General features: G+C 42.3%; 1 protein-coding gene across 8 annotated transcripts; it reads right to left on the bottom strand.

Annotated features, from left to right (window-relative positions):
• Positions 1–47875: 47875 nt before the first annotated feature.
• Positions 47876–69915, bottom strand: LOC147607463 (heat shock factor-binding protein-like). Of its 8 annotated transcripts, XR_015264807.1 has the most exons (6): positions 69008–69782; positions 68846–68886; positions 50372–50443; positions 49573–50231; positions 48709–48732; positions 48554–48601 (listed from the first exon to the last, which is right to left on the bottom strand). XR_015264807.1 is itself a non-coding variant. In XM_086790855.1 (5 exons), the coding sequence occupies exons 1-5, from the start codon at positions 69790–69792 to the stop codon at positions 48334–48336; spliced, it is 258 nt and encodes an 85-aa protein (XP_086646981.1). In that variant the 5' UTR covers positions 69793–69915; the 3' UTR covers positions 47876–48333. The 8 variants fall into 8 exon arrangements, 3 of the variants coding, with proteins under 3 accessions (XP_086646981.1, XP_086646982.1, XP_086646980.1); XM_086790855.1 differs by lacking the exons at positions 49573–50231; positions 68846–68886; positions 69008–69782 and adding exons at positions 47876–48449; positions 69790–69915 and having other exon boundaries at positions 48559–48601; XM_086790856.1 differs by lacking the exons at positions 49573–50231; positions 68846–68886; positions 69008–69782 and adding exons at positions 47876–48449; positions 69790–69888 and having other exon boundaries at positions 48559–48601; positions 50410–50443.
• Between the last annotated feature and the right edge of the window lie 2174 nt (positions 69916–72089).

Raw genomic sequence — 72089 nt, 5'->3', positions numbered from 1 at the left:
ACATGCATATAAGAAAAACCTTTGTTGCAATGTTTCTATGTTAAATTTTATAAACAAGTACCCCCGAAGGGGCGAGCTGCCAATTGACGACAAGAGAAGCAAGATTGCAAAAGCGGATGAATGATGGGAGTGGCCAACCATGGGTGGCCAACTATGTTAGTGCCAAATAGCTATGCTATAGACGTCCATCGGAGTGACCCACAAACAACTGTATGATGAGATATGCTTGCAACTACAAAAGAGGGAGTAGTAGTGACAATTCTTGGGTAGCATGCAAAGTTAAGTGGGTGAGGGATGGAGCATGAAAGGGGAGGAAATCGCAAGACATAGATGTATGGAGAGGTGAGAAGGCAAGAGCCCATAGTGACAGAATAAAAGAAGGCTTTTCTTTGTGATGTTCATGGATATAAATGTGTAGCAAATTTGAGTGTTTGATGTATGCTAAGGATTTGGGACTATGGGCTTTGGAGAGGCTTTTATGCAGCTCAAAATTACTCTTCCACTCTATTCTATATAGATGAGGAATACATGAGGATAATTGTTGATACCGTAAAGAGTTGTTGACTTCCTAAGGATGTGTCGAGAGTTATAAAGAGAATTTTGGGTTTGGATTTGAATTTACTGGTGACAAAGTCAAATGGTTTTCTCTTTATGCTTATCATCTACGAGTAATGGAAGTTATTTGGGATTTACAATTAAAGCAATTAGTGTACTTGTCTTTATTAGTCAAGCTTAATTCTTCTCACGACCAACTTGCCAGCATTTAAGAGCTACCTCTCATGTGATCGCCCTCGCTCAATCGTCGGTTGACATTTTTAGGGGAGGCTCTGCCAAATTTTTTTTAGCTTTTGTACGGCGAGATGCGTGTATATTAGAAAGTTTTCTTAACGAGTGTATATGTATGAACTAAATGTGTAAAAGCTCTAAAATATTTTTGAAAGATCTAAATCAAAAGCTCGCATATATATTTTCTCCGTGGGAGGCAAGTTGTTCAAACGTTGCCAGCTAGCGGGCTAGTTTTTGCACTTGCTAGTAGTGAGGTTCTTTGATGCTGTAACTGGTACATAAGTGAGTTTTCAAAACAAGCAAGTAGGAGGCTAAACTTATTATCAAAGATTTGCAGGTTTTGTAGATTTGGGTCGTTGGTTCTTCCCCTTTCTCTTTCTACTGCGTTTATGGCCTCGACTAGCCTTGTCCACATATAGCTGTGCCGAGACAACTCCCTGTTTGCCTCAATTTTGCGCATAGTTGCATGAAATTTTATCATTTATGATGTTCACCCCCCCCCCCCCCGGCCCTGGTGATCCTCCAAAAAAAACCACCTGTCAAGTTCAAAAAATTTCTCTCTTCACTTGGTTTTTGACACAACTTCAGGCACTTGCAGTTTGTAGCTCATAGATCCAATTGCTAAGCCGTAAAGACCAGCTCTCAATTTGCATATTGGGCTTTGGGTTCAGGCATCCGTCTCACCTTTCAAGCTTCACAATCAATTGTATATGCTTTGCCAAAATTGATGAAAGTCAAAATTTTTGCCTATAACACCATATTGGGGAATATGGGAATTTCCCACAAATTTGGGACACGTGGTCAAAAGTTTGGATTAACCATAACTTGAACACCACTAATCCAAAATGAGCGCTTTATAGCTCTTTAGATTCTATTTTTCAAGCGCTTTCCAATGATAGGTCATATGATAGGGTTTTGAGAAACTTACAAACATGTTATCCATGTCCCCCTTTTTAAGTATTCAAAAATGGGAATTGGGAAATTCCCAAATTCACTAATATGGTGTTCTATCCCCGTTCATTGCCAAACTTCAAACGCGAATATCTCCGCGCATACTTATCCGATTGACGAAAAAATTCTTGATGCACGCATTCCAAGGCGGACCCAAAGTCGAACCCCGTGTAAACTTAAACAGACCATATCCTCTCCGTACGAACTCCAAATCAAGATCTGTAAAGCCCAACTAAGAGAGCATACTTTGCACTTCAAAACCATACCTTTGGTCACCACTTAGGCCACATTTCCATCAGCACCATCTGGCCTTTAACTTCAAACTGCCATAACTTCCTATTGGTAGCTCCGTTTTATGAACCATAAATCTGTGGCTTCATAAGGGGCTGCTTGCCACTCCTGAGCTTCCTTCGTTGTCTTTCGTCCGGGCATCCTGTATTGGCACAAATAATGTTATGATTAATGTCCAGAAATCATGGTTATGTTGGCGATTGAAATCTGCTTTTGATCATAGTAAACCATATTTTGACCATAAACACAAAATTGAACATAACTTGATCATATTAGGTCCAAATCCAACCAAACTTCACCACTAAGTCTAAACTAGTCCTAGGGTCAAGTGGGATATCTGAAAGTAAAAATTTGGGCTTGAGGTACATGGATCGCGATCCATGCTCTTGGGCATTTTGCACTTTTGATGACACACTTTGGTTTCAGAGGCTATTGGGAGTCCACTCATGTGATCACTCTTGATTTGGATCACTGGATTGGGTACAGAGTTAGATTTTGCAAATTTTTTAAGGTGATTTGCAAACATGAAGTGTTGATGGGCTTTTTGATATCCAAATTGGATGAAACTTTGTAGGTAGCATGTACTTGACACACTTAAGCCATCTGTGATATTTAAATATAGCAGTATGTGTGAGGGTACATGGATCGCGATCCATGTACCTTTCTCACACATTAGAGTGAAACTTGCATGATTTGGTTTAGACACTAATCTAAACCTAATGGTGAAGTCTGAATCAAATTTGGACTTATATAACACAAGTTAGTCCTATTTTAGTGTTTCAGTGAACTTTTGCATTTTTCGGACCATATACTGTTTTTGTGGTCAACTTCTGGAGCTTAATCCTTGAGTTCTGATCCACTTTCTTTGAAGATTCTTGAACCACTTCAATGCTTGTATACTCTTCTAGCAAAATATGAACTTTGGACTCCATCTGTCTTTTTTAACCCTGCTTTCTGACCATGTGAAGTTTATGGCAATTGTAGAGCAAGTTAGTGTTAGAGTTAGTGTTTTTTTTTTGAAGTCAAAAGTTTTCAACAATGTTCTCGACACCTATCACTTTACTAAAATTGGCCTTGTGACTCTAGACATGATTTTTGAAGCTATATCAAGGCATGAGCTTGCTTGACTGATGAATTGCAATCTATCTGACACTTTGTGAGCTCTAGATTGAGCCAGGGTAAATGGATCACGATCCATGTACCTTGATCCATTTTGATACCAAATTTGGGTTGTGGATAGCCTTGAGTGTCTAGAAGATATTGGGCTTGACCATTTGGAGTTTGGTCACCCTGAAAAGTCAAAGACATCTTTTTCATCAACTGGCATCCTTCTGTGTGTTACCTATGTGTGGAGGTACATGGATCGCGATCCATGTACCTCTTCACAGTGCATGATTTTTTCTACACCGTTGTGTTGGCGATGTTGAGGGCTACCTTCTGTGAGATTTTGGTTTGATTTGGAGCTAGGGAAGCCCCTCATGCAATGAAGTGTCCGTTTGTAGAGTTGCAGATTGGTTTTTTGATTTGTGTGCACAATACTGATGGTGCATGTGATGTTTGACATGATACAAAGCTTTAGTATGGTAAGGGGAACATACTTGTCAAGTCTCGTGCAAAATGATGGTCAGTGTAGCGCATACAAGCTCGTAATGCGTGCGATGTGCAAAGAGCTCTCTCTCTCTCTCAGAAATGTGCTAGCGCAAATGAGCTAAAAGTATGACCCTTTGGCCTATATGTGCCTAGCCTTCCCGACTACCCATGACATATTTCCTTACCTTTTCTTCCATTGGCTTGTATACATCACCTTTGCTTCAAGCCATCCTTGATTCTAACTTCAGGTCAATCTGTTTTCAATCCTTTACCACTTATGTCCATTCTGAGTTGGCCAAAAATTCAAAGTGTTCCAAAAATTCTCATAGTGACCCTACTCAAAGCTCTTGCTTTGTTGATTTGATGTTTGCTTTCAAAACCTGATTTTGAATTTTCGGGTAGATTTTATTGCATTATTTATGCATTTTTAGCATTATTAAAGAAAAATCCAAAAATTATTATTATCGGCCTAAAAATTAGCCAAAATTATTCCTAACCATACTATCTCACTATAACTCACTTTGGATGATGTTTGACTCGAATTGAACCAAATTCCATCATTATTAGGCAAAGTAAAAGAGAAAAATAGCAAAAAACATGCATTAATCACATTATTAACACTATTTACACTCTTTACTCTCTGCTTAGAGGTGTTTGCACTCTTATGCAAGATACTCTCTCCCCCTCCTATAGGCAGTCCTCCTGGACCACATTTGGCCCTTGGAGTTGTGTCGTGCATGGGATAAAACCTTGTGTCTATGCAAGGCCATGTAATGAGGCCCTATTATGCTTGAAATATCAATGCAATTCAACACAATATGCTGTGCAAGATAAGGGTCTCGAGCAATGAGCTCTGGGCTGTCCGACAATGAGGTTTCCTGATTTTTATGAAAGAGCAAATTTTGCAATATAAGTGCTCTCTGTTTGATAGTCAATTTAGGATTGGGTGAGACCAACTCCTGTGGTTCTGAATTTTGCTTGATTTTCCATTGCCAGCTTTATTTCTTGTTAGGTTTCAGTGGCCTTGATCTCTTACGTGTTTGTAGTGGCTTCCCATTGGGTTTACTGTGGATACTTGACTTAGGTACCCAAATGGAGGTGGTCCCTCTTCTCACCAGAGTCTTTGGTACCCAAATCTCCTTCTTTTTTGAAAGCTTATTGCTGTTAGTCTTGTTCCATTTGGAGATTGTCGTTAGTGGCTGTTTGGGAAGAGTAGTTCTCCCCCTGTTGATTGTAAGCTTGGGGATCCATATGGACTTACTATTGTTTGTCAATAGAGCTTTTTGTATCCAAACCTGTTTTGTCCTCTTGTTTTGGCTTTTGGTGTTCTTCATTGGTTTGGATTGCCTACTTGCTGGTGTTGTTGGTCTTGTCGGTTTACTCTGATTCATTGTAGGCTTCTCTACCCAAATAGATGTTTCTCCTTTGTTCAACAAGATTTTTGGTATCCAGACTTGATCTACCTCTCCATGTTTTGGTTTTACCTTCTGGACTTTTGAGGTTGATGGCACACTGTCCGTTTGAAGTATTGGCCACTCATGATCTGTTGTTGCCAGCGGTACTACTTTTTGTTGTTCATTATGAATGAATTGAAGAGTGTCATTTGTCTAGTTTGTGTAAGCATTGTACGTCCGCATCCAAGGAACACCTAAAATGATATCCTCATTCAGCTGATTATCCGGCATTACCTGGAATTGATGTGGACAATTGCATCCTTCAATGTTGATATTGACATTTGCACATCCGATGCTTGTAATGACACATGGATTGGCTGCTTTCAATTCCATTTTTGTTTAACTTAAGGGTTCATTTGAAAGCTGCTTGTATGTAGATAGTCGCATGACATTTGCTCGTGCTCCGGTTTTCACAAGGGCTCTTTTAAATGATCTACTAAGTGTCTGAACTAGCACTTGAACATCCATTCCACCTAGCCATTCATTAGCTTGCAATGCATCTATTGGTGTGGGTGGTGGTGTTGTTTGTTGTTGATGCAGCTACTGAAGTCGTTCCTTACGTTTGAGGATTCGTAATTTTGTTTCTTGAATTCGTATCTGCTCCTCAAATTTCCTTTGCTTAGTTGCATGTGCTTTAGCAAGCATTTTTGGAGTTAGTGGAAGATGATACTTTTTAACCTGCATCAACTAATCCAGTTGGGCATCTCCTCTCCCTCAAGTGTAGTGAGTTTAATGGCACCACTAGATGATATGTCATGAATCACAAATGGTCCATTGCCTCTTTTCTTCAATTTCCTCGCATGTTGTTTCAAGGTATATACGAGAACGTAATCACCTTTTTTGAACTCTTTGTTTTTGACATGCCAGTCATGAAACTCCTTCATTAGTCTCTTTTGAGTATAAATCCTTGCTACGGCCTTTAGTCTGGTCTCATCTGGCTTTTCTAGCTGGTCACTTCTCTCCGATATGTAAGGTCCCTCTCCAAGATGTTGGATGCATTCATGGATGAGGCAAAGCAAGCCCATAGAGGTGATGCATTTAAGTTTGAGCTCGAGAAAATGAGGCCGTGGGGTAAGGTCCCCACGCTAGAGATCAAGAAAGCACTATCTCATGCTAGATTGCGGTGTTTGTGCAAGTGATATCTTGTTTTCAAAGGTTGACATCAAAGACTAGTCCATAACTAACAGTACTATTTTATTGTTTGGTTAGATGGTTGAATAGACGCAAGTTGAATATTCAAAGCACATGGAGCCTTTTCAACTTGCTGGACATTCAAACAAAGAAATAATCCTGACTCTTGTGCAACTGGCCCAAAGTTTCAATAAGAATGTTTACTACTCCTTGCCAATGGAAGGCAAGTTCTCAAAAAATGAGGAATTACAACAAAACGAGGCAGTGAGGATCTTGTACGATGAGCATTACATCAAGAAACAACAAAGACACCAAATATCAAATTGCCTTGGACACCATCAAAACCTGTGATCGCATTGTCGAGCGTGCAAGAGGGAGAGAATATTTGGGTTGGTTCCTCTTCTAAGGTATGGTCTACTCTCTTCTTTTATTTTGGCGGATGTTGATCCTAAAGGTAGTAACATTGCAGACTGCTACCCCAAAGGGCGCCATGAAGCAGACCATCAATTTGAAGTGAGTATTGTGGAGGTGGATACTTTGTTCATTGTCCCGTCGGCTAGCTTAGCATATTATGTTATTGTTTCTATTGATAGAGCATAAAATGTCGGAGCCAAAAAACAAGGAGATGAAGGAATACTCTCACTCGTCGGTGCATATGCTGGAGCAAGAGAGTGCGGTTCCAGTGGTAAAATACTCAAAGCAAGGTGAGTTTCTCGTCTCCATAGCAAGTGCCACTAAATGTAATATTTGGTTGGACAAATGAATTTTCTTTCTTTGACTGCGCTTGAAGAAGGAAGTGTGCATATAACCTACCTAAACTTGGATATGGATGAGAAAGAGCTTTCAGATGCCATTTTAAGCAAAATAGCTCACACTCTCCAAGGGATACTGATGTGAGCGCTCGAGAGGGAGAGTGGGTGGCCTCTTTTGTAGCAGCTTCTATCATTTTCTTGCCCTTAAAAAGCTCTATGTATGGGTTGTCTACAGCATTGACTCTTGAATGGAATATAATGGATGTGTGCCAATTTGGCAAAATAACCCGTCTTACTTACTCCACTGCTGATGACAATGGGATTTTTGTTGTAATTTGCACATCACAGAAGCATTGGATGGTAGCGAGAGTAGCTCGTTAGAAAGAAGACCACACCACTGAAGACTCCTATATGCATTGCTAATGACATGGCAATGAAGTCTCTGCTTGTCACTACATGGCAAAAAGATTTACCATCCACCTCATGGGTTTTACATAGGCCGATAGAGGACACAAGGTTTGACACCATTTCAGAAAATATGCACCTGGTGTTTGCATAGATGACATAACTATCAAGGGCCCCTCCATCACGGATTGATCCACTTAAGTACCTGACAATTGATCACGTAGCTTTGCTCTCATGATTTTCTCGATTGATAATCTCTTCTAGCTAGCTCTTCCACCCCTATAGTCATTGTAGATTAGTGTCAATCATAACATTACTTCTTATCCCAAAACATACTATTTGTCTTTTTAATGTTTGCATTAATTTATGCTGAACAACAAGTCCCTATAACAACATTTGTGATATTTTAAAGTGTGAATGCCAGTACCCATGGATATTCACTAACCTTAGCAAACATGTTTTGAAAACCTTTAAGAAGACTATAGAATCAACAAAGAAAGAAAAAATTCATCATTCAATCAAGTGTCCACATGAATTGGGTGGCCCTATTTTTGTCAACTTGAAACAAAATATAACAATGGTAGTGTAGATGAGATGCTTGGTTTCTCTTGTCTTTTCTCTTTTGTGTGTCATTTTACCTAAAAAGGACTTTAAAGTGGAGAAAGAAAAAAGTGGCACGTTTAAGAGCTGCCCACTTGGGTGAATGCCTAGCGAGAAAGTCCACACCCCCCACATGTCAATGCAAGACTTTTGATTCTTTGGTTTGCCTATGATTCCTCCTGTCATTATAAAATGAGCCGAGAAATGTGTGTGATACTCTATTTCTTTTGTTTAATGGTGGGAGTATGCATGTATCAAATAATGTTACAACTCATCCATTTTTTGATGCAAAATTTATTGAAAAATTAGAAGATGTAATTGATGAGGATAGGGCTGAAAATGACCATGAGAAAAGTATGCCAAGATGATTGGTGCATCCCTTGCATGACTGTAAATTGGTCATACTTGTTTACATTTCTAGTATGTCTATTATGTGTTAGATTGTTATGTTTTGGGTGAGTCTAGTATGTACATATGAAAAAGTTAGTGATCAAATAAAATATAAAAGCAAGAGATCTATAAGGAGAGTACATGATTGAGAGTTTATGTAGAGTTTAATTTCAAATAAATTAGATCCATTCAATTCTTCTCATCAATTTGGTGCCCTTACCGGCGATATGGCTTCAAATTCAAATGAGAATTACTCAAGATGTCCTTCAAAGAATCGAGAAATGGAATTTCAAGTTATCCCATCTTTTTAGGCAAAGAGGATGTGGAGAAGTGGGCTAGTAGATTCAAGCTCTACATATTCTATTTACGTATGTTCACAGATGAAGCAAAGGTAGCAAATTTCCCCTTCTTATGGAAGATGATGCCAAAATTTGGTATAATGGCTTGTAGATGAAGTGAAGAGGAATTGGGAATCTTCAAAGAAGGTGTTGGATATCAAATTTGGGAAGGGTGCTACTCCAATTGAAGTTGAAGAGAAGCTACAAGACCTACACCAAGAAGTTCATGGCAATTTTCAAGCTTTTGTGGGAGAATTTAAGTGCCTTTGGGATCAATTGGTGAGAGAAACAAGTGTCATCCAAGGGGACTACTTCAAATTACAAAAATTCACTTCATGTATTCATCCTTTGTCAAAGGAAAGATGGACTTGGAAGAGGTGGATACCTTTGAAGCAGTAGTGGAGTTAGCAACTATTAAAGGCCACAAAATCAAGAAAACATTGGTCAAGCATTTAAATGATGCTTCTATTGAACCTCCTTCTCCAAACCATGTGTATCAACAAGAAGGAAAAACTAATAAAGCTAATATAGGTGACCTCTCCAAAGCTTTAAAGAATTGACCAAGGAAATGGAAGAAATCAAGCTCAACATGATGGGGAGAGGGTAGCCAAATCATGTAGAGAGGAATCAAGGTGGTGGGTGGCAGAGGTAGGTTTCAATATGGGACATGCTTCTATTATGATGCCAATGACCACTACTCACCAAATTGTCCTTTTCCAAAGAGAGAGAGAGGCGGTATGTATCCCCTTTATGGAAGAGATCGTGAGCTAAGTTGCATTGTACGTTACACGGGGTACATATAATACGCCTTAAACGGGCATATTATACGACCACCCCAATAATATGTGCGTATTATACGGTGCCACGTCAGCAAATTTACCGTATCGTATAATTTCTTGGAAAGTTCGATCGAAATATAGTTCGATCGAAATATAGTTCGATCGAAATATATTTTGATCGAACTATATTTTCTTATATACGCCGCACGTCGCCTCTTTTCCATTGTGCGTTCGAAGAATTTAGAGCTCTATTATAGGTGAGGTTTGAGTTCAAAGAGAATAGAGTTTTATAGGTGAGGTTTTTGTAATAGATAATTAAATTAAAAATTTAAACTTGAAAAAAGTAAAATTGAAATATTTAAAAGCTTAATTTTATTTTATTAATTAATTTTAAATTAAAAAAAATAAAAAATTGCTTGCCTTGTGTGGAGTATAACTCACACTTGGAAGTAAATTAAATTAGAGTAAATAGTAATTGCTTGCCTTGTGTAGAGAAACCTCACACTTGGAAGTGATTTAGGATAGTTAATAGTTTCTTGCCTTTTGTTGAGATATGCTCACATTTGGAAGTAACTTAGGTTAAATTTTTAGTGGTTGTTTGCCATGTGCAGAGTAATACTCGCACGGAAGCAATTTAAATAGGTTAAATAGTAATCTCTTACGTTGTGTAGAGATATTCTCACACTTGGAAGAGATTTAAATAGTGTTGAGTTATGTTCATACGTGAAAGTAATTTAAATTAAATTAAATTTATTATTGTTTACCATGTGTAGAGTAATACTCACACTAGAAGCAATGTAGGTAGGTTAAATAGTAATCTCTTGCTTTGTGTAGAGGTATTCTCACACCTAAAAGAGATTTAAATAAATTATTGAGTATAGTTATGTAAATAGTATAAAAAATCTGATTTTTAAATACATAATTAACAGATAGTGTTGTTTGGTGTTCATAGATCTTTTTACAAAATGGTGAAAGGATACGAGTGGAACTACGTAGAAGAATTGGTGAGCGAAAAAGCTTCATCAAAGTTGAAATGTAGATCTTGTGGTCATAATTTTAGCAGAAATGCACACAGAATCAAAGAAAATGTGTTCAAAATTCCCGAAAACGTTAGTGCTTGCAAAAACCCTCCTCGAGGCATTGAGGAAAAATTTCCTGAGTGGGCGCTCAAGGTGAAGAGAATACAGAATGAAGGCAAAAAAAGGGTGGTTTTAGAATGATGGCTCCATCAAATGCTAGGGATGTGGAAATGACATTGGAGGAAGATGATAATCATACTGGGCACTCACAAAATGTGCAGCAATCTGAGCCAACGACCGCTGCTTACAATCAAGGGGGTGGCCACTACTGGGGGTTGTAGCTCTAATCCCATGGCAAGCTCTAGTAACACAAAAGGAACTAGAGCATGGACTGATGGGGTGAACAGATGTCAAGGGATCCTACTTTGCACCAGGCATTTGATAAGCAATGGTTTCTTGAACTCCATCTCAAGTGGATGCAAGCATTTATTGCGTGTGGAATTCCTTTTAACGTCATTCAAAATCCTATCTTCAAAGATGCTTTGATGAGCACAGCAAAGAAGGGATTTGTGATGCTTGATTATAATAAAATGCACATAGAATACTTAGATAAAGTAAAAGCTTCTGAGGAAATTCTGAAGCGTACAACTTTGGATTATGTACCACAATATGGTTGCACAATCACTTTGGATGGCTGGACAAATTGCCAAAAGAAACCCTTGATCAATGTTATGTTGATTTGTCCAAGAGGGTCCATCTTTCTTGAAGCAATCGACACATCCATGAAAAAAAAAACCAGCGCATACCTTGCAGGTATATATGAGCATTCAATCAAAAAAGCAAGGGGTCCTAAAAATGTGACGGCTATTGTCACAGACAATGCGTCTAACTACAAAGGAGCTGGAAAAGCAATTGAAGCAAAGTATCCAAAAATTACATGGGTCCCATGCGCTGCCCACATTTTGAATCTGCTCTTAAAGGACTTTGGAAAAGTTCCTTCAATTAGGCAAACTCTCTTGGATGCAAACCACGTTGTGAAATTTATAAGGGAGTATTCATTTCTTTATGCTCTGTTTAGAACAAAGTCGCCAACAAAAAATTTGCAGATCTTTTGTGCGACCCGATTTGTGACAGCGTACTACATTCTCGCCACATTATAGAAGGTGAAACCGGCTCTTGTCGAAACAGTTGCATATAGAAGATGGGGTATTTGGCTTGACAAATATCCCAAGTTACAGGCTGCTGCTACTAAATGCTACCAACTTGTGAATTCTCTAGTTTTTTGGAGAAATGTGGAGAAAGTTGTCATTGTCACGGAGCCGTTTGTCCACTTGATATGATTAGTGGACAAAGAGGCATCCATATTTGGGCGGATCTACTGGTACATGCATGAAGCCATTCATAAGTTAAAAGAGAGTACATCCTATGCAGGAAAGGAGAAAGGTATGATAATGACGTTTGCCAAAAGTCGTTGGTTGCAATTGCACACTCCTTTACATGGAGCAGGATTTGTTTTGGATCCCAAGTTTCAAATGTACGAACAATCTACTGCAAATAATGAAGTGATTGGTAACTTTAAAAAAGTTTGTGCCCAATTGCTAGGCAATGCAGATGGACAGGTAGCATACACACAAAAGACGGCCTATACTAGCAAAGAAGGAATGTTTGGGGATCCTTGGCACATAGATGCTATTAAAACGATGAGTGCACCAGTTTGGTGGAAGGAGTACGGTGGAGAAAAAGTGGAGCTTGAGCATGTGGCCGTGAGAGTTTTGTCTATTGCTGCCTCAAGTGGTAGCTGTGAAAGGAATTGGTCTTCATTTGATTTTGTTCACACCAAAAAACAAAATCGATTGAATGTGAAACGAGCTGCATACTTAGTGTATGTATATTGCAACATGCGATTGATGCACAAGCCAACAAAGATAGCTACACTTGCTATAGAAAGCTTCGGACATTTACAAACACACGAAGCAATTGCAGATGAACTCCAATCCGATGTGATGAGTTGGAATGGAGTATGGAAGATATTGATCTAGAGTGTTCAGATAAGTTGATGACATAGTGCATGTATTAGATGTTGCTGATGACTTTAGATATTGTAACTGTAACTTGACAAATCATGAAGTAACATCTCTATCTGTCTCTTTTTTTATCTCCCTCCCTCTCATTCTCTCTCTCCTTCTCGTCCTCTCTCTCTCTCCCTCCTAGGAGAGGATGGGAGAGAGAGAAGAGAGAGAGAGAGGATGCAATAAATTATTGACACATAATTGACAGTTAACAATTAATCTTGTGATCTCTCTCTCTCTCTCTCTCTCTCTCTCAATACACTTGGACAATTTGCAACAATACACACCATTAATTTGTTCTTCTCTCTCTCTCTCTCTCTCTCTCTCTCTCTCTCTCTCTCTCAATACAGTTAGACAATTTGCAACAATATACACCATTAATTTGTTCTTCTCCAAAAAGAGGATTAATCAAGTTACAGAATTTGATCCAAGTTACGAAAAGAGATGATAGGTACAAAAAGGGGGCCGCTCAGTTTAAGTCATGAGTTGAACCTCCCAACAAATCAGAAATACGAAACTCCTCTGTGTCGAGTGATTCGCTAGGAGCAGCATTAGCCATATGTTCTTCAAAAATGGGTCCATATCTCAGTGAGAAACGCTCAACAACAACAGGATCAAACAAAGACATTAGAAGAAACAAAAAAATGAAAAGAAAAATAAAATTCATACGAAAAATAAAAATAAAAAATGAAAAGAAAAGAACTTTATTTCGATCGAAATTTATTTCGATCGAACTATGTTTTTTACGGATATACTCGTATTATACGGATATACAGCATATTTTGACGTATTATACGTACAAATTTCATTATACGGATGCACACTTAGATCGTGAGACAGAAGATAATCAACCTCAAGATGTTAGGTATCGACCTCTTGAAAAAACTCCTCCTCCCAATTCACCTCTAAGGTATGTGGAACATGCTCCTCAACAACAAGAGACTAATAATCCTAAAGTTAGAGAGGGATAGTAAAATTTTCATGTGATCTCCTTAGAGGGAGAGGACATTAATCTTATGGCCAACAAGAGAGCTAGAGAGAGAAAGAGAAGGAGTCTCAAAAAGGTTCAAGGCACACAAGAAGGAAGGGTAAAGAGGCATAAGATCAACCCAAGAGTATAAAAAGAAGAAGAAGGTGACATACCTAACTACGGAACTACCTATTGGGCCAAGGCTTGAAAGAGTATAATGTAATCAAGGACATTCCAAATCAGAGGGCTTCTATTACTTATGGTCAACTTCTAGCACTAGACCATAGACTAGTATAGAGTAATCAAGGACATTCCAAATCAGAGGGCTTCTATTACTTATGGTCAACTTCTAGCACTAGACCATAGGCTAAGAAGGCTATGGTCAAAGAGTGTGAGCACAAGGAAAAGCTCCAAGGCAAAGAAGAATAGTAGGCAAGCACTTTTGGTGACGGTAGGCTATCCTATTGACATAATTCCAGTGGTGGATGCCTTTATTGGCAAAAAGAATCAATTCCAAGCTTATATCAATTGAGATGCAGAGGTATGCATGATGATACAGACCACCATGCAAGAAATGGGAGCTCAAGTGTTTGTCAAAGGCAATGTGAAGATGAGATTGGTCAACCACAAAAGGGCAAAGTGCTTTGGGATAGTGGAGGATGTTAAGGTATCTATTTTTTGTATTGAATGCCGGGTGGATTTCTTTGTTATTCAAGTAGAAGTTTGCGCTTATGAAGTTATTTTGGGAAGATCATGGCTTATGGCCATGCATGCCAAGCAAAATTGGGAGAGAGGAGTTCACTCTATTCAAGAAAAAACCAGAGAAAAATCTATTGTTTATGATATGTACACCAGGGAGTGTCAAACCTATCTTAACGAAGACTGAGATAGCTTGGAATAAACTTCAAGTGATGAAGACTCTGAAGAGGATAGTAAGGAGGATTCTACATCAAACAACATCAATCCTATTGATGAAGTATATCAAATCAACATTGATCTTTTTGGCCTCTCTTTGGACTCCATAGAAGAAGAAGATCAAGAGGAGGACACTCACGGTATGTTTAGTTTTGAAGATCATGGTGGCTCTTCTTTTTTTGATATCTCAAGCATGCTAGGAGAGGATTTAACAACACAACAAAAAGAGAAACATATAGTTCTATGTGTGCCAAATTTCTTAATCTCTTTACTACAAGGTTTAAGGAGTTAAGAGAAGCCAAAGGAGTAGAGCATGCTATAGAGCTAAAAGAGGAAGCTATTCCTAAAGTAAAAAAGCTTTGATGGCTCTCACCTATACAATTAGAAGCTCTACATTGAGAGGTTATAAAATTTCTTGAAGCTGATATTATATATCCTGTCAAAGAGTCAGAATGGGTCTCTCCTACTATTATCATCCCTAAAAAAGGTCGTAGTTTTTGAGTATACATCAAGTTTAAGCCTCTTAATGCAGCAACTAAAAGGCACTACTATCCTCTTCCTTTCTAAGATTAAATATTGAACCAAGTAGCAGGCTATGAAAGATTACAATAATGGATGGTTTTTTTTGGCTATTTTGAGATCTTAATAAGGGAGGAGGACATATTGAGGACCACTTTTATTACTCCTTGGGGTTGATTTACTTTTAGAAATAGTTCTGTTTGTGTTTGCCAATGCTTTTGCCACTTTTCACGGATGGATGAATAGTGTTTCTGAGCCACGTTGGAAAATTTGTGATATTGGGTTTCTTGCACTAGGGCTTAGGGGGGTCACTCACAAAAAAATGTGAATATCATGTGCGTTCAACAAAAGCATATTTTTAATTTATGAAACTTACAGAAATATATTTACATAAGGGTATGATTTAAATTGTTTTCAAAAAAATTTACAGATTCATAAAGAAAAGGGGATATTATATGGATAAAAAAATTCACAGATAATGGATTTAAAATATAGGTCTTGAACGCACGCGATAGGGGTATTCTACATATAGTGATTCCCCCGAGCACTAGGGACACTCACAAAGAAAATCTTGACACATGTTTTTAATGCCTTGATGAAGAGGGAGGGCAAATCAACCCTAAAAAGTCTAAAATAGCCAAGCCAAAGTCTCTTTATTGGGTCATGTGGTGTCACAAAGTGGAATTGAAGCAAATCCTAAAAGGTGAAGTGTCTCCTTCTCATGGTTCCTCCATCAAATGCTTATAGATTGGCTTCTTTTGTGCATTGATAAAAGCATGAAAAGGTGGTTAAGATTTTCTACTTTGTAGGTACTTCAAGAGTAGAAAAGGTTATGTTATTTACATGTATGCTATAAATTTTTATTTGCACCTAATCTCTAACAGTATTTTTATGCTTACTATGTTCAAATGGTGTATCTTGTACCATTAGAAACTAAATATATGTGGAGGTTTATAAGGATTGCTGGAACAAGTATTGGCGAGAGAACAAAAATGATCCTCAGTGCTGGGAAGACACTAGCTACATCATTTGGGCATGGAAGCCCAAGGGTGGATGACTTCCAGAGAAAATCAAGATTCCAAAGGCTATAACACTCAAGGCCAAATAGAATCAATTGAATCAACATGAAAGTGAGGCACCATCACATGTTAGTGCAGTTGAACAAGAATGATTTGTTAGCACATGGGCAACTAGCTTCGTAATCTTTTAGCAATGTTGTATGAAGCTGCCAAACTCATAGTTCAATCATTATTGAGATTGTAAGGATTGCTGGAACAAGTATAGGCGAGAGAACAGAAATGATCCTCAACGCTGGGAAGACACTAGCTGCATCATTTGGGCATGGAAACCCAAGGGTGGACGACTTCCAAAGAAAATAAAGATTCCAAAGGCTATAATACTCAAGGCCAAACAGAATCAATTGAATCAACATGAAAGTGAGGCACCTCACACGTTAGTGCAGTTGAGCAAGAATGATTTCTTAGCACATGGGCAACTAGCTTCGTAATCTTTTAGCAATGTTGTATGAAGCTACCAAACTCATAGTTCAATCATTATTCAGATTGTAAGGCTTTCTTAAGCTTTTAGATTTATGGTTCACCCATTGTTCAAGAATTTTGATTCAATACAGATGGTGATCTTTTTAATTCTATCACCTAGTCTTTCTTACAACTTATTAAAATGGTTGCCTCTCAATAAAGTTACATTGAATATCCTTTCTTTGTTAAAGTTTCTGTGTTTGATGGTCAACTGGAGGCTATGTGATATAAACAAACTTAATTCTTAGTGTGCATGTGTGTGTGTGTGCAGGTAAATTTACATCCCACCAACATCATATATACTTGTTACAAATGTACAATAGTACATAAATCATATCGCATTATTCAAATGCTTGTTAAGAATATCCAATAATAAATCTTGCATATCTCACAATAAACATTGTATTGGATCTAACAAAGAATTGTCCCAAAATTGTGCATATTTTCCAAAATTCCTAAATTTGAGTTACTAGATAAGTGGATGCCAAATCAAGAAGCACAACATTCCGCTAATGCAAGCTGAGCTTAATAGATTGCACAAGGCCAAATGGCGGTAGGAAAAACAAAAGTTAATGGCTAAAATGGCTCGGGAAGAAGCCAGAGAAAGAGCGAACAAATGTAGGATGCGAGGAGTGATTCCTCTAGCTGATGGGTTACCTAAACGTTGTAAGTTTAGCATAAAGCAAAGCCTTGGGGATGGAGAGTCCGAGGATGAAACACCTCCACTCTTTATTGCTATTCAAGTGGGAGACCAACGCTTACAAACTTACACGTTTATTGACTATGGAGCGGATGGAAACACTATCTCCTATGAGTTGTTTTCTCATCTTAAAAATACGAACCTTAAAGAAACGAATGCCATGTTTGAAGCATTCACTGGAGACACAATTAAGGCTCATGGCATTTGTGAATTGGATTTGTTTATAAGTGAACTAAGCTATGGGGACAAGTTCTTTGTCACCCAAGTGAAAATGCAGGACACTCTGTTGATTCTGGGAAGGACATGGCAAAGGAAGCACAATTGCTTCATCAATTGGGAAAGAAAGTTAGTATATTGTCAGAGTGCCAACAATAGACTATGGGTACCTCTATGACAACTAGATGAGGCTTATGCCATAACTGTCCGAGAATTACTGGAATCCTCTGTTAAGATGACAGCAAGCTCATCATCAAACACTACTGAGTAGTACCAACAAACAGTAAAATCCAAGCCACCAAGGGACAATGTGCCAGTGACAAAGCGATTTAGTTCTTCGAAGGCACAACAAACACCCAAATCCAAGCATGTAGCAAAAACAAAAACAACCAAGTGGCCGACAAATTTTCCAAAAGATCAAGCTTACGGAATGCAAAGATGGATCCCAAAAGCGTTACCTCAAGCTCAAACAGGTTCAAGATATATTTGGGTTCCAAAGGTTCAAAGGCCATCACCAACGCCATCTCAAAAGTCGTCATACAAGTCAAAGAAGAGACACCAAACCCAACCAAATAGTGCTAAGTTTCCCACAAAGTCAACCAAGTAGGTATGGGTTCCAAAAACATCTCTTCATTACACTGCGGCGGCGGAAAGGCATGGATTTCTAAACACTTGGTAGCAGAATCATCCAAAAGAGCTGCTAAGAGGCCAAACAAAAGCCTTACTCACCACAGAGTGAACCAACAGTCACAACTCTTAAAACAGGTGTGGAGATCAAAGGCAACACCTCAGACGATGTTTCAACCACAACCCCAACCACGAAACACTTGGCAAGATAACAATACTAAATAGGTTTGGAAAGTTAAAACTACCTCGCCAAGTAATGGTCATTCAACACAACCTGCAAAGGTAAAGACTAACCCTACAGGAGAACTCAAGGTTTGGAAACCCAAATAGTCTACTTTGCAAAACAAACAAGTTCAATCCACAAGCAAATGGAAGAAGGCTCCAACCACTTACAGGCCAATAAACTTTAGGGCATTGGATCTACAACTTAAGCTATTTGGGTTTACGTCTATGCTGTTACCACACCGTACTTGGCTAAAATTTGTTCGACGACAGCAAGGCTACACCAAATTAGCTTCATATGCAAAGCCATGTCGACAACGCCCTAAATACAACGAAGCTTCAAAGTCAATTAGGTGACAAGCACCATCGGACAATCTTGTATATAGTGTAATTTAGTTTAATTTAGGTAGTTTGTTAGCCTCGCCACCAAACGCCCATGGGACATATCGTACCATGACCTTGTTTCTTGCACAGCATATTTTGCTTGCATTGTTTTTCAAAGCATACATAGGGTCGTATTACATGACCTTGCATAAGGCACTATTTGTTAAAACCCTCGCACACTCCTATGACCATAACCGATCATCGCATGTAGTGCTTCGATTAGGTGGGGGGAAGCACGAGTGCGAGACAGGTCAACCGTGAGATGAGAAGTGTGTGTTACTATCGAGTTATGTACTAAATGTGTATGCACACACACTGGGCAATATTGCTGTGGACTTATTTTGATTTTTGATCTACTTTTCTTTTGTTTTTTTTGTTTTTGTGGAAAAAAACAAGCCCAGATGCACTAAAATGCACAGAAATATACCAAATAATGATGATATGGACTACAGAAAGAGTCAAATCTGTGCGAAGAAGCATAGTGCTTGTTCTGTATATAATTATATAATTTTCAGTATGAGTAGGTAATTTTTGAATATTTTATTAAAATTTTTACTATTTTTAATCTATTTTTCTTTAAAAAATCATAAAAAATCAAGACAAGCTCAAAAAAGAGAACGGTCTTCAAACGCCGAACCCAGACAAGACAGAGAATCAGCTGGTCAAGTTTGGAAGACAACACAGAAGGTGCGACAGGAAGCCGTTAATGACAGAAGATTATCGAAGTGCTAAGCGACTGCAAAGCCAGAAATATGCGTATATACAGTCAAATCCAGGGTTTCGCCATCCAGGGTTTCGCCAGTCAACCAACCCAATTGTGAGATTAAAACATGCCAAAGGGGTAAGTGTCTGTTGGACTAGAGCACATAAAAGCTAAATAGCTAGCTCATTTTCCCTATTCTAAGTTTGTGAGAGCAAAGTGAGAGATTGAGTGCGAGCATTCGATGTCCTACTCTCTATCTGCTTTACCAATCTTGGAGTGAACTCACACACTTGTCAAACGCACTATACATAGCACGGTGAGCGAGTGTTCACTAGGGATCTGCTACTAGGTGAGTAGATCAGACACAGAGTGTGCACGGAGACTGCGAGCAGCTACAGAGCTCTCGAGGGCACTACGACTACCAGGTACACACACAACCCCTTCCAGCTTGTTTATTAAGCACTTGCACATGCACCACATGCGTCAAAAAGGCCTAGGCACAATGCACGAAACAAATTAGGCCCTGTGAACCTGATTGATGAGATCTAGAAAGCCAAATGAAAATCCAAAGGTACCGGGGAACTCCAGAAGAAAAGGGGAACAAGACGCAGCAGAAAAATGCCAAAATCTTTTTGCTTGACACAAATGCATTTGTGTCAAAGTGGTGGATTTTTGGAAAGCTGACTTCCTCAGCAAGTCTAGCATGTCCTGGGGATCATCAAAATGTGTTTGCATGTGAGAAATGACAAGTGGAGTAGCAGATAATGCTAGTTTTGCTCGGAAGGCTCCATAGCGCAGATTCTTAGATCTACTGAGATCCGGGGATGCAAACTCACATCCAACCACATGGGAGGGTAGATCTAACATAGATGGAACTAACCATGTAAAAATTTTCAAGTTGCCACCTCAGAAAGGACCAGCATCACCAAAAACTGGAACGAAAATGCAGAAATTGATGTTTGAAGGGGGTGTACACATCCAAAACCTACCAAATTTGAACCATAGCATGTGGGACACATATGAAAGCAGATGACAAGCTCAGTGTGCAAAAATGTGCCAAAGTGACACAAACGTGTTTGTCACAAATGTCAGATCTGCAAAATTTGACATCATGGCTGGCTTGTGCATACATTGGACAACTCAAAGCTATGTTTGGTTTCAAAATTGGACAAGATTTGATAAGGGAAATGCCAGATTTTGATTCGTCAGAGTTAGAGCTGGAAATGGCCTTCAGAGCAGGAAAAAACTTCAAACCAGAAAAGAAAGGCATATTAGGACTCAGGACTAATGGGGAAACAGGCTCTTTGGTTCAAAATTGCAAAAAAGTGCAGTTTTGACACAAACGTGTTTGTGTCAAAATTGTAAGCACGGGCAGATTTGACCTCAGGGTTTTGATGCACCATCTTCTAGCAATTCAAGGGTACAAATTTCATCTCAGATGGATAAGTTATGTGTGTTGAAAAATAGGTAGAGGGAGAGGAGACACACACACAGGAGCAAACCCTAATGTATATTGCAAACCCTAACCATCGAGGGAAACCATCTCCCTTCTCACACTGTTAACCTATGAGACGGACATTGAGACGTACTACGTTTTATGTCATGTAATTAATTTAAGTATTCTGAGTCATGGGCCGGGCTTGTCGGCACCACATGAAAAAGATAAAGGGATTGGGTGATCGTCGATGAGAGGCGCACCTTGAATATCAGCAGAGGATAAGGGTTAGGATCGGTCGGCCATGTGTGGGCACCCATGTGTGAACGGCTAGGTTTCATATAAGAGTCAAATGTAACCCTAAAACTCTCATTCTCAATGTGTTGAATACAAAGTGTGCTCTTGCCTTATCTTCTCGGTCCCCTTCTCCTGCGTATGTGTGAGAGAGAGAGAGAGAGAGAGAGAAAGCGATCGAGCACTGTGTGGCGGCATGGCGGTGGCGAGGCGGTAGAGTGGCGACGACGGCTCCTTCTTCACTGCAACGCGAGAATCCTTCACGATGGCGGTTTGAGCGGTGATTGACACACCTTTGCTTCCTGTTTGAGCTGACTAGTTTCTGGTTGTATGCTTGCAGCCATTCGTGGCTCGCATACGGTGTTCGGCAAGTCCCCAGCCCCGACTCGTGCAGTAAAAGCGCACATTTTTGGCGCCGCTATCGGGGAAATGCCCTGCACCAAGCTCCAATGTGCAGCTCGGGCTTCTGCGTGAAGTGAAATTTGTACTGTAGGAAAGGCATAGAGAAGTGTGAATGTGTGTATGGTGTTGACATTTTCGTTTTCTGTAATTCGTTTTCTGCAATTTGTTCTACCTGGTTATATCTCTAGTCTGTGCGTAGCGTGTGTGCGTTCTGTTTTTTGCGCTAAGTGTGTGCGTGTGTATGTGAACACGGACGAGGCTTTTTGCACTCACAGCTCCACTCTGCAGCATGTGTGGCAGCAGCAAGGCACTGCGGCCAAGCCCAAACCCTAAAAACACTAATTAAAAAAATAAATTCGTAAAAAAAAGTAAAAAAATAAAAAAATAAAAAGAAAAAAATTAAATATAAATATAAATATATATATATATATATAAAATAAATATATATATATAATAATAAAAAGCAAAATGAAACCCGCGTGGAGAGGGAAAAGAGAAATTTGTTATTTGGGAAAAAAAATGAAAAGAAAAAACCCCCACCCAATTGACCCCGACCCCGGTCTCGATCTTTTGATATATATATATATAGGAGAGTGAGCCTCCATAGCTTTCTTTCAAGTGAAAGCTTAAGGGAAGTGGAGCTCTATATGTAGTCCACCCCCCAAGGAGTGGAGTGAGCATGTGGGATAAAGCCTTCACCTTTCCCCCACAAGCAAATAGACTGTTCTGAGGACCACAGGAGCTCCGGTTAGGCGAACACTGTGCTGTAAAGCATGCTAGGATCCTTTGAACGATACGCTCATCTCGAGCTATCGCACGCCCTAGTCCAGGTTCGACCATAAGTAAGGGGGTTAAAAATGGGTTAAAAACAATATAAAAACAAGTAAAAACGGGGTGCAAAACACCTAAGAAACCACTTGTGGGCTTCAAGGATAGTTACCAACGCCCGTAGGGTACCCACGTCACATGCATCTACGCTCTGGTCGGGGGCTAGAGTCTGAGCAACTAGAAAGCATTTCAGTTTGCACACACTCACACCATCCCTCCACGTTAGCATCTTGGCCTTCAGCTGGAACCCAAGGAAGTGCAACCCAAGATCCACGAATAGCGGCTAGTGACTCGTCCTCCTCTGACTCTGAAGTCATGGAAGGGCACCCTACCAAGAACTCTGAGGAAGCAAGCCAAAACATGCCAGTTTGGGCCCCACAACCCGGATCTAGCATGTTTAGTCATCTAATAGAGACCTTTAGTAGAGCTACACGCTCTGAACATGCGACAAGCGAAGTAAACGAAGGAGGGGTAGTAGATTCGCCATTCACATCTCATGTAGACCCTACCCTCCCAAAGAGTGTTCATGTGGATATTCTACCCACTTCGTTTAATGAAGGCCCTACTGAGCTACCACCTTCTGATGCTCTTCCTAAAGTAGAGGTCCCTAGAAGTAAATCCATAAGAAGTGACATTGCGTCCACTTAAAGAGAACCGTTTGGCACGCCGAGTCTAGATGGGATATTTCTCAATGAAAATTGGGAATATAATCTACACACGGAGACTCTAACTGACCTATACATGGGTTACACATACCATGCAGGTTGGTTAGAAGTCATACGATCTACATCTAGTGCCACTAATCTAGAGGAAAGTACACATGTTACCACTGTAGTTAGTATGACACCGCTACCTAGTGGTACAGTACCTACCATAGTGCATACTAGTGCATATCGACCATATGTACCTATTGCTACTCATGCTCATGTAGCTCCCATGCCTCTTGTTATGCCAATGGCATATGCTCCACGACCGCCTTATCACCACAACCCTTATCCAAGAGGAGCTAGGCCTAGTCACATATCATATCCTACGTCAGCTGCATCTTGAGATAATCTTTGAGTTGTTTAGCCAACTCATCTTCCTCAGCTTGGCTCAACCTATTGCCAAGGAGCCCAAGAAATCCGAAATGTCTGTGAGACTGAACTTACTAAGGCTCTCCAAGAATACTTTAGGGATAATCGAGCTCCTCAAAATAGCCATATGTACCCACGAAGAGAGCAACAATGGTGTTCGGTTTGTTTAGGACCACATAGTACGAGTGAATGTCCAACATTTAGAGTCAAATTCAATGGAAATTGCAATGCATGTGGTAAGTATGGCCATCAATCTAAGGATTGCCTAGTACTTAAGCGTATGTTAGCAAAATCAGGCACCACTAGCCTGGTCAAACATACCTCAAGTACCCGCATTGATGCCTGGACCACCGGTCGAGCAACCGTCACAGCACCTAGTTCTAAGGAACCCAAATGTAGGCCAGTCTGTGCCGTTACACCGCCAGTGCTAGGACCACAACCTCCACATCCAAGGATTGCCCCTATAAACCAGATGGGTTGTCAGTCACATAGTGCCTGTGGGGATTATGAAGAGGAGATAGACCCCATTGCTCCATATGGGATTGATACGTTTGAAATGACTCCCCCCACCAGTACTACATGGAGGATCATTTCGGGCAAGTCAAGCCTGTATATCAAAGCGACTGCTCTCCTTTTGTTTGCTGAGCTAACTCTTGGTTTTGCCGCCTTCTCGCAGTACGACTTAGTTTCGGCTTCTCTTCGATTTCTAATTGGGCGATGAGGTTGCGGAATACACCACATGATATTTTGGAGGTATTGTCCCGCTAACTTCTAATGAGCGTCAATATCTCCCACATAACTAAGCCATTCTGCAGTGGATCTCTATGTTTATTGTAGTTCATACATTAGCTCGATAGCGTTGTCGCTTATGTCTTGTTTTCTTCTTACCAAGTTTTTGATTTTTGTTTTTATCAGATTCGGACTCACTTGGTCGATCTTCACTTGTGTCCCCCTCACTCTCGGATGAACTGCAGGAGGTCACTGTCCTAGGCCTTGAGCACGTTGCTTCCACACTTGGGTGAATATTTGATTCATCCCCCCCCCCCCATCAGGCTCAGAGTCAGTTTCTTCTTGAGATTTAGACTCAAAATTGCATTGGTCAGAGTCCGCTACTTTCAGTGTCAAGGGAGTTTGCCACTTTCTTGCCATCAGGAGTCAAGTGCATAACACCAATCATGTTTACTGGCACTAACGGTGCCATATCTTGCCCCTCAGATGTTAGCCAACTTGTGCCTCTATTTTCCCATGTGTCTATGGTTTCCGCTAGGTGTACCCAATCCACATTATCCGACTTAGTCATACCCGGTAGGACATCCATATAAGGAGAATCTTTCCCATCTTCAGTCTCTTTTTTGCATGTATAGCAATATTTTAATGGGGCTGAGTGAATAGAGGTATCCGATCGATTATCAATGATAACCTTGCTTCCTAAAGGATGCACGCGACCATTCTCAAGATCAACTCGAATGACAGAGTCCTGGAATTGTAGGTAAACATGGTTTTTCGACCAGTCATGCACCATTTGTGCTTCCCTCATGAAAGGACATCCTAAGATCATTTGATATGACATAGGATGCTTGGAGAAATCCATTACAATGAAGGTATGTCTGTGCCCAAAAATGGGATTTCCACCGACGAGAGTAAAATCGAGGTCATTCTTGAATTACCCCCACCCACCAACCATAAGGGAGTCCAACGCTTTATGGGCCATGTTGGTTATTATCGAATGTTTATTTTATTCTTCGCTGAGATAGCTCGACCATTATATAAGCTTCTCATTGAGTTTAATTGGACCAAAGATTGTGACCGTGCATATGAGCTATTAAAGAAGGCCTTGGTGAGTGCTCCAATCTTGAGAATGCCTAACTGGGATTTAATCTTCCATGTGCATATTGATGCATCAAACTTTGCTATTGGGGTGTGTACTAACTCAACCTGGAGAACATAAACTAGACTACCCCATTAGCTTTGCCAGTTCGCCAATTGAACGATGCTGAAATGAACTACACCACTACGGAGCGAGAAGGGTTGGCAATGATATATACAGTAAAGAAATTTTGTTATTACTTTCTTGCCACCACCAAGTTTGTTTTCTATGTGGATCATCAAGCATTGTTGTATCTGGTAAACAAACCATGCTCCACAGGAAGAATCACACGATGGTTATTGATTCTTCTTGAGTTTGATTTCACTCTTGTTGTGAGACCTGGCAAAAAACATGTCATGGTGGCTGATCATTTGTCTCGCATACCTAATGGTGAAGCTCCTACGGGAGTTGATGATGACTTACCTGACACTTCCCTGTTCATGGTGGAGACAATGCCTGAATGGAGTGAGAAGATTGTTAACTTTTTGGTTAATGGCTTTCCACCCAAGGAGCTTCGTAAAACGATCTAGCTCGAAAGCTGATCAAGGAATGCGAACCCTATTGCCTGATAGCCGGGACTCTTTATAAAAGAGGAAAGGATGACGTTCTTAGGCGTTGTGCCCAAGAGGATGAGTATCTATACATTTTGCAAGAGGCACATATGGGCATAGCTGGTGGTCACTTCTCAGGAGACTTAACTGCGCGAAAGATCTTACAATCAGGGTGTTGGTGGCCCACTATGTTCCAAGATGCATCACTTTTTGTGAAGGGTTGCGAGATGAATGCCAACGCTACAAGAAACCCCAGCGAAAAGATGAGATGCCTCTACACCCAATTAAAGTAAACCAACCATTTGAAAAGTGGGGTTTAGACTTTGTAGGTCCGATTAGCCCAGCAGCCCGCAACACACAATCTCACTATATTATTGTGGCCACTGACTATATGACCAAATGGGCTGAAGCGAAAGCGACACGTAAGGCAGATGCGAGGACAACAGCCAAGTTCCTCTTTGAAAATATAATCACACGCTTCGGTTGTCCTTTTGAACTTGTGAGCGATAATGGTTCGCATTTTATAAATGAAGTGATTAAGGAGCTCACAACAAATTTCATGATATCCCATTATAAATCTACTCCTTATTATCCGCAAGCAAATGGCCAAGCCGAGAGCACCAACAAGACCTTAATCTCTGTTTTGACAAAGACTGTTGAAGCTCATCACATGGATTGGGATCTAAAGCTTACGACAGCTTTATGGGCCTATCGTACTGCGTACAAAGTGGCTATTAATTGCACACCATTCAAAATGGTATATGGCCAAGAAGCAGTCATGCCGTGGGAATTCGTCATTCCTAGTCTTCGTGTTGCTACTCAAGAAGGTTGGGATGGTAATCCCTTAGTAGAGCGTTCGTACATCCTTGAGCGGCTAAACGAAGAAAGACAATTGGCTGTGTGTACAATGCCCTGGGTGGAGAAGGATAGAAGGAAAAAATGGTTTGATCGCCACTTGAAAGACAAGGACATCAAGGTTGGGGATAAAGTCCTGATGTATGGAGTGCGTAACAAAAAGAAGAAGCTCAAATATGCTAGTAAGGGACCGTATAGAGTATGTGAAATTACCCCGCAAGGTACCATCCGAGTGGAGACTCTCGAGGGAGTTGAAACCATTGGATTCCTTAATGGGAGTAAATTCAAAAGATACTATGACCCCTTGAGCCAAGAGGAGTTGCATGCAATCCATTAGAAGAAGGCAGCTAAAGAACAAGATGAGATTAAGAAGATACAAGCGCGAGAGTTGAAGCCAAAGAACATCAACAGCGTGCTAGGCACCAACGAGAAGCCAACTTGGGGATTACGCAAGCATTTTTCGAGGAGGCAGAGGAGGATTCACTGGAATCTCATCCGCCTCTAAGATACCCAATTGAGTTACAGAGTCCTTACGGGGAGGTGCTATATAATGCATTATTGGATACAGGAACTCAACACAATTTGCTATCGTATGGCGTGTGGTGTCAACTTGGAAAACCACCTTTATCCAAGAGTGCTATCCAAGTTAAAGGTATCAACAAGAAGAAAACCCATGTCTCAGGAATTCTGCACACTCCGGTTGCCTATGACAAGGGGACCGTAATTCAAAGCTTTTTGGTTATGCCTGCTGGTACCATGGAGGGGACTGTAAACTTAGGGCGCAAATGGATGTTAGCCACCAAGTGCAATATTGATTGGGCAACCAGGCGAGTTACAACGCAAGAACTAGCTCTCGGTCTAACCGCTCAAAATCCCACACCTAAGTCATCAACTCTCTGGACAAAATGCTAGATAACGAAAAATCACAAAGTCAAGTAGCAAAACCATCTTTGATTGTTTGCCACCCCTCTAACACTTCAACGCCAAGAGTGGAAACAGGCAGTGTGGTTTCCAAAGCTCCACTTACTATACCAAAGAGTACATACAAATGGATCCCAAAAGCTTCGCTAACAGCTACCCCCACTGCTCAATCTCGTTCAGACAAGAAGCCTCGTAGAAGGAAAGCAGCTACCCACCCGAGAAAAGGCAAGTAACATCACGTTGGATTTCTAAAAAATTATTAATAGCCCAACGGTACTACGAAGGGAATGACCAGATTTGGGTCCCTAAACATAATCTGAATCCCTCTACATCACCTGTAAAACCTTGCAAACCAAATGTTGCCACCCCAACGATAATTCAAGATCGTGGTAAGTAAAAGGTAACAGAGTGCTCTGCACCACTTCTTCCAGAGCTAGTTTGGATTCCCAAACGATATCAATAAATACCACCTAGCTAAGGAAGGGGGTAGCCACATGAATCTTCTAACTCCTCATGCTAGGCACACGTTGATATAGAAGCTTCTACATGCTCTACACCTACTCTTGTCAACACCCAATAAGAGATCGATGAGCCTACGTCTCCCCTTGTAAAACTATCGTCGGAGACCATTTCCTCCATTCGTTCATGGGAGTGTACACTACCATCTCTGCAATTTGATGTGGCCACAAGGGTCATAAAAAGCTATTTGCCCACATCACCACCTATGACCTGCTGGACAAATTGGTTCCAAGAGGTTGCAACATCATTGCAAAAAATATGATCTACCCAAGGAAAGGGGGAGCATGTACTCACGCTCTACATTCTATTGCTTCCTCCCTAACCTTTTCCCCTGACAATGTAATTCCCAAATTTGAGGGGATGTATATATATATAGCTTCATACACAAAAAAGAAAAGAAAAACAAAAAATAGTAAAAAGAGCAAGAGCACATTACACGAGGAGAAACATCCGCATACAATTAGGAACTAGATTGACCTGTCTTCATAAACCTACTGAATGCTATATTTACGTTTGCAGATATGGCAAATGCACGAGCATCACACACTTCATCCACTCCCACCTTTGGTGAGAGGTATCATCTGTACCTTTCTCAGATATTTCACATGTGCTATCCTGTAATCAAAACCGAATTGGATCATATAGATGTACTAGCTAGAGAGGAAAATGTTGAGGAATTAGAATGGCTAATTTGTCTATTGACCATGACTGACCCCTACTCCGTAGAGGACATATCCCCGGTAGCCCAATGCTTTTCTTTTCCACAAGATGACTATCCTCGCATGGTTACATTCTTGATGAGTTTATGTGGATGGGAAAATGAAAAGGATATATCTGACGACGATGAATGGACGGATGAAACTCATGGCATTACCGAGGCTGACTTTATTTATTTGGATGATGCGGATAGAGGCTTAGCCTTAGAGCCAGGACTCTACAACATCCTCTTACCATATCCTCAGTAGTAGTGTGGTGACTGGTAGGTAGGTTAGTGTTTTCAAGTTTTTTCTAGTTTTTTCTAGTTTTGAGTCCTTAAACGAGTCTTTTATTTTTTTCACTGATGTGCCTCTCAAGGTATGTTTGTTAGTTGGTTGTACATGTTGAAAAGTTTGAGGTCGGTTCGCTTCCAAGTCCTGAGACTGCCGCAGTGTTCATCACCTCATAAATATCTACATCAAATTGCAAGCTTTCTCATCAAATCCAGGAGATCTCCAATTTACTGGTGTAATTCTTCCATGCCCACTCTCTTTAATGTTTCCTGTTCAATTAATTGTATGAACTGAAGGCATGACCACATGGAACTTGTCAAAGTACTACTTAGTTTTTGAAGTTGCCTGACGTGCTAGTGTAAATCATTAATGAGTTTAACCTTATTGGATATATTCTTGAGAATGCATGAAGTCCTTATTTAACCTGGGAATATGGTTGTCTTAAGTCTAGGGTTATAACCATCTTAATGTTTGAACAACCTGGCTGTGTGTGTGTTGACCTCTAGGACATAGCTTTTACCCCTTTGTTGAAAGGATGTAGAACACATTATAGTTCAGGAGCGAAGATTTAAAAAAAAAGCCTACAATTAATGGCAATGCAAGTCTATTATGTGCTCTAATGTTGGCCTATCACCTTATTGACACTTGGTAGGCGAGGAGTATTCTGCTCGAGACCGATGCCCTGGGTTGGTAGAAGGTAGCCTTGCCTAAAGTGAACTAATAGATTCCTGGACGATTCCTGGACGCACACCATGCATAAAGCCATAATCCATAATACACAAGACACACTATGTGTTGTGTCCACACACATCTAACACCCTAGCTAATGTCCCTAGCTAATGTCCACACACTATGACCAGCTAGACGCAGTCATTTATGTCTCACACATGCTGCTACCTAACATGCCAGCACATAGCATAGCTGGCTCACACTGACATCGAGCTTGAATCTCAACAGCCCCTCTCAAGCTCATGATGTACTACCATAGATGAAGATGTAGATGAGCTTGGGATATCAAAGCTCTCAACACTCCCCCTCAAGCTCATCCCACGTACTCCCAACATAGTACGGAAGTACTCAAACTTCTCCCTGCTAAGTGGCTTTGTAAAGATGTCAGCCACCTGCTCTTCAGTCTTCACATACTGTAGATCAACTGTACCATCCAGCACCTTCTCTTTGACAAAGTGATAATGGACCTCTATGTGTTTGGTCCTCGCATGAAATACTGGATTCTTTGTCAACTGTATACTGCTCATGTTGTCACAATGAATGACAACTTTGCCATCAATAGGCTCACCCAAATTAGCCAAGAGATTCTTTAACCATATTCCTTCACAACCAAGTAGCAATGGCTGCACCCCTGTATTCAGCCTCTGTACTAGATAAAGCAACTGTAGGTTGCTTCTTGCTACTCCAACTCACCACGGCACTTCCAAGTGTAAAGGCATAACCACTAGTAGACCTCCTGTCATATGAGCTACCTGCCCAATCAGCATCTGTGTATCCATGTATATCCAAGCCTTTACCATGCTCATAAAGTAGACCAAAATGTGCAATGGTCTTTACATATCGCATGATGCGTCTCACTGCATCCAAATGAGGTTTTATGGGGCTCTGCATAAATTGGCTTACTAGCCCCACAACATAACTCAAATCCGGGCGTGTGATAGTCATGTAAATGAGACTACCAACCATCTTTCTATACATAGATGGATCATCCAACTCCTCACCAAAATCAGCCCACAACTTTACATTCTGCTCCAAAGGTGTACTCATAGGCTTACACCATGTCATTCCATATTTTGCCAACATATCCAATGCATATTGGCGTTGCACTAACCATGTACCTGCATGATCTTTGATCACTTTAATTCCAAGAAAGTATCTCAACTCACCCAAGTCTTTCATGTCAAACTACCCACTCAATGCTTTCTTGACATGCATCACATCTGTACCATGATCACCTGTGAATAATCAAGTCATCCACATAGATGACAAGTAAAACAATCCCATGATCTATTTTCTTCACATAGAGTGAAGAATCTGCTGTAGAAACCTGAAATCCAAGGGAGATAAGATATCTGCTCATCTTATCACTTCAAGCACGAGGTGCTTGCTTCAAACCATATAATGCCTTTTTCAATCTGCATACATGAGTGGGATACTTTGGGTGTACATAACCTTCTGGCTGTGCCATATAAACCTCTTCTTGTAGATCACCATTTAGAAATGCATTTTTCACATCCATTTGATGCATTTCCCAACAATTAGCTGCAGCCATAGCAATGACTGCTCTCACTGTTCCCATCTTTGCCACTGGACTAAATGTTTCATCATAGTCCAAACCTTGGGTTTGTGCATAACCCTTAGCTACCAATCTTGCTTTATGTCGCTCAATGGAACCATCAGACTTACATTTCACTTTGTAAACCCATTTACAACCAATGACATTTGTGTCCTGTGGTGGTAATGTAACCAAATCCCATGTGTCATTATGAACCAATGCGTCCATCTCAATATCCATTGCTTTCTCCCATACATGCTTTCCACCAATAGCTTCTGTATAGCATGTAGGTTGACGTCATATATGCATAATACATAGCAAAATCTCCATATGTCAACCTGTCAACTGGATATCTAACCCTTTGGGATCTTTGCAATGCCTGTGGATCACTCTGAACACCTGTCACTCTAGCATGTGGTGGCACATATCTATCCTGCCTAGCAGCAGGTGTGTGTAAAACAGGTATGCCAAGCTCCTCATCTAAACTCTCTGAACTTGATGACTCATAACCTGTAATTCCAATTCCTTCAACCTTCTTCTTTCCTTTATCCATAGCACTACTCCTAGTGCTCACACTCTCATGTCTCAAGTGTCTTGACCATGGATGTACAGTGCTACTCTCAACCTCAGCCTCTGCTGGCCCAGACATAGAAATAGAACTAGAACTTTCTTGTGGCAAGTTCACATGCACATCAGCATCAAGTGACTCAATGACACCCTCATCCTTTGCTTTGTACCAACTAGCAAGCTCATCAAACACCACATCTCGTGAGATAACCACTTGTCTAGTTTGTGGATTGTAACATTTGTATGCCTTGCGATCGTATGCATATCCAACAAACACACAATTTTCTGCCTTAGGATCCAACTTCCTCCTTCTCTCGTCAGGCACATGTACATAAGCTATGCAACCAAAAACTTTGAGGTGTCCAATGTCTGGCCTAAAACCTGTAAGCCGCATCTCTGGCGTACTTCCATGTATGGCTGCTGCTGTAGGTGTTTTATTAAGTATATACACTGCAGTGGCACATGCTTCTGCCCAATAATAATCTGGCATGCTCCTTTCATTAAAGCATTGCCTTGGCCACTTCACAAATGACTCTATTCTTTCTCTCAGCCACACCATTTTGCTGAGGTGTATACCTACAAGTCAACTGTCTTCTTATACCTACAAGTCAACTGTCTTCTTATACCATGCTTTCTCAAGAAATGCTCAAAAGCATTTGAGGTGTATTCACCACCTCCATGTGTCCTCAAACATTTAATCCAAGAACCATATTGCTTCTCTGCAAAAGCTTTAAAGTCTATAAACTTTTCCACCAACACTTCACTTCTCTCTGTGAGAAAGTATATCCATGTCATTCTGCTGAAATCATCAATGAATGTTACATAATATAAACTGCCTTTAATAGATGGGTTTTGTGCAGGACCCCATACATCGCTATGTACTATCTCAAGTGGCTTGCTACTCATGTTGCCTTCTCTAGGAAACCGCAACCTTGCCTGCTTTCCAAACTGACAGGCTTCACAAACATACATATTCCCATCATACTTGAATCTAGGCAGCCCACTAACAATGCCTCTTGCCTGCATGTTCTTTAACCTTTGTATATTCACATGTCCAATCCTCTTATGCCACATGTCAATGTCCTATACCACATTTTGGCTTTTAGAGAACATGGCTGATTTTAACTTAGGAATTCCAATATCCAGCTTAAACAACCTGCCTTCCTACTTGCCTTTAGCAATGACTCTACATCCATTCTTGAAATCTTCAACGAAGCAACCATGCTCGTTGAAACGAACCTGTAATCTCTGTTCCACCATTTGACCAACTGAGACCAAGCTTTTTGTGATAGAAGGCACATACAATACATCTGACATAGATTTTGTTTCACCATTGTGCATAACCAATGGTACACTTCCAACATGTGTAATGGCATGATGGGTATCATCTCCTGTCTCCACATAGCCTTTCACATCCATAGGCTTCATATGCTCAAACCATTCACCATGACATGTCATATGGTTTGATGCTCCAGAGTCCATATACCAAGTGTCATCATTTTCAGCATTTGTCATCATAGATCCCACAACATGTTTCATGGCAAACAAGTGATTTGCGCTGCCATCATTACTGCTTGATGCATAATTTCCACCACCATGTTGTGCATAATGTCCACGATGTTGTGCTCTACCCCCTCTCAAATCATTTTGTTTGCCGGTGGAAATAATCACGTGCCATATGACCAAATTTTCCACAACAGTAATGGCATTCCACATCTTGCATAGATGTTTGTTGACCTTGCCAACGTCCTCTACCACGAGGATTACCTCTGCCTCTCTAAGGTATATATCCACGACCACCTCTAGCACCATATGAAGGCTGAAAATTCTGTTGTGGTGACCTGTCCTGCCATCCACGACCATTACCACGGCCACGTGATGTGAATCTCCCCCTGCCTCTAAAACCTCTTTGCGAATAGAAAGCCTGATTTCTACCATTATCATCATGGTACGTGAGCGAGTTCTTAAGAAAAAAGGTGTGAGCCTATACATGAGCCTGAACATGTGAGTATGTAGACATGAACTTGAATATATAAAGTTGGATTTGTGAGCTGTTATGGGATACCGCACCTCCTAAGAGGGAACTCCACACAACCGCAAATAGGAGAAGCAATAGACACAACAATCGTTGGGTACTTACCAATGTTTCGAGCTCACGTTCCTTGAGGCTCCCCAAGGTCGCTTTGGAAGCTCCACTCCTCCGAAATCCACCTCCACGCTGTCACCGCGAAGTCACTCATACCACAAATGCAAGGTAATTAACCTCTCACTCTCTCACACACATGCATGCATGAAAGAGGCACATGTACTAGAGCTCTCTCTCTCTCTCTCTCTCTCTCTCTCTCAACAAAGCACAAGAGTTCTCATAGCACAAAGGGGGATTGTGTCATTTCATTATGAATTTCCTTTTATACAACTAGTCGTTACTCACACTTGGGTGCCCAAAACTTACTAACTATGGCCTTGGGTGGCCAGTATCTCAATACAACTTTTATAGTGCCTTTACATGACACTTATTAATGTCCTCAATCAGAGGAGCACCTTTGTTAATCCAAAATGGGATTAACATCCCCCCTACTTGATGTAGGTTCTATCCTCAGAACCTTTTACCGAGGTCGAAAGACTTGGTCGCCAAGAACTCATGTCTATAGAAGTTCCGGCATGACTGAAGCTTTTTCAGTGTTCTTTTAAATGGTGAGTTTGAAGTCCAAAACCCAATGTCCACCATGTCTTCAAATGTGATGTACATGAGCCGGGAAGACACCATAGGCGATGATAATACAACATCATGCCTCTTTCAGTAGGGCTCGTGTTCACGTCAAAGCGAAGTTGTTCTGCTTCAAACCCATCATACCTTTCCCATGGTTGCTCGATAAGGATGACGATCAACTTTAGGATTCTGATAGCAGCTATGATGTTTGGATCAAGAATTCAGCGCCAAGATCAGATCCATGTGAGCATTTGTTATTTTTGGCTTATAATATCTGGGAAGGTAGATGTCGAGAATTGCATAAAATTGTAGCAAACATGAGAATCTCTTCACTTTGCATCATGGAATTGTAGTGGGGTGAGCCTCCGCTTGATAGGCATGTAGAGTTGATCCACCCTTCGGGTTGGCGGCGGGGAGCACTAGTACTTATGACTATATTCGGGGATCATCAGATATTCCTTTTGCCAATCCGGTTGTATACCGGTTGTATACCAAAATCCTCTATGTGGGTATTGGTATCATCTATGGTGATGGTTGTGTAACCTCCCCTTGTATGAATTGGGTATGCCTTGCGCCACCTATGGACACAATAGCCAATCATAAAGGTGATAATCCAGATTTCTAGCAAGTCGGCTAATGGGGGTTTGTCAGCTTTGTGTGCTTAACCACGTTCTCCCATAATGTGCCTTCTCCCCTGATTGTTAACAACTCGTCTAAATATGGCATTGGTGCGCGGAGAGGGTAAGGCACATAAGGCTGCCTTCTTGATTCCATTGCACAGTAAGCATCGGGCATGTTCCTTCGGGTGGGTTCAAATGGTGTGATTTGCATCAACACCTTGAACACGAGCAGTAAAAGCTTCAATGCCATCTTGAGGTTGGATATTACGTACCTCATCAAGCGGCCATGGTGGAGATAGATTGGGTGTCACTAACTCCTCGAGAGCTAGAGGGTTAGTGAGAATATCAATAGGGATAGAAGGTAAGCAAGAGAATGTGCATTCTGTCTCAGATGGCTTAGTAGGAGCTACACTCAAAAAGGGGTTTAATAATTTACTTGCGATTAAAGAGAACATGGGATAAGTAGCTGAGATAGAGGAGCCTTATGTCTCTTCTTGACCCTCTCCTGAACTTGGGGGTGGGGGGTGGGCGTGTTAGTTTTCATAAATTCATGAAGTAGTTATATCTTCTGGGGTTATATTAGGATATTCAATATGTTGTTTATCAAAATTATAAACCACAGTTGTTTGAGCATAGACTCCAAATGTTTATGGATATTTCGATAAAGCTATATAATACCAAAAGGATGATATAAAGTGGATTCTGAAGAACGATTTAGATGCTAATGGGTATTATTTACTTCTATCCAACCCTGGCTAATGACCCATTGATAACGTCTTGCAACAACCTCATAGTTGATCGGTGTTGTTAGGATATCATCTGGCATAAACAAGTCGAGTTTATCGACACTCTTATCCAAGATATCTGAATTTTGTAGCACACAACACCAACTACAAAGGTTGAGCACACTATGGGATGTAAGGGATAGAAAAAGATATTACCTGGGTCGTTTAGTACTATATCCCCCCCCCGCCGAAGGATTCCCATGATGATGGTGGGGTCGGTATCTCTTTCTGTATTCTGACGGATGAGTGTAAGGTCTCCTAGGCTAAGGTCTTCTATGAGGTTAATCTCATATTGAAGGAGAGAGAGTGTTAGTGTAGATAAAAACAATGTTAGTGTTTAAGGAGGAGCCTGAGGAGTTATTGGCAACGAACCGAGGCTCGTTCGATGAGGAGTCGTAATTCATCAGTTGTTTCCATCCTTTGAGTCCTTTGTTGCGTGACAAGCTGGCGTTCCAGTTCTTGTATCCTTGAATCATTTGTGGAAAGGATTTGAAATGGCAGCTTCTCCGACCTCTCTCGCAGGGCCATCTCATCATATCTTCTTATGGCCTCTTCTTATGCCCTTGTGGAAAGGAGGTTTGAAATGGTAGCTTCTCTGACCTCTCTCTCGCAGGGGCATCTCATCATATCTTCTTATGGCCTCTTCTTGTGCCCTTCTCGCAGTTGTGGCCTGTGCACGAGCATCTTCAATCTGCTTTAGCATGCTCGTTTGCCAAACTCTAGCTGCTACTTAGCTACTGATGTACATGTTCAAGCACTTACTGGTGGTTGGCCATCATATGATCAATATCCACAATCTTTGCTTGGATCACCTCATTTAAGGCTTTGAGTTTGTCAACTAGGGCTTTGTTTATCTGATCATTTCAGTTTAAAGGCTAACCACTCTTTGTTCGGCTGTAGCAATGGCTTCATTGAGCTTAGTGATTTGCCCTTAAACCCTTCTTCCTTGGGGCTGTGAACGTGGCATGGGCATCCTAAAGTTGCTATGTATGTTTCTTTTTCTCTTGCATGTGCCACTTCCTTTTGAAGCTGGTGGTGGACTTGTGCTTTGAGCTCCGTGTTTTCTTTGATCCTTTTAATAGTATTACCTCTCTGTGTGTGTGTTACATCTGTTGTGGCCATTTTCTCCTTAAGCACATGCACTTGACCATTCACTTCCAGTAATTGTCTCCATAGGGTGGCATTCCTATCAAGGAGCATGTGAGTAGTAAGTAATTGGCATCGCCATACCCTTTGTTCTTGTTCCCACATAGAGGCACTTGTTGTGGAGGCCAAGCCCTCTATTTCATGAAATTGCAGTTGCAGCATGCTATTGAGGCCTTCCATGGATTCTTGTAGAAATCGATCAGCCTCTAAGTTGTGCAGGAAGGAACTTTCTCTAATTGATCTCTTATCTTCTATTCTCCTCTTCTTGTTGGGGCTTGTAGGCTCTTCTACTCTTCTTCTCTTTTCAGCGTCATGGCCTTCCTCTGTGTGTCTTCTGGTTCTACTGATGTAGCTTCTTCATACCTTATACTCACATCTGTTTTGGGCACTTGTTGTTCTAGAGCTTGTTTAGCACCCATCTCCACCAAAGGTGGCTGATCCGAAATGACAGGGTCGTGGAGTGGTGAGAGGTTTGGGAACATTATTTAGGTAGGGCTTGAGAGTGGTGTGGAAAGTGGCAACTCACGAGCTATGCTTGCTTTCAATGCCCTGTTCTTCTTTCATCTCTAATGCCTGCTTCAATGAAGCTATCTCTTGTGACACTTTTGTGTCCAGACTTGGGATTCAGCTTCAACCTGCTTGAGGATCCCCCTTAAATTTTTTTATTTCTTGGTTCTCTTACCCTTCTTCGTCTCTTGTAACAACTCCTTAGTTTCTTTTATGACCCCTTGTCCTTGTTGTAGCTCTATAGGAATGATAGTAGATGTTTCCAAGGGTGCTTTAGCCTGGGGTACCTGTGCTCCCTATGTGCCTTATGGAACTAGAAGGTTAGCTACATGGCTGAGCACTCTCGTAAGGAGATAGGGGTTACACACCTTTCATTGATGCGACTTGAGATAATTCTCCATTTCACGATGTATGTACCATGCCCGGTCTTCTTCTTTTTCTTCATGGACCTTGGCGAGGTAGTTTCGGGGGACCCTGTTATGCCTATCCCCCCATGGATTTTACCTGCATGAGCATGGACATGGCTCTACAAGCTTTTTCATTTACTTCATTCCTTATATTATCATATTCTGCCCTATTGGAGTTATAAGAAATCCTCTTTAGCATGTCTTTCATGGGCATTTGCTCGAAACTGTGTACATGTGTCGAGATTGCTGGGGGCAATTGCAGAGCGTTGCGTATCAGCTCCTCTGTGATGAGGACCTGCTCAGTTGTGCCATCTGACTTTGTTACTGTACCTCTCTTGGTGGCTTTGTCATAAGTCTTCAAATACTCCGCACATAAGTTTGTGTTGGTAGTGCAGAGGAGGATTTCTGCCATTCGTCCAAGGCCCACCTTCTCCAGCTTATCTTTGACCTTTGTATCCTCCAATATCTATAGACACTCTAGGATGTGTTACTGGAGCAAAATCTTTCCATGAGCTGTTTGTATATCTATGCTCACAGAGCCCTGAAATGTTTACGCAGATGACCCAAGATAGTTGAGTTTGGTGCCGTGTGATGCTCTCTTCCTTCTGTCCACTGGTGACCCCCTTGTATTGGCCTGACAGATTCCCTTCTACTTCAGGTTCTGATGTAGCGGAGGAAGCCATCTCTAACATTAAAAAGAGCATTAGTCATAATGACTGGTAGGAGCTCATGGTCCTCCCTTTTTGTGTGTGTGTGTGTGTGCGTGCATGTGTGTGCACTAATGTAAAGAGTGTTAGTGGGGTGAGCAATAAAGGGTGTCTGTGGGAATGAGCTTTGATTCGTGAAGGTGCAGGTTGTGAAATAGCAGTGCACGAGGGTTTAATCTGTGAGATGCTTAGGTTGTGATGAGAGGCTTAACACGTGAGATGCTTAAGCCGTGAGAGGCTTAGCACGTGAGATAGCAGATTATTAATTCGTGAGACAGAAGAGTTGGTGTGTCATGATTATCAATGGAGAAGAAGGGTTAGTGATGTATGTGTGGCATGAAGAACTAATTTCAAGGGCTTGGTGCAATGTTATTCCACCCAAGGGGTTGGTGTGAACCCCGTGAAATAGCAGACTGCTATTTCGTAGGTTCAGAGCTAATGCCCTTGTGATGCGATTTGGGGGGAGATGTAACATTTTTACATGCAATGGTTTGATGAAGGGGGAAGTAACATATTCAATCAATTAATAAGATATAAATCGATTAGGGATACTGAAATGTATTCAATCGTTACCCATAATGATTTTATTCATAAAACGATTGAAACAAACGAAGGTGGATAACATGCTCCTACCTGAGAGTGACGGTTTGCAAGTAAGGAGGAAGGGACACACACTGACGTGGACGCAACCCAACATGTGATGAAGATCAAAAGAAGCAAGATCACATGAAGGAGGTCGAAGAAAAATGCACAAAAAGGGAAAGAAGAAGTATTTATGATTCAGGTGACGGTCCCAGTGGCCAGCTTAAATGGATATGCCACGTGTCCACTTGTGATAGGTGGAGGACTTGTGACCATTTCACGGCATGAAGTGCTAGTCAATTCACGGCGTGAGCCATTTTGAAGTGTCTCACGATGTGAAACAGTTCTAAGTGTTTCACAGCATGGAGTAGCCCAGACCAGTTCTTTCACGATGTGAATTGTTTAATCCCTTATGCATGTAAATTTTAATACCCTATGGCTTCCTATATGCTCAAACACTCAAGCCACACATTATGCATTCAAAGGAAGAGAAGAGTACAAGTGAAATGAATGAACATGTTTCACGGCATGACATGCATTCTCCTTTACCTTGTACCCACTTGCTTGGGGATGGATACCTCCTATGATCCTTCTCCATTCATTGCCACATAAACCAATGGGGTACTTGGAACTTGTGGGTATTTGTTGTTGCAACCGCTTCGGTTTGGAGTGAGAGCTTGGGATTTTTCCCTCCATCTAGTTGAGGAGTGCATCCATTGAATCTTGGTGAACCTATTCTATTTCTTGTGCATGTGAGTGCACGTTGCTTTACCTTGGTCCATAATTTGGTTCAGCTCTTTCTCCTTGGTGGATGACATTGGTGGTGTTGCACTTCCTTGTTTACTTGATTGAACAACTTTCTTTTGCCAGACTAATGTTGATTCTTCTTTATCACTTGATTTAGAAGTGGATTGGTTTTGTTTGTCCTTGGCCTCCTCTATTGTCCTAAAGATGCATACAACATTGGATTTTTTATTGGTCTTTGGTACCTATACCATTGCACTCCCTTGATAGTAGCCTTGTGCTTCTAGTAAGTTCTTTTGGACCCACCATTTTTGAATGCTAATTTGGGTGCGGGCTTGCTTGGAATATTGCTTTCTATCTTTGGGTTGTCTTACTAGTCTCTTGTTTGTAGCATGGATTTTTTGGGCTGAATTCCCATGAGGTCTTGTCTGTATCATAGTACCCTTGGGCTTGAAGCTAAGTTTTGGGAATCCACTGTTGACGTACTGGGTACTTTTGCTGCTTTGCTTGCGGTTTTCTTATATGGAGATGAGGTTGTGATGTGGATGCTTTCACTGTTATGGCCTCTAATTTCTTTGGTACTAGTAGCTACATGTCACATGTCATTGCCTATTTTCCTTTATTTAATGGACTCCATAATGGCACATGGATGGTGTCCTTGCCATCATTGAGGTGCATTGCCGTTCTTCCCATTGGATGTGACAATTACTGGTGCAAATCCAGGATCGTCCAAGAAAAATCATCTCTTCCTCTATGGATCCTGTAGGCATAACAAATACCTTTCCAACCAAGGGATTATTTCTGATAGAAATATTAACATTCAAAATCCCCACGATTTTTGTAGTTGTTTGCAGCATGCAAACACATGAAAACAGACTGAAAAATGATGCTATCTACAACTGATTTTGTGTAGATTTGCATGGTTGACAAAGTCAACTACTTTTGGCCATTCAAAAATTAGGTTCTTTTAAATCTTTGAAGACAAAGTTTTAACTAATTTATTGTGTGATGAAGCTAGAATGCAACTAAGAGGGGTTGTTCTACAGCTTGTAAAACCATCATATAACCTTGGCATTATGGGATTGAATTCCCTTATCCTTTATGGCCACACTAATTCATTGTGGTGAAGGAGGGCATTTATTTTTGAACTACACATACTTTTTTTAAGGTGGTCCAAGGATTGAGAGTGAGTGGAATAAGACATGGTTTGAAATGCCTAAATCTACTAGACTAGAATCCTCTTATGTAAGATAGTTGTCTAAGAGCATGGTACTAAGTTCTTTGTAAAATCCTTAGGAGTACATGGCACTAAGCTCTTAGTACTTGTGGTACTAAGCTCTTTGTAATTAGGGTGGTAATACCCAGAGGTCGATATAGCATTGGCGGCTATCTGTACATACCTCTCTCAGTGTATAGGGTAATAAGTCAACACTAGATCTCATAGCATCAGACACTGTACTTGACTGATTTCATCGATAGATTATGCTATCAAGTTATATCTCTGTGGAAACAAATGTGGGTGTCCCGCTTGGCTGGTCCTCCTGCCACACTGCTAGCCTAAACAGTTTAGCAGAGTTTGCCAACTCGTGACCCGCATTGGTTTTGACATCCAACCTAGCCAACACAATGCTTTGTCTTGGGAGGCATGGACCTCATTAGGCCACTCCCACCCCTCACACCATCTATAGCAACCATTACTGCTGGTTAGACAATTCCCAATCTATGATTGTCGGTTTTCTAAAGTGGAGTTTTTTACTGGACCTATACCTATGTCATGCAAGTTTTATATAAAAAGTATAATGAGAGAGAGCATCATCCTCAGAAGGAAATGGATCGCGGTCACACGAATTATATTGTCACTTGGCGAAGGACCACAACATTTGAGCTCCCCTTTGAAATGGTTAACATACCTTTGGTGAGAATGAGGTCACCCCAAACCTATCAATATCCTAAGCCTTGTCATCCACTTATAGGCCACCACCTTAGGTAACCTCTAATAGTGCACAACACTCTCGCCTCGCTATATGTGCATCCCCTCCAACCCTATGGTAGAACCAAAATTTCCCTAGTAAAGATGAAGAGCACCACCCAAACCTCAACCTCAACATCCCTTCAAGGAGGTCACTAAGAAGTAGTCGGTACCTAAGAGTACCCTAGCTAGCCAAGGCAAGTATGACTCCCATGCAAGGACATCAATCTCAATAACTCTTGAGGGAGGTTATCAAGAAGTAGTGGGTACCCAAGGGTACCCTAGCTAGCTAGGTTAAGTACAACTCCCATGCAAGGACCTAACATAGCCACTATTTAACCCAAAGCACAACCATGAGTGGAGATTTTCGAAGAGGCAGCCTTGTGCAATAGCATTCTACTCAAACCTCGAATCTCATTGGATCCTCGTCAAGCTGCTAAAAGCCCATGGCTTCTATGAAGGGAACCCATTCGTCTAGGTCCTAAAAACCTTACCATCCGCATAACCCCAAATGCCAAATACATTCAAGCGACAGCCTTAGTACCCAGCACCACCTCAAATTTTAACGCTTTGTTGGATCTCGACAAAATTGCTAGAAGTACAAGGACTCTAAGAAAGGAACTATGAAGGAAACCTCCACATCTTGGTGCCAAGTTCCAACTTTTGGTAAAAATCATAGGCTTTTGCATACTACATACATCTTTTAATACTATTGGTGGCCACACCAATAGTACTGTCTAAAATATCTTATGACCTATTGTGTAATCTGAGAAATGATCTCCACTAACACCTTGGTGTGCGTCCATAAGAACCGCAATCTTCCCATACACACCTCCTCAAAACGTGAGATCAATTCTCATCTTGTATAACTAACTATTACTACCATAAAGGTTCTAACGTGGAGTGTGCCAGTCTATTTCAATGATCTCTTGACATTCCTTCCAGAAATGCTCCATTGCTCAGGAACATCAGCATTTCATTATACCACATCACTTGAGAAACATCGAGTGTGAATAAACCTACATCTAGAACCTGGTATGGCACACCATCCAGTGGTGCTAATCCAGATAAAACATTGCAACTACATGTTGATTATCAGGCCCCAATTGTATTTTAAAGACAAACTCTTATTCACAGCAACATCCACTGAGTCAACTTCCTTGTTTGGTTCGGCTTACTCATTCACCACATACAACAAGGCTTACTCATCATCGAATACATCGAGGCTTCATGATCAACATGAAAGACAAAGTGATTACCCATAAGGTAATGCCATAACTTATTTATTTATTAAATAAATCATACCCAAAGCAACCCACTATGTAGTAGACTAATTCTTCTCTGCAGGTAGACATCATCCGGCTTGCATAGTAAGTTGGGTGATACTAGCCTCCTTTGGTCTCCTGCATAAGTGCACTCCCAATTGCAACATCCGAGGCATCAACAACAAAGACATAGAATGGCCTCTTCCAATCCAAAAGGTTCCGTAAGAGTTTTAGCCTTAGCTAAAACCTTGATGTGGATGCATTGGTGCCTTATGCTATCAAACATGCAAAAATAATGTATTATTTTCTTTACCTATATTTATGGATGGGCATGGGCTCTGTAACTTGATTAAGATTTTTTTAAAAGGATGGTTTTTATATATGTCATGCGTGCCTTGCCACGCAAGCAATAGATATCTTGTGGCAATTTTTTGTGGCACCACATGGTGTGTTGGGTGGATCATGATTGAGTTACCTTGACAACATGGATGATCACACATGGAACTCGAACGAGTTACGTGCTTCATTCATCGTTTTGATGAGAATAGCATCAAAATATTCTATTTTTTAAATATAAGAAAACTGTTAGATCGCACCCAAAGAATCAAGTTAACGAATATCAAGCTTCAAGATGTAGTAGACATTTATTTAGTTATTTCTGAAAGAAGTGATTTCAAAGAGATCTACCTAACAACAAATCTGGTCATTCACCCACTATGATCACCAAGTAAGAATCCAAAATTTTCCAATAAATACTACTGCTACTACATCATAATCAAATATATATGATTACCAAAATCATTAGCTAGCTAGTTATCAAGAGCCTGACACTTGTAGAGACCACAATAGAGATGCATCAGATTGTTAATCTCAAAACTCCCAAGAGTAGTGTAACTTTAGTTGGTGCCTCTAAAGAAGTAGCCACATGTCCAGAGTGCATGTACACTCTTTTCAATCTCTGTAGGTAGAAGCCTTCATTGTAATACCCACTTGTCCCTTAAGAAACACTCTTAACATTCTCCACTAACTTCTCCCAAATTTGTACAAAATGGAACACATAATTTTAGTGGCCAAAAGACAAACAATGTCACTATTTATATCCTTCCCCATAACAAGGAGTACGCACAAGAAGTATATCCATTAATCTGCATTAGAGAAATTACGTTTGTCTTACAATGAATCTTGAGCTGACCAATCAACACTTCATGGTGAATCACCATGAGAAATTATAGCATTCATAGTTATACAATTTCAAAAAGCATGCAAAGGATCCTCTACTTAGGAACTACACCTCGGGCACCTCCAAGAGGGTATATTCCTTTACAATAGCATGAACCCTAGAGGTAAGGTTGATCAAAAAATGATTTACTTTTCCATTTAATAAATAAATCACTTTTTAAAATTTTGGTTTAAATGATAGTATTAAAAGGATTTATAATAAGTATCCTCAAAAAGTAAATAAATCTCTCATTAACCTTTCCATCTAAACCTTTTGGTCATCCATTTAGACTTTTTCGTAACAGTAACCTTGCAAACTAATGTGTTTCAAATTTGGGAGACACGTGCTATATAAAATTTTACAATTAATTAAATGTTCATTATGAGCTTCATATCCCACTCGTTTTCTAAGATTTAATGACATTATTTTGAATTTTTACTAAGACTTTTCAAACAAGGCAATTGGTACAAAACAAAATACCAAATCAAGAATCACCCGAATAAGTGTATGTGTAGTGTTGGTTGGTGATGAGTGCGTCTTAACTATCACCCGAATACCAAATCAATAATCGCCCACCAACTAGGTGTATGTGTAGTGATAGTTGGTGAGTATTTCTTAACTGTCACTTGTCCTTCTCATATTCATGCTCCTTCATCCCCCTTTGTTGCCCAAAAAAAACATTAAGTATTATCTTATTTATCTTGCTATTTTCTAATGAAAAGTTAAGGATGAAGATGATAAGATTGCGTGACTTTTATTTCTTATGATTGAGATTAAGAAGATTAGAGTTATGCACGTGTGTGTGTGCGCACGCGCGTGCACGCACACGTGCTTGCACGTGAGAGAGAGAGGGAGAGGAAAAGATATAAAGATATATTAACATCTACGGAGATATATATATATATATATATATGATCATGATAACGTGTGCAACATTATTGAATTTTGCGTGTGCATGGGGGGGTGTCTGTGTGTGTGTGTGTGTGTGTGTGTGAGAGAGAGAGAGAGAGAGAGAGAGAGAGAGAGAGAGATGATTATGATTATGTGTGTGTGTGTGTGTGTAATAGTTGAGCGTACATGCTTCCTAGCATGAGTGAGTGTGATTGAGCTAGTGTAGAAAGGAGAGTGGTTCCAGCTTTCTATCTTAACCATTGCCGTAATGTGTACACAATCGCATGTGTCATGGAAAAACAAAAGAACAACAATCTTACTAAATTGATCAACAAGAATTTCACAATTCTTTGAAAAGATGTATGTAGAACTATAAAATGGAATAAGATTTTTGGCTTACACTTTTATGAATGGATCTAAGGACTAGAGAACACATGAAAATATGACTCATTAAAAGAATCTAATTGGAGGGTTAATGTTTTTGAATGAAAGACCCATGTAGCATTCAAAAACCCATGTAGGAGACCCTTTACTACACATCTAAGCTTTACAATCCAATAAAGATAAGGACCTTGAGATGTTGAGGAACATTGGCATAATGGCCACATACACCATAAGGCCATGGTTCTAGATGGCGAGACCACCGAGTAGAGAAAGCTAAAGGAGGATATTTGTGTGCTCTTGTGGTGCTACCACGTTTGCCAAAAAGTCCTTTAAATGTCAGGTGTGACACCATAAACCAGCCAATGAGGTCTAAGAGTAGGGACTTTCTGAATATGTCCCAAGACAAGATGCATGGCATTCCACATAGTATAACTAAAGAAGAAAGTCATAGCATCCCTCCATGCTCACTCACCAAGGTCCCAATGCAATTACCTAATGGAGCGTCCTTCGTACAATCAAAGGCTCCAAACGCATGTGTCATCTACAAAGCTCGAGATGAGCACGTCTTTGATTGCTCCACTTCAAAGTAGCACACTATGATTGTATCACCAGCCTTCTTGAGTTGAGCCATCTTGTCTATGCATTGGAGGTGGTGCAATTGGTTCCACTAATCCACGTTTGGCATAGCAATGCATGTTCTTCCATCAATTTGCAGACCTCGCGTATACCTTTCCAAGAGGCAAGGAATTATTTTTGATGGAGATAAAATCCTTCAACTTGCGCCATAAATGAGTCAACTCTTTGCTTTTTAGCACTTCAGCACTTGTGGGCTTAAGTTCTGGCTTATCAAAGGCTTCTGCTTCACAGGACTTAACTTCCCTACCAATCAATGCTATGCTAGAGACTTGGTCTCCAAGTTCTGATCTTCTAGTGATGTGAGTGCATCCATGTCTACATGTAAAGTTTTATTTTGAAACGGAGCATCAAGCTGCACAATCCTCTGACTAGAGCCCTTGTCAAGCACCGCTTTTTGATCCTAAGTTAAGATTTTAAGCTGCCTCCAATCATCCTTTAACAAGCTATGAACCTTGAAAGGCATAAAGCATTGGATAGCAAATGTCACATGGGCATCGCTCAAGAAAAAGGATTTTTATAGCAAATGTCACATGAGTATATCTCAATAAAAAGGAACAAAATTAAAGAAGATGAGAGCCACACACGAAGCAAGAAAATGGTTTGTCTTTTGTAAAGGGTCATCTAGTGTTTCACAGTTCAAAATAGGCAGGCTCGCTTTTCTCATATCAAGTAGAGAGTACGTTTCTTTTTTACTCGTGTCTTCTTAGCTCAATGGACTCTCAAACCTCAACTAATGTTATGGGCTTGTAGTCAATGCATCAGCATATGCAGGTCCCATAGGCTGTTTTAGGCTTCCTAAGGATTTTATAATCATGATATATATCTATATCTACATGTAATTCATACTAACATTTGGTAGATAAGTCGGTTAACTCATACATTAACCATGACTTTTAGAAAAGCCATTTGAGTGGAAAAGGTTCCATTGCATTACCATCTAATTGATCAAGTTCGACATGGAAGTGATCCTAAGATTCAAATAACCAAAACCAGAATAAGAACAAGAAAAAAACTCAAGGGCCAAAGAGTCTAAGCATATATATTGCCAGATGAACAAAGCTGTGAAAAATGAGCAACAAAATGGGCATCGAGTTTTGCTATAACTTTTCACCTTGAACACCTATGTCACTTTATGGAGGACATGGGAACCTCTTACGTAGGCTTCCAAGAATAGGGGCCTTCTGACTTCATAAACCATCTTCTTTCTCTGTTGTATGTACAATGTTACCAATAGTATGTAAAATATGGCAATGGTTTCCACCTCTGGAGCACTTTTGATGACACTAGGAAAACTCGATACCGGGAGAGAGGCTGAAGAGGAAAGAAAAGCAACAGAGAACCAGTAGCAATAATGATAGACGCATCATAAAAAACACCGCTTTTAATGACACACAAAAAAAAAATCAAAACCTCATCCAGGAGCCCTGCTATCTGCCTGTGTGCCCTACATCAATCATCATGACTGCCTCAAATCTTAGCCCCACACCATAATAAGGTCTTAATAAAGAGCTTAGATCATTCACATGGGTATTTTACATGTGTGTAAGAACCTCCTTTGCACCATAAAGCAGTGCAAAGCACAATGCAATACTAAGCCTTCACATGGTGTTCAATTCTACGACCAGAATCTGCTGTAATAGTTGCTCGACCCGCATAGGACATATAAAAAGAAATATGCCCATCATAGAAGGTTACAGAAAAACTTGGGACTCCTGAAGCAGCAAGCAGATATGTAAAAGCCCAAATAGTGAATGCAATCCCAACATTCTTGGCCCAATTTATGCTTATAGAGCATCAAAATGCAGTACTGTACTTTTGTCTTCATCATTCTTGTTTTTGAGCTCCCCCAGAGGCTGATGGTGGAAGCTCAATGCCCATCTCCTTGGTCAGATCACCAATGCTCTTCTCCAGATCATCAATTCGGCTTCCCATCTCATCAAGTGTGAGTGTCAAGGCAAGCATCTAAGGATTAAATACACCTAATTATTCCTTCCATGAGTTAGCATTTCCAAAAGGTTATCTCATTGAAGTTGCTTCGATAAAGGATATTTTTACTTATAATAGATTCTGACATTGTCTCAAACCTTGCTTGCTGCACACCATAACAAACACAGACCTCAGGTAAAGAAGCCACACAAGTCCTCAACCTTGAAATGTTGTTTGGTCATGAAATATACAAAACAAGAAAAAATTACTTACCATTTGTTGCAAAAGATTCTGAACCTGCAGAAAGAAAGAAATATGTTATTCAAAGAGTTTAATGCCACTTGGTAAGAATTTAAAGCTGTGCTACAGTTACATCTCCCCTCTTGGATGCAGAGATCAAACAAGAGTCTAATGCTTTACAGAGGTTGCATCTCACCTCTGAACAATGTGCATGCCTATGGGTTGATCTAGGTGGATGACCTCTTTGGTAGTATTGGTGCCACTCAATGGTTGGGAAGTTGTTTTAATACACACAATCCCATACTGCACAACGATAGAAGTATCAAGCCGTTTGTACAGCCCATTGTGCCTCAAGTTAACGATGTGTGTCATGGATAGAGGATCCATGAACAGCAAGAGCTCTTCATGTGGTCCAGCTTGTCAATGTGAATACGAAAGACCATTGTAAGCCCTCATTTCTGAACAGATAAGGTTGTTAGGTGATAATCAGCACACGGAAAATTGTATGCATGCCTATGATGGGTTAACCAGTGCCTGGAAACAGCAAACCTATGAGAATGAGCAGGCTTGGAAACAAAAAACTGGCGTGGACATTGTTGGTCACTGTTGGAAAATGCAGGACACTGCGTAAGTAAACATTTGGAGCAAAAGTGAGACCAGACTGGGGCAGGTATGGATCTGCTAGCTGTGCCATTCATTGTTCAATTTAATTGCATTTAATTGAATCGCTTAAATAAACTCTGGCATGCCATGATGACACCTCAGATGAACCAGTGTCTGGAAGCGGAACACAGGGATCAGGTAGCAGAATGACAGAAAATAAATGCTGAACGAAAGTCCCTTTTGCACAATCAGCCCTCAGCGAGTCAAAAAAGAGACTTGAGAAGGATACTTTACCTGAGTGTCAGCAAGACTTGGGCGGAAGGCTGAAGAAGACAAGTAACACCGGCAAAAAGAGGCAGAAGAAGACCAGGCATGACACCTCAAGGAAGACAAAATGGAGCAATGCCAACCAGGCTCTAATAGATAACCTATCTTTGCTGAGAGCCATTGATAGATCCTCCACGTTACAATGTAGCTTTCCACAATTTCTCAGATGATGCAATCACCTCATTGAGGCAACCAGGCTCTAATAGATAACCTATCTTTGCTGAGAGCCATTGATAGATCCTCCACGTTACAATGTAGCTTTCCACAATTTCTCAGATGATGCAATCACCTCATTGAGGCAGTACGAGGCAGAGCAGACACAATGACCTGGCAATGAACTCTTACTTGGGCTGACTTTGTCATTATCTCCCATCACTTCAAATCCAATAGCTCTCTCATATGAAAAATGAGGCGGAGGTATGAAGTCCAACGTAATGAGAAGAAATGTAGTGAGATGGAGCATCAACAGAAACGTATACAAGGGACAGCAAGGATTTTGAGGTCATGATGGATCACACAAAAATGTCACGTGAAAAGCCAGAGGAGAGTCATAGACAGCCCTATGCAGCACAATTTTATCACCATTGAGGATGTGGAGGCAGGACGAGAAATGAATCATGCATTGTCTCCAGAAGACAGGATAATTATTTACATTTTTTGGTTACAGGTAACCTAATAAGTAAAGCATTTAAAATTGCAAGAGTCATAGCTCAAACAAAGTTCCAGAAAAAAATCAAAAGACATAAATGATTCAAATTTAGCTTACAAAGGCTGTGAGATCTGCAGTACTTTGCCCTGTCTCACCTGCTTCATGAGGCTGCCCATGTCCTCTTCCATCCTGTATCAGACAATACCTTGTGGTCAAAATGGCCCCTATATAGAAGAAATTTGAAAAGAAAACCAAAAATAAGGCATGAATGTCTTCAAAAGTCAAGATATTCCATATAGTAAGGAAACGAGAACAATTATAGCTATAAGCAAGGAGGAGACAGAAAGGTAGAGAACACAAAATGTGGCATAAGACTTGTATGCATCCTTCTCTATTGTTGTCTTTCTCATTTCTTGATGAAGTTTTCCTTGTAAACAACAAACTATGGTGGATCACCAAATAAGGGTTCAAGAAAGCATTGGATTTACATGTCGGGTTTTTCACAAGTAAAAGCTTGTAACGATCTACTAGAAGACCAGCGCTCACCAGCATTGACCATTCCACAAAGCTTTGACCAGCATTTGACTCAGATTGGCAAACCAAGTTACCCAGGCTTAACAATTATTACGACACAACCACCCCAGATTATTCTGAAGGAGCTAGATTCCTGAGCCATAATATATGTTAAACCCTCATATTGTGGAGGAGCCGTAATCTAATCAACACTTCATGGATCTGAGACGGGCTTTTATAGAAGTAAGTGCTTAACCCTCTGCTTGAAGAACCAGACTCCACATTTGTCCAAATTTGAAAATTTTGATTAGGCTCTGCAGAGTCCCTGCCTAGTGCAGTTATGCAAGCCAAGAAATAAAAGATAACCTAGGGAGGACCATCCCTGTTTGGTGTCAGGGATTACAAACAGAAACAGGGTTCTTTGAACTGCTTTGAAGCACAAAAATGAGAATAAATAGAAATCAAGAAGAGAAGAAAGAGAAACAACAGAGGAGGACTTGATCCTCTCCATCTATTCTGCTGTAAATTGTCCAAACTGAATAAAGCTCATGAAACTACAAAGAGCTTTCCTAGAACTGCTAGGGAATCGGGACTTAACTCCTTACTACATTCAAAGAGCGTAGTTGAAAACATACGACTCTGATCCTCTCCCAATTGCTCCTCCAATAGGAAGCCCTAACTGATCTGCCTCACTTGCTGTCGTTGATGTAGAGAATGAGGAAAGGATTCTATTTATAGACTTCTAAAAAGTAGACCTACTTGTGTAAGTTGCATTTATATACATTTTTTTGCACTAAGTGCATCTGCACTCTGGTTGGAAGTTAGTATGGTGGGGGTTGGGCACCATGCCTCACATTAGCAGCTTTTTTTGTCCCTTTATAGAACTAGGAGTCACTGTATGTTACGTACTATAATAGCCACTCAGCAGATACATGCCAATCAACACTGGCATCCCATACCCACCAGTGCCCACCAGTGCCTGCCCACAGGGACCCTCGGCAAGACTATCTATGATCTGCCATGTCCATGGCAGGAGTAGAAAGTTAGAAACTCTAGTCCACGCACAGACCCATCAGAAGTGCACCACACAACTGACTCACAAGTGGCATCACTTACATAACAATAACTACCGCTATAAATAGCTAACCTGCTATGAATAGCCAGCAGCCTAGTTTTATTAATTTTGAACCTTAGCCCTCTGTATCTATTTGCTATCTCCTAATCCCAAGGTCCCCTAACCCTGTTGGATTAGACCTATTAATCTGAGGATTGGCTCCAGGTACATAACACGTACCTAGCACTAATCCTTGGGATTAGGGCTTAATCTGGTAAGGTTAGGGGACCCTGAGATTAGGGGAAGAGCAAGCAGGTTCAGGTGGCTAAGGTTAATTATTAATAAATGCATGGTTTTTTGTCCCTATATAGAACTAAACCTCACTGCATGTATAATACATGTCACAATAACACCAAACTGCACACAGGCCGGATATCGTAAGCGAGCTACGCTCCCCCTCCCCCCCCCTCCTACTTTGCGCTGCTGCCGCCGCCCCCCCCTGCCCTAGTCGCCTGCGCCCCCCCTTCACGAGCCCTCTCTTGCCCTTCGCCTCCTGCGCCCCCTCTTCTCCCCCTGCCCCGCCCCAGCCCTGCCCCTCTGCACCCCCCCTCCTATCTCCCCCCCCCCCGGGTTTGTGCCAGTGCCCGCCTGCAGCACCCCCCCCCCTCCAGTCGCCTTCTTTTTGGGCCCGCCCCCTGCCCTTCGCCGCCTTTTTTTCTTTTTTCTTTTGCTTTTTCTTTTTTTCTTTTTCTTTTTCTTTTTTTCTTTTCTCTCGTTATTTCTTTTTCTTTTTCTTTTTTCCTTTCTGCGCCCTTCGCCCCTTCCTTTCCTTTCTTTGCCGTCATCTCTAGCCCATCCTTGTTCCTCTGGCAACACCCTCACGTTGTGGGCATTTCTTCATTTTCTCGGCAAGTTTCGGCCTCTTCTAGTCTTCACCCCCATGTCTCCCCCCACCGAGGCCGCCGTTAACTTGCCTTTCATTTTCCGAAGCGGACCTATAGCTTCTCGCAACGACTACCGCATCCCTAGGGGCCTCCACTATGGTATGCAAGATTGTCGGTAGCCGCCTCACGAGTGGCCAACTTAGAGATCTTCAGGCTAGCCTCCTAGGCGTGCTAGCAAAGATCATAGATATTCATCCTTTGGGGCGCGGCTACTACCAGGTTGAGTTCGACTCACCAACGGCGTCTGATCTTGTCGTGCAACTAAGCCCCGTTGCACTACGAACGGCCCAGGCCTTCTTTGCACGGTGGCAACATTGCTTCGACCCGACATCCGACCAATTAGTTGGAGTTTCAAGCTTTCCTGTGACAGTCTCCTTTCCAGGCCTCAAGAAGAAATACCTTCCTCTTCTCTCGGTGATTGATGGTGCCATCGGGAGAGTGGTGGAATCCCTCCCTCCACCGCTGCCTCAAACCTCGCACAAGCAACCGGGATTCCATCTCTCTGCATCTATGTTGCCTCGCCGGATTTTGTACCTCACATGATATCTATTCTCAGTCTTCGGGGAGACCCCATTATGCAACACGTGGAGTGTTCCGGCATTCCAAGCCAATGCTTTATTTGCAGACAAATGGGTCAGCTAGCCAGAGCCTGCCCTTGGCGTCGGACTAGGCGACCGCCCCCGGTGGTTCCCCCTCCTTCCCGCTCAGATCCTCACCAGGGGGCCGAGGGAGGAGTAGGCTCCCAGACAGCGGAGCACCAAGTTCCGACCATGGATGACCCATCAGCCGAAGAGTGGCGGACGATTGGCCCCCGCCCCGATCGCTGGCCGACCACCAGAGTTGAGCGTCGCCGCCGTGTGCACCAAGTTGGCAGCATGCAAGAGGATTCAGTTCTGTTAGAGAACCGTTTCTAGCACTTATCTCACAGCACTCGCCCGCAAACGGTGGGCCCCCTCCAATCACGGAGAGGGTCCCCCCCACCCCCCCCACGGGCCCCAATGTGGCGGTTGATTCCTCCTCACAACTTCTCCTCTAGCCCTCACTGCCCAATGGGGCAGGCTGCCCCCACCCTCACTTCATTGAGCCTTCCCCAACAGCCTTCCTCACCAATGGATACCTCTCAACAGCATCCCTCTCCAACCTCTGCCTTCCCGCCCCCCCTCGCCTCCGACTCTACCCGCAATCGCTCCATTTGCCCCTTCCTCCGTGCCTACCCCCCCCCCCTGCGCGGGCGCCTCTCCAGAGCATTCCCATTAGCCCCTAATCCGGAGAGGAGACAACCGGTGAGTACCGTTCGCCGCTTGATTCATCGTTTCTCAGAGCCGGTGGAGATGACCATTGCGGCCTCACCAGTGAGGGCTCTCCCACCTGAGTCTCCAGGTGAGCAGCTTGTGGATTCTAGTTTCTTCCGGTGTCTTCCGACGGAAGGGACAAACAGGTTCAAGGAGCCCGTAGCCCCTATTCGGGTATGTGTGGTCTTCCACCACTCTACACCTCTACGCCAAAGAACGACGCGATGATCTTCTGTTTCCCTTGAGCGCAGCCCTCGAGACATAATGGGATCAAGAGTTGGTGGCCACTACCATTCAGGATGAGGCAGTTGAGCTATCGCATCATCTGCAGGATCTCCACATCACCGACATTCTTACTCATCTATGGCCTTTGGCCCAGATGGAGCTATCGCATCATCTGCAAGATCTCCACATCACCGTATGGCCTTTGGCCCGGATGGAGCTTGGTGGATCAACCCACAGAGACCAAGGAGGGGAGATGGTGACCTCCAGCCTAGAGGTGTTGCTTTTTGTGTTCATGCATACCTCTCCCCCCTTCTTATAGATACCTCCATTGTGATCGATGGAGCACGGAGTATGCATACTCTCGCGGTCAAGCAGAGTGGTGGTACATGCAGGGTAAGATCCCCACTTGGCATGACTCCACACCACGACAGATTGTGACTATTCCCCGTCTAAGCCCGCGCCCAAGACTCTTCGAGTGGAGGGAGTTCCGGTAGTTCCGCCTCACACAGAGATTGATATGAGAATTGTCTCATGGAACATTCAGGGCCTAGGGGGGCCTGAGTGCTTTCAGAGATGAGGCGTCCTTAGAGGAGAGCTGCATCGAGCTATGGTGAGGGGACCTATCGACATTCTTTTCCTCCAAGAGCACCATCTTACTGAGGGGCATACCCGCTGCTACGGGAAGATTCTACCAGGCAAGAGTCGTACTTTTTGGTCTCCATCCTTCGGCCCTTCAAGGACGCAAAGGGAGGAGTGTCTCTCTCTGTCAGTGATGAGCAGCTTATGCCATCTGTGACAGGATTAGGAATCATAGTTCCAAGACGTGCTCAGTGGATTACCATTATGATTGGAGAGGATAGCGTTGGCTTCCTCGACATTTATGCCCCGAATGCGGCTGCAAGTAGAGCTATCTTTTGGAGTACTTTCCCACAAGCCCTGCCCCAAGCTGATTTTTGGTGCATGGGCGGTGACTTCAACATGATAGAAGCAGCAGAGGACAGACTTGGAGGTGGCACAGCCACAATCTCAAGAGCGGAGTACTCTACATGTGAGGAGATGATACTAATTCTTAGGGGACAAGACCCTTGGCATCTTCCAGAGTTTGGGCATAGCCCTGGGAGTCTTAGCTTCTCTCGATCGGATAGGCGGAGCACTGGCCCCAACCTCTCTCAGCTAGATAGGTTTCATGTTGACGAGTGGGCTTGCAGCCGTGGAGGCATGGTTGGTATTCTAGCAGGCACTAGATTTTCAAATCATGCCTCAGTTATTCTATCCCTAGAGGACCCATGGAGGCATGACAAACATGCGAGCTCCAGGATTCCAAATAGCCTCATTCAGGACCTCGAGATTTGTAGCCGGATTGAGCAGATATGGCCAGGACTAGACTTTTCCTAGAATTTGCAGCATGCACTTTGGATGATGGCCTTGGGGAGGTCAGTTTTTTCTTACAAGAGGCAGCCCAGAGTAGATTGGAGGGATTTCGCAAGCAGGAGAGGAGTCTGAGGGACCTAGCCTCTTTACAGCGTCTTCAAGAGAGTTCCCCGGACAGCCCATGGATTGACAGTCAAATCGCTGCCGCCCACACGGAGATTCGGTCCATTGAGGAGAGGGCGGAGTATAGATACCATGCCAAGGCTTCATTCTGGACTCAAGCTGGTGACAAAGTTAAAGGAGACTTCTTTGAGATAACCGACCCACGCAAGAGGAGAGACGGCATTCGCAAGCTACGTGGCCAGGATGGAGCTATTGTTTCTGATCCCCCGCATGTGAGCTATCGCCACAGATTTCTTCCGATCTCTTCTCACTGGTGCCCCATTATCCCCCCAGGTGATGGGTGCACGGGAGAGAGTCCAGAGGCACGCGAGAGAGGCGGTTCCTCCCTCCAATCTGTCTTTCTTATTGACCCCTTTCACTGCAAAGGAGCCGGCAAAGGCAGTGAAGGCATTACCCAAGGGCAGGGTGGATGGGCTTCCTGTTTCTTTCTTTCTTCGCCATTGGGACCTCATGGAAGGTGGCCTTCGCGCTGCCTTCAATGAGATTATGTTCACAGGTGCCATGCCAGAGAGGCTCACAAAGGGCTTGATACATTTGATTCAGGGAGCCCGAGGCGACACATTCCCCCTTTCCCACTTGGTTCGACAGGGCTGTCCTCTGGCACCGTACCTCTTTCTATTTGTCACCAAGGCCATGAGTAGTTTTCTCTCCGCCCAAGAGACCGGACTTCAAGGATTGCGCCTTTCCCTCCACACACAAGAGGAATTGTTGGACTCAGAGTTTACAGACGACACAACAGCCTACCTTGCTGGAGATGTTGGGAATCTTTGGAGATTCCTGTAGGCGATAGAGATCTTAAAGATCTCACATGGTTGCAATGGAACCATGGAGAGTGGACTTGGCATGATCCCACAGATCGGGTGGAGACTCTGGATGCCCCTTTCTTTGCATATACAACACGGCTCGGCCACAAGATCCAGATGCCGAAGATAGATGGCAACACTTGGCAACACCGGCAACAGCAGCACACTGGCAATCTCACGGCCTATCACAACATTTCTTTTCAGATTTCTGGAAGAGGCTTTGGGACAGCTTTCAACCGAGGAAGATCACTCTCCTCCTTTGGAGGATGGCACACAAGAGTCTGGTGGTTGGTACTTGACCTGGCAGTCGAAAGTCGGTCAGCAACTTGCCCGAGGTGCGACCACCCCCAGGAGTCTTAGCGACATTGCCTTTAGGACCCGAAGGCTTCGCGGATTCTCTGCATTTTTGCTATGGATAGGGCATCGACCCAGATCATCACTTGGGGTACTGTCGCTTAGGGCATTGAGGCTAGAGTGGTCAAGACTTCCGAGGAGGATGGGGGAGGCCTTGCCCTTCAGGTCTCCCACCATCGTATTGCAATAGTACCAGTCACAACCCCACCTGCACGTGTCTGGCGACCAGGCTCATACGAGCGAAGGGAGATTTGCAGTAGCATAACAGCCTGGCACATCTGGTGTGCTAGATGTAGTGAGGCCATCGAGGGTATCCACACTCCACCGGCTGAGACCATCAAGAGCATATGGCTCGACATCATTCACACCCTTCGCGGTCAATGGGGGAAGGTGCAGGGAGGTTCTGACCGCATGCGGAAGCGGCGAGAAGCCTTCTTGAGACTTTGGAGGCCTGGCCCTTTCCTCACAGATAGAGACGATGAACCCATCTCCTTCGTGGTTGTACTTAGCCCTTCATGGCTGTCTTTTCTTTAACTAATTGAAGGATCTCTTTCTTGGGAAAAAAAAAAGGACTCACTTCATGTTATGTACCTAACACTAATCCTTGGGATTAGGCCTTAATCTGGTAGGATTAGAAGACCCTGAGATTAGAGAAAGACCAGACACATACCAGTGGCTAGGGTTAATTATTAATAAATGCATGTGAACTGGCTACTTATGACTAGATGGTTATTTATGGCCCAGTTATCACTATATAAGTGATCACTAGAGGGTTATTTATGGCAACAATTATCACTATATAAGTCACACCATGGGTTATTATTGTTATGGACTGTTATTGGTCTGAGCTTGGACCAAAGTAGTCGTACTCCTGCCATGTACATGTCCCTTCGTACAAGCTCTAGTGGTATGGGACGCCAGTGCTAACTAGCTTGGCGTGTGGGAGTGAAACCCTAGCCCCTGGCTCAAGGGTTGTTGTGGACACAACCTATGGTTGAGTGGTGAGCTTGCCTACACCCTTCTATGTTGTTTGGACTAACCTTGTTTATCCCTGTGTATTAGGTGAGGCGTTGGTATTAGAGTTGACCTAATCGCACAAGTGGGAAAAGCAAGGCTTGCATGTCGACTGTCTTTTTCAAAGTCGCCCTATCTGAGTATCTCTCAATCCACCGAATTTGAGTTTTGCAAAGAAGTAGGTGCTTTTCTTGGTTCGCTTGCAAGATAGGTTTCATGTGGATTTTGAAAGAGGGAGAGAAAGAGAGGAGTAGATATGCGTGTTCAACAGGGTATGCTGTCCCAAAAACCCTAAAACGCAGAAACTCTAATGTCATGCATACTGTCATGGCCCTGTGAAAATGGAACAGCACAAGTGTGGGCATGGTGTTGCTGAGTCAAAATATTGAATGATTCACATGGGGGGTGCCCGGACAGAGTTAATGATGTGTGGACATCCCTAGGTGTGAAGGGGGGAACTAGAACATTAGAATTTTAATGTTTTATTGAAAGTTGCCCCTAGGCCTTAGTGGCCCCTAGGGAACTTTAATAACAATTAAAGTTGGGGCCCTAGGATTATTATGGGGAGGGGGCAACTCCACTTTTGGAGTGCATGCCTCTCTCTCTACACACTCTCTCTTCTTTTTGGGAAAACGTGAAGCATACGTGCAAGAGGAAGCGTGGAAAGCAAGAGGGAAGAAGTCGACTGCTGAGTAGGGTGCTGCTGCTGATTTTCTGTGTGCTGGAACTGGCCGTACAGCATCCATACAGTCCTGTACGACAGCAGGTACTGCTGCAGGCAAGGGCGGCGGCTGTGGAACAGGTACTGTTTGCAACAGGCGGCTGCAGCTGCAGAATTCAGGCTGGTACGACTGCAAGTACAGTCCTGTACTTCTGCAGGTACACCGTGCGGTCAGGGCAGGTGCTGGACAGGTGCTGGACAGACCTGGTACAGGCGGCGTTGACTGACTGTACAGCAGGTACAGTAGGGTACAGCAGGGGCAGGCGCACCAGAATCCTCAGGTGACTGCAGAACTGGCCGTACAGTTCTGTACGGACAGATTCTGACACGTGTGCAGAGGCCGTACGGATTGATGCAGTACAGATTTTCAGGTCTCCACAGTTGGGTACAACACTGAAGTGGATGCTGAGAGGAAGGTGCAGACAGGTACTCCCACACGTGTGATGCAGAGCTGTTGAAACAAGTGTGCGAGTACAGACTGGTACAACTACTTCCTCAGGTGCAGATCCATGAGCTGATTTTGGTAAGCTCTGAGTTTGTTCATCTATCTCTCTCTCTATTGCTTTATGTCTGTTGCAGATTTGAGCTATCTGGCCCCTTGTGAGAGGAGGGGTATGGCAGATTGAAAAGGGTGGAGACAGAGGTTGAACAGTGAATGTATGTATGAGCTGAGATGTTGAATCATGTGCTTGAGATATGCCAGATGTATGCTCATGGCTGCCCTGCTTAGTGGTCTTGGCTAATCAGAGGGAGGCACAGTGTGTTGCTTTGAGAGACAGATCTGTGTGCGTGAATCCTCTGTGCTAAGAGGGATTGTGGGCTGTCAGATTGGGGTGTAATCTCTTGGCTGATTTTGTTGTACTCAGCCTTTCATACTTTTGAAATTGAATAAAGAAATACCGCAAGGGGCGCCAAGCTTTGGGGCCAACAGGTGTCACTTTGTTTTCAGATTTGGGCACTCTAGCTCCAATCTGTTTTGTTTTCATATCTAGACTACAAGTGGATGGGTGACTGCTAGTCCACCGCACTCTGGTTTCTATCAGAGGCCGGTTTCAAGGTTCCGTCGCCGGGACCAATCATCAACTTTCTGAAGGGGGTGAGCTCGTGGTTGCCTCGAAGAAAGCCATCGCTGAAAAATTCAGCAAACATGTCTGATACAGAGGATGAGTACTTCTATCATGAAGAGGAAGAGCAAGAGACTTCTCCTGAGAGAGATGTATCTGAGGATATTTATGCAGGAGAACAGGCTGCAGATGCTGAGCCTTATGAGGATGTAACACAGCCAGAGGATGTACATGGTAAAGAGGATGATGATGCTCGGTTCAAAGATCGTTTGGCTAGTGTTATGGATGTATTTATGCAGCTCACTCAGAGTGAGAGATTTGCTGAATTTATGAGATCCCGCACAGAGCCCGAGAAAAAGAAGAAGAAGGTTCGTTCTAAGAATCTTCCACAGGGTCATAGTGGTGCCATCCCACAGGAACCATCTCTTGGCCAGTTTCCGAACATGCAGCATGCTTATGGAGCAAACTCACAGAGTTCCTTCTTTGGACAGCCATCAATTCCTCAGCAGAACATGCATCCAGGTTACTTTGGTGGTGGCTCGGTGTTCCAATCTATGACTGGGGGTTATCCTCAGGGAGGCATGGGTATGCATGGGCCTTTTGGAGCTAATTTTCAGCCTGGTATGCAGGGGAATATGTATGGTGGTATGCAGTCCGGTATGCAAGGAAATATGTTTGGGGGCATGCAACCTGGAATGCAAGGCAATATGTTTGGTGGTATGCAGCTAGGTATGCATAATGGAATGTTTGGAAACATGGCTGGAATGTATGGTATGCCTGGTGTGGGAATGGGAAATGTTGACCCAATGATGGGCATGAATGTTGGGGACAGCAATCTTGCGAAACCACTTCCATATGATAATCTAACGCTTATGGGAAAGGCGAAGGATTACAAGGAAGGGGGAGCTGCAGTGAAGTTTGATACATTCAGTGGGGCCAAAGATAAATTGAAAGCACTTACCTTTTTACAGCAGTTTGATGCTACTTTTTCTGGTGGGAATTACACAGAGTCCTCTAAGGTGAGGAAAGCTGCCACTTTTCTCAAGGGCAATGCTTTGCAGTGGTGGTCTACTCTTCTTTTGCAGGGCATAGCACCCACCACTTGGGTACAATTTAAACAAGTTTTCTCTTCCGTATGGCTCACATCTACATTTGAGGTGGATGTTATGACCGCATGGCACAAATTGGATGCTTCAAAATGTGAAAATTTGGAAGATTATAACAAGAAGTTTTGGGAAGCTTTACTCCCAGTGACTTCTTATCGTGCAGTGCCATTGTCTGAGCAGGTAGAGAAGTATTGTTGTGGGCTGCCCAAGGAGGTGCGAGATTATTGTATCAAGACGAGTAACGAACATGTCACATATGATTGAGAATGCTATGACAGCTAATGCGTTACTCACTGGAGGATCATCTGGGTTTAAAGGCAGTAAGAACTTGAGCAAGAAAGCTGAAAAATCTGGGCATGCTTCTCGTGATGCTAAAGGGTCTTCAGAGACGAAGTATAAGAAGTTGCCAATGCCCAAGAGGACTTCTGAAGAAAGACAGGCTTTGAGAGATGCTCGGAAATGTTTTTACTGTACTGAAGAGGGGCATATGTCATTCAATTGTCCCAAGAGAAAGTCCCATAAGGACTCTGACAATAAAGAAGAGCCCAAGCCAAAGAAACCAAAGCCTTCTGCAGGGTTAGTTCCTGATCTTGTGGGGGAACAGCCAGGTGGTGAAGAGACAGAGTTGTACAGGACATGGGACAAAGTGAGAGATCAGAATGCCTTGATATTCTGTGACACAGGTGCTAGAGCAAACTTCATTTCACCAGATTTGGCTGGCCGATTGGGGATTCGTGCAGAGGAGATGGGGCCGTTACATGAGGCTAATATGGCTTGTCCAGGGTATGCAGAACCCGTTACTCCTATCATTGGGACGCTTCGGCTTCATTTGCAGGGTTATGTGGACAGCGAAGAGTTCTTCATCATGCCACTTGATGGCTGTGATGTTTTGTTGGGGATGCCATGGTGCCACAGAGTACATGCGGTGGTGGATACTTACAATAGGAAAATCACTCTGACTCATAGAGGGAAAGAACATGTATTAGATGTAAAACTCAAAGGGGAATCTGTTCCTATTGTATCCGCTTCGGCGATTTCATCCGTAATGAAAAAGCATCTTTCCGCGTACTTGATTTATGTAAAGGATGCACAAGATGATGAGTCTAAGTCTAATTTGTCTATGTTAGATAAGGATAGGATTGATTTCTTATGTGGGTTTCAAGATTGTTTTTCCGAGTCATTGCCAGGAGAACTTCCTCCTGAGAGGCCAGAAGATCATGCCATTGATCTGATTCTTGGTAGTACTCCACCGAATAGACCGCCGTACCGTGTTAGTGCAGCCCAACAGGAAGAGATTATGAGTCAGGTGCAGGAGCTTTTGAATAAAGGGTTGATACAGCCTAGCTCATCACCCTTTTGCTCACCTGTGCTCTTAGTGCAAAAGAAGGATGGTTCTTGGCGCATGTGTATTGATTACAGGGCGCTGAACAAGAATACCATCAAGAATCGATTCCCCATACCGAGGATCGATGACATTTTGGATCGCTTACAGGGCTCCACAGTCTTTAGTCGTATTGACTTGAAAAGCAGGTATCATCAGATACGCATTAGACCCGAGGATGTGCATAAGACAGCATTCCGAACCACGTTTGGGTTGTATGAGTTCTTGGTTATGCCCTTTGGTTTGACAAATGCGCCTGCCACATTTAACAGAATGATGGACAGGATTTTCAGACCTCATAGAGCGTTTGTGGGCACATTCTTTGATGATATGATTGTGCATTCACAAACTGAGGAAGAGCATAGAAGGCATTTGGCCATTGTGTTTTCAGAACTCAGAAACCATATGGTTGTTAATGGCAAGAAGAGTGAGTTCTTTTTGCAGGAGATTCATTTCTTGGGGCATATTGTGTCTAAGCATGGAGTCCGTATGGATCCAGCAAAGGTGGAAGCGATTCTTAATTGGCCAGCTTTGAGGACCGTGCATGATGTACGCAGCTTTCTAGGATTGTGTTCCTATTACAGGCGATACATACGGTACTTTGCTGAAATTGCTTCGCCTCTTCATGCCTTGACAAAGAAGGCAACTCCGTTTAGATGGGCTGATCGGGAAATTACAGCATTCAAAAAGCTCAAAGAAAAGCTTACTTCGGACCCAGTATTGGTGTTACCGGACCTCCGAAAGGCTTTTGTTGTCCAGTGTGATGCATGTGGAAGTAGCATTGGTGCAGTTCTCATGCAAGAGGGACATGTGATAGCCTATGAGAGTAGAATATTGCAAGATGCTGAGAAGCATTTACAGGTTTATGAGAAAGAGATGTTGGCTGTAATTCACGCTCTTTCGACATGGAAACACTACTTGCTTGGGGCTGATTTCACTGTGCAGACAAATCATCAAACCTTGCGTTATTTCCTCCCGCAAACTAAGCTTTCAGAGAAGCATATGCGTTGGGCAAACTTTTTGTCAATGTTTCACTTCCAGATTGTGCACGTGGAAGGCAAAAAGAATGTAGTGGCAGATGCTTTGTCACGCAAGCCACAGTTCTCTGCAGTTTCACTTGCTTATCATCATGAGCTTGATGAAATGAAAGAGCAGTATGCCCATGATGAGGACTTTGAAAGGTTGTATTATCAGATGTCTGAGGGTCAACGGCATGAGCACTATACTCTCAGGGATGGGTTTTTATTGATGCATGGCAGACTGTGTGTTACCAGGCCATTGCGACTCAAGGTTATGATTAAAAGTCATGCTCCACCGTATGCAGGTCATAGAGGAATTGATGCCACGGTCAAAGCAATGGAGACTTTCTTTTATTGGCCAACCTTGAGAAGAGATGTTGATGCCTTTGTGAGGCAATGCATCGTATGTCAGAAGGTAAAGTTTAACCGTCAGAAGACACCAGGGTTATTACAGCCTTTACCTATTCTAGATAGACCTTGGGAGAGCATTGCCATGGATTTTATATTTGATCTTCCACGGACACAAACGGGAAATGATGGCATCTGGACTATCATATGCAGGTTCAGTAAGCAGGCTCATTTCATTCCCGTGCGTAAGACGATCAAAGTGGATCATATGGTGAAGTTGTTCATGGCGAACATCTTCAAGTATCATGGCTTGCCTACGTCTATCATTAGTGACCGTGATCCATGGATGACGAGTTTGTTCTGGAGAGGGTTGTTTGACAACATGGGTACAACTCTCAAGTTTTCATCGTCATTTCATCCACAAACAGATGGTCAGTCAAAAGAGGCTAACTCAACAGTGTTGGATCTTCTCAAGTGTTATGTGTCGGAGCACAAGCAACAATGGGAAAAGTATCTTCCTTTGGTGAAGTTTGCATATAACAACACTGTACATACCTCGACAGGTAAGGCCCCTTTTGAGATTGTGGAAGGAGGGAAGAAGGTACCACCCATTTTGCATACAAAGGATAAGATCTTTGAGGCTGATCAATATGTGGAAAACATGGATGAAGCATATCGGAGAGTTAAGTTGGCACTCCAGAAAACTCAGCAGAAGCAAAAGAAAGCCGCAAACCGTCACAGACGTGATTTACAGTTTGCATTGGGTGATTGGGTTCTTTTGCGCTTTGAAAAGGCTAGACTCAAGAAGATGAAGGGTAAGGAGCACTTATTCCCTAAATTAAGCATGCGTTATTATGGGCCTTTTCAGGTTTTGGAAAAGATTGGTGAGGTAGCCTATCGCTTGAAGCTACCAGATCACTGGAGGATTCACAATGCTTTTCACGTGAGTCTCCTTAGACCTTTCCGTGGGGATGTGCCTGAGGATGTATCAGATGAGGCTCAGCCGGAAGTTGAGGAACTTGATGAGGTTCTGATTCCAGAGCAGATACTGGCACATAAGGAAAGGAAGGTACGAGGTAAAGTTTCCCGTCGCTATCTTGTGAAGTTCAAGAACTATTCACCGATGGATGCGAAGTGGATGGAGGAAGGTGACTTAACAGATTCACCTCAGGTTTTGCAGCTTTATCTTGATGCCTTTGAGTTAGAGCCGACTCTTGTTGTGGCTCATTCAGGTTCAGCAGAGCATGGGTCTGGAGCATTACCTGATGCTCAAGAGGGGGGTAGCACCTCCACTCCCTTGATACAGACAGGCTCAGATGACATCTAGAGGTCGCTTGGTGCAGTTTTTATCTCACCCGAAGGTACTGAGGCTGACAGTACATCTGTTTATGGGACTTCTATGATATATGTGTACTAGTCACATGGGATTTTGTGGTTATGTATGGTTCACAGTGGTATACAACTTGGACTATTACTACGCCATTGTTTTGCAGTGAATGTTGATACATGTGCATGGCTTAGAAAGATTGGGACGCTAATCTTGCCATATTGTATATTTCACTTTGGATATTTTGTTGTATCACCAGAATGCAATCGAGGACGCTTGCCATTTTTCAAGAGGGGGGTATGTCATGGCCCTGTGAAAATGGAACAGCACAAGTGTGGGCATGGTGTTGCTGAGTCAAAATATTGAATGATTCACATGGGGGGTGCCCGGACAGAGTTAATGATGTGTGGACATCCCTAGGTGTGAAGGGGGGAACTAGAACATTAGAATTTTAATGTTTTATTGAAAGTTGCCCCTAGGCCTTAGTGGCCCCTAGGGAACTTTAATAACAATTAAAGTTGGGGCCCTAGGATTATTATGGGGAGGGGGCAACTCCACTTTTGGAGTGCATGCCTCTCTCTCTACACTCTCTCTCTCTCTTCTTTTTGGGAAAACGTGAAGCATACGTGTAAGAGGAAGCGTGGAAAGCAAGAGGGAAGAAGTCGACTGCTGAGTAGGGTGCTGCTGCTGATTTTCTGTGTGCTGGAACTGGCCGTACAGCATCCGTACAGTCTTGTACGACAGCAGGTACTGCTGCAGGCAAGGGCGGCGGCTATGGAACAGGTACTGTTTGCAACAGGCGGCTCCAGCTGCAGAATTCAGGCAGTACAGGCTGGTACGACTGCAAGTACAGTCCTGTACTTCTACAGGTACACCGTATGGTCAGGGCAGGTGCTGGACAGACCTGGTACAGGCGGCGTTGACTGACTGTACAGCAGGTACAGTAGGGTACAACAGGGGCAGGCGCACCAGAATCCTCAGGTGACTGTAGAATTGGCCGTACAGTTCTGTAAAAACAGATTCTGACACGTGTGCAGAGGCTGTACGGATTGATGCAGTACAGATTTTCAGGTCTGCACAGTTGGGTACAACACTGAAGTGGATGCTGAGAGGAAGGTGCAGACAGGTACTCCCACACGTGTGATGCAGAGCTGTTGAAACAAGTGTGCGAGTACAGACTGGTATAACTACTTCCTCAGGTGGAGATCCACGAGCTGATTTTGGTAAGCTCTGAGTTTGTTCATCTATCTCTCTCTCTATTGCTTTGTCTGTTGCAAATTTGAGCTATCTGGCCCCTTGTGAGAGGAGGGGTATGGCAGATTGAAAAGGGTCGAGACAGAGGTTGAACAGTGAATGTATGTATGAGCTGAGATGTTGAATCATGTGCTTGAGATATGCCAGATGTATGCTCATGGCTGCCATGCTTAGTGGTCTTGGCTGATCAGAGGGAGGCACAGTGTGTTGCTTTGAGACACAGATCTGTGCGCGTGAATCCTCCGTGCTAAGAGGGATTGTGGGCTGTCAGATTTGGACATTCACGTGTAATCTCTTGGCTGATTTTGTTGTACTCAGCCTTTCATAATTTTGAAATTGAATAAAGAAATACTGCAAGGGGCGCCAAGCTTTGGGGCCAACAGGTGTCACTTTGTTTTCAAATTTGGGCACTCTAGCTCCAATCTGTTTTGTTTTCATATCTAGACTACAAGTGGACGGGTGACTGCTAGTCCACTGCACTCTGGTTTCTATCAGAGGCCGGTTTCACATACTTTCTTATAGCAAGTGTTGTAATTTCTTGCACCACGTTTCCTTGTGGCTACATTGCATTTTTGCATACTTGTCTGTCAATATGGGTCATGCGCATAGCTGTCCTGCTTGCAACCAAGTGCCTATAGCAGCCACATATGCAACATATGTAGCCTTGCATGTTTTCCCATAGTCAATCCCTACAGAGGAATGTCTCCTAGAAACCTCAAGCCACAAAAACCTCTGTGCAAGCTTTCCAACGAAAGTTTAAGGCTCAGAAGGCTCCACAAAACCAAACCCAAGCTTTGGGTGAGTCCAATCCGAAGAAGGATCATAAGCAACAACAAAACCTTTGGGAGGGCAAGTGTTACACTTTCCGTCAAAAGGGTCACATGAAAGCAAGTTGTCAACAAGTGAAGACCAAGCCCAAGGCAGCTCATTTGATCGAAGTGATAGGTAACCTTGAGATTACTTCCGTTTATACTATTGTTTAAAGTCAGAGTGCCTACATGGAATGTATTTTCAACGTGGCAATCTTCAATCCTAACGACTTGATACATATGTATGGGACAGTGTTAGGGGAGATTGTGCACATCCTTTTTGACCTTGGTTGTACTCACAACTTCATTAATATATACCTAGATGAATCCAGGAACATGCCCAAATTCACCTTTTAGGAACGTGCATGTTATGTACTCGTGGTAGTCAACCCACAAGACTATATAACTATCAACTCCATTATGCATAGTATGGACAAGATACTACAACATCCCCACTAACGTCATCAGTGCCCAATAGTGGGTGTAGAACACTGTATCAAGATATGCTCTCACACACGCACTCCACACACACATACACATAAGAGCATATATTCACACAAAGCCCTTCATATTGAGTTTCTGTCAAACCTCCCGAGATGCACGGCAGACTCAACCATAATGAAGTCTAGCACTAAGGGAAGCCACAACTTCATTAATGTCAAATTTGTGCAAAAGCTGGAAGTGGAGACATAACCAATTGATCACGTGTACCCTAGATAGGATCAATGTTATACTAGGGAAATAGGTTGATTTCTCTACTAAACCCTAGCCCTAAATAGTAACCTAGCTCGACATATGCATCTGAGAGTAGAAGCTGATGCATGGCATGCCATGCTCTACAGACCTTTGCATTGTTCCACATATGAAAATGAAGGGCCAAGGCTCAGTCAATCTATTGCAATTAACAAAAGCACAGACAAAATGACTTTGAAGGTTGCATGGCTGAGCTTCTAATAGTACACTCGGGCAATTTTGGGGGAAAACCAAATTGGGCATCTAATAGCACTTGCAGCGGCCCACTTTTTATATGCTCATTTATGCTAAGTCCCATCCTCAGCATCCCAACATCCTTGCTCCATACTCAACTCCAAGACTTTGACAGCAGGCTTTGATTCAAGCCTCGAATAAAAGTAATAACTCAACACTAGTGGTCTGAATTGCCTCAGAAGCCACATATTATATATACCTAGATGAATCCACGAACATGCCCAAATTCACCTTATAAGAATGTGCAGTTTATAACCTCATGGTAGTTTCTGTCAAAAGCCACATAATGTTCTTTTGTTGACACACATCAGTAACAAGATCTTTCATTCCCAAATACTTCACAACCTTCATAGCAAAAAAAAAAACTCCTAAAAGCCAGCCTACAATTTCGACTGTTCTGAACAACCAGCAAGCATATGCAGCTCCTTTAACTTTATATACCTAGATGAATCCACGAACATGCCCAAATTCACCTTATAAGAATGTGCAGTTTATAACCTCATGGTAGTTTCTGTCAAAAGCCACATATTGTTCTTTTGTTGACACACATCAGTAACAAGATCTTTCATTCCCAAATACTTCACAACCTTCATAGCAAAAAAAAAAAAAAAAAAAACTCCTAAAAGCCAGCCTACAATTTTGACTGTTCTGAACAACCAGCAAGCATATGCAGCTCCTTTAACTTCTCACAAGAAATTCCAGCAAGCATATGCAGCTCCTTTAACTTCTCACAAGAAATTCTTCAGGCATGGGCCAGAAGTCTCAATTTTTTTTAAGATCTTGCATTATCTTATTTAATGCGAGTTGTTGACAGATACTCACAGTTCAAATTTGCTCAACACATGCAGCTATGTACTTTGACCCTGCTTCACCATGTGTTAGGATTGATAAATGCCAAAGTCACCACATATACAGAAGTCTTGGGCCAAGGTGTAACCATGGCATCACAAGTGTTTTAACTGGAACAATCTTGTTTAGAATCACCTGTACAGTGCGGGAAGCATCATCAAGCCAACACTTGAAGCAAAGGTGGTAGACATTTAGGCTTGACTAATCACATAGCCAATTAGGGGAACCTCAACCCCCTCCCCCCTCCGTAGACTGGGTCAATTTCTCTCTTTTCTTTCAAATGGGATATGGTAAGGTCCATGGGTGGATAACATTGGCACCCACAAAATGTTATCTAGGGTGACTCAAGGACTGCTTGCACTTGAAACTGTCCATGGAAAAATCTGTCCACGGATCTATGTAAACAGGGTTAAAAGTCTTGAAGACCACAACAGTACCTCTTCATGTTTTGAGCAAGGTCATGTTTTCACCATGGAATCTCGGAGATCTTGGCATTACAGGCCACCGGTACCTAGCAAGAGCTGCCAAATGCAAAGAGACCCAGCATTGCTATGTCCCCATTGAGGCTACGCCCTCCCTTTCGGCCCTTGCGCTTCACGGGATACAGTAACCTTCATGCTGTGGGGTAGGTCCTTCCCCTGTGTAGGCACCCGGTATGATAAACCCCCTTCCCTTCCAACATCATGAAGTAGCAAGAGCCCTCCTCCCCCTTCCTTTCTCTCTGTCTCCTATGAAGCCTTCCTCTAGGATCAGACACTCTTCCTCTCTGTGCTTCTATACTTTTATTTTCCGTGCGTAAGGCTGTATGCAAGCGACTTCTTTGTAACACTGGAAGAAGAATCTAAAACGATGCTTATGATAATCGAGATCTTGTATAAAAACACACGCGGAGAGAGAGAGAGAGAGAGAGAGAGTACCATGGATCAGAAATGGCTTCGACAAGATCAAAGATCGACTCGCTGAAACCGCAAAAGCGATGAATGACAGACCTGCGATTTTAAAATCCCTTGTTTTGGTGTATCGATTGTGTGCACTCATGGTAAATCTTTGATTTAACTTAATCGTTTTAATTTATTTTTTTGGAAAGATATTTATATTATATTATTACTGCTGGAAGACTACACATTCTGAAGTCTTTACAAACTGAGACAAAAAGAACCTATGACCCCAAGCCTATTCCAACTCATATACATTTGCATTTGCAGTTGAGCAATTTACATAACATTTCCCATCTTTCAGCCTCCCACACAAATGAGGATTGACTCCAAGACGCATGATATCCTAGCTGCATGCAGGCAATCATCATAACTTCTGTGGTGTAGCCTTTAGGAGGAAGTCTTTCCAAGATACCCTTGCCAGTCCACACCTCGACCATAGGTCTGGTGCCCAAAGGATTCTCAATGAAGGCCACATGTGTAGATGGGGTGCTTTTCTTTGAGGTACCATCTTTTAGTCTTTGGCCCAAACTTAGGCTTGACCTTCACATCACACCTTGAATAGCCATGTATACAACCAAATGTTAGGTAATCCTAGTATGTACAAAGGTCTGCTGATCTGACAGTCAGCTAATCCCACTCTACAAAGAGTGTATTGCTTGGAACATGTTAGCATCGTTATGTTTGTTAATATGATATATAGACCAGCATAGATGAATACATTTATACATCAATTCAGTCACATTAATACCAGTTTCCCCCCCTTTCTGAAACACAATATTATTCTTGGATGTCTATAGTTCCCATAGGCAACCATATCTAATAATATTAAAGAGAAAGTTAGTAACTTCTTCAGATTCTACTACCCTACCTAATATCCAATCCCCCCAAAGACCATGCACCCCCAAGAACCTGGCAACACATTTCCCAATTTTAGACCAACAGCCCCTAGCAAGGTTGTCCCAAAAGGCATTAAAGGAGTTTGAAACCAATGGGAAGAGCTACCAAGCAAACTCTCCACCATAAGAAAACCTGAAACTTCAAGGGCAAGTTTGACTCCTAGATGAGTCTCCACCTCTTCCTCCAAGTTCTTGCTTTCCAATTTGCTTTCGAAGTTCTATTGCAATATTTAGTATTCAGTTCAGTCTTCCTTAGCTCTAAATACAGGGCTTTGGCTGACCCTTCATCTAATTTCACCCCATTGAACCACATCCAATCTTTGAGCCAACAACAATCATCAAAGGCAATAGACACCCACACTTTTGGAGACCCATTACTCTCAAAACTGTTGTGTACAAAATTCTATCCAAAGTCATTGCTATAAGGATTTCCCTTGTCCTTCAGAAGGTGATCTCTAAAACAGCATGGATTTATAAAAGTTAGGTCTTTTTATAATATCCTGGCTGCTATGGTTGGAAGAGATGTAGCTAAAAGAACCAACCAAAAAAATGTATTATGCTCTAGCTTGACCTAGAAAAAGCTTGTGATAGGATTCACTAGTATTTTGTGGCAAGGGTTATGGAAAAACTGGGTTTTGGCCTCAGGATAGCCTCTTGTATCTTTACTCCTTCTCTTGGGGGATTCTTGAGCCTTCTTTTAAATGGTAGGCTAGTTGGAGGATTTGAAATCAAAAGGTTAGTAAGACAAGGATGCCCACTTGCCCCTTTACTCTTTGCAATTGCTTCTCATCCTTTGATTATGGCCCCAGAAGAGGCTAGTGAAAAAGGAAGGATTGTGGGCCTAAAGTTGAAGAGTGGGGAGCAACTGATAATTCAGTGCTTTGCTGATGACTCCTTGCTATTTTTAAAGGTTGATAGTGATAATATGAGAAAGGCCTTGTCCATAATCCAAGAATTTGCTAATGCTTCTGGTTCCAAGTGCAACATTCAGAAAACCAAAGTGATTAGCCTAACTGAAGACAATGATTTTGATTTAGAGCGATGGGGCTGTGAGGTGGTCAGGAGGGGCCAAATTGTCAGGCATTTGGGGGTCCCCTTTGGGGTGGAGGTCACCAACAAACAGCTATCTGAGTGGGCTATAGAAAGATTTCTTCACTCTTTTCTTAGTTTGGGGATTTGGTGGTCTCATGACTTTAATCCTCCTCTGGCTCTGTTAGATGTTATTCTGGCAAAGAAATTGAATAACAAAGGTCTAAGAAGATTGCTCTGCCAGGCAGCTTGCTTGGGGATAAGCTTCACCACCCCCTCCTTCAGGTCTTTGTCCAAGAATCTAGAGCTGAAAGCTTCTCTACAAATGCCCCATATTATGTCTTTGAGGGAAGG

This window comes from Cibotium barometz, chromosome 55 (genome assembly GCF_041138505.1).
Source record: "Cibotium barometz isolate CiBa-2024 chromosome 55, ASM4113850v1, whole genome shotgun sequence".
NCBI classification, from domain to species: domain Eukaryota; kingdom Viridiplantae; phylum Streptophyta; class Polypodiopsida; order Cyatheales; family Cibotiaceae; genus Cibotium; species Cibotium barometz.
Note: the sequence above shows the minus strand (reverse complement) of the source record. Positions and strands in the feature narration are given on the sequence as shown.

Excerpts from the sequence above, each read along its gene's own strand:
- LOC147607463 (XM_086790854.1), bottom strand. The coding sequence starts at position 69,063 with ATGTCTACCACCTTTGCTTCAAGTGTTGGCTTGATGATGCTTCCCGCA. Across the intron at positions 48,602-48,708 it reads AGAATCTTTTGCAACAAATG|CAAGCAAGGTTTGAGACAAT; the intron begins GTAAGTAATTTT and ends TATGGTGTGCAG. Across the intron at positions 48,450-48,558 it reads AGAATCTATTATAAGTAAAA|TTGATGAGATGGGAAGCCGA; the intron begins ATATCCTTTATC and ends TGACACTCACAC.